The sequence below is a fragment of the Typopeltis vanoorti genome, chromosome 1 (assembly GCF_054136105.1).
Source record: "Typopeltis vanoorti isolate ZY-2024b chromosome 1, IOZ_Tvanoo_1.0, whole genome shotgun sequence".
In the NCBI taxonomy this organism is placed as follows: domain Eukaryota; kingdom Metazoa; phylum Arthropoda; class Arachnida; order Uropygi; family Thelyphonidae; genus Typopeltis; species Typopeltis vanoorti.
In genome coordinates this window covers 93,963,651-94,035,739 of record NC_143549.1, presented here as the reverse complement: position 1 = coordinate 94,035,739, position 72,089 = coordinate 93,963,651, and the positions used below count along the sequence as shown (strand labels likewise).

At 36.6% G+C, this 72,089-nt stretch overlaps 1 protein-coding gene across 1 annotated transcript; it reads left to right on the top strand.

The window, feature by feature from the left end:
- Positions 1–24,008: 24,008 nt before the first annotated feature.
- On the top strand, positions 24,009–64,184 carry LOC150110222 (adult-specific rigid cuticular protein 15.7-like). Its single transcript, XM_090393555.1, has 3 exons — positions 24,009–24,023; positions 62,590–62,673; positions 63,786–64,184. Exons 1-3 carry the CDS (start codon positions 24,009–24,011, stop codon positions 64,182–64,184), a joined length of 498 nt encoding a protein of 165 aa, XP_090249681.1.
- The last annotated feature ends 7,905 nt before the right edge of the window (positions 64,185–72,089 follow it).

Here is a 72,089-nt window from a genome sequence, read left to right as displayed (position 1 = left end):
CCGAGACGACTAAAGGAGGCTAGCAAAGAGTATCACCTACCAGCCATGAATGACCCAACGGTTCATTTAGGACTATGGGAGAAGAAGAAGAAGAAGAAGAAGAAGAAGAAGAAGAAGAAGAAGAAGAAGAAGACTACCTACAGCCATTCGCAAACATCCATAATACAAAAGGATTCCAATCCATAGCCTGTTAACCGGAGAATGGATCCACTGTCCATTTGGGATGCTAGATCTGTTGATTGACTATTTGCAGAACTGTTAGTGTTCACCGCTTCACTCAGTACAATTTTTTTTAAAAAAAAATCGCAGTGAGGGGCTGTGAGGCTAGTGGATTCTAACTAGATGTGTCCTCTAGTCAGTTTGCCTAATTTTGCCAGAGCATAGAGAATAAAGATTTGTTATCATTTTACCTCCAGCTAATATTTCGATGTTTGAAATCATTGTTGTCGTGTGGGGTTTCTCCAATTTTCCTCATCCATCCATTAGGACAGGTTGAGCCATCAAATATGTATTTTTGAGTGTAGATCCGTGTGTGTGTGTGTGTGTGTGTGTGTGTGTGTGTGTGTGTGTGTGTGTGTGTGTGTGTGTGTGTGTGTGTGTGTGTGTGTGTGTGTGTGTGTGTGTGTGTGTGTGTGTGTGTGTTCACGGGCCGGTTTGGTTATTCTAAGGGAAGAAAAACCCTTGTTTCCGTGTGAAAAAATCCTCTACCTCCGTATTCCGACCGGCAAACTCACCCTTAGTCAAAAGAGACCAGATAAAGGTTCCCTCACATCATTGACGGTAATCAAACTCAGGTCTTTCCGACAAAAGGGTTTCGCCTATCCCGATTGAGCTACAGAGGCTCTTTTGAAATCATTATTAGTATCATTATAAATAAGCGAGTGAGTGAGTCACTCATTACGAATGCGATCTTTTCAGGCGTGCTTTGGGAAAATATTTACGCACCTATTAGATTCGTTTTGTCTGTTCGTCAGTAAGAGTATAACAACTTTATTCTGGTCAAATAGAATTTGATAAAATCCCAGCTAGAAAAGAAATTTTGTCAGTGTCGCAACTTGAACATATTTATATTGGATCCTGCTTCACTTTTAAGGATGACATGTTTCTACTAGTGCAGCCAGCAAAGACTGAGGCTCAGTTGATAGCGATGATGCCCTGGATTCCCTTCTATGATGAGAAGAATCTTTATAAGGACTTTTCAACTTAACAGGGTTAAGATGTAAGCGGACTGATGCAGTTAGAAGGGCCTTAGAAATCCGAAATGTAAGATCTGACAATATTACAGTACTGGCAAATAAAAGGATAATCTTGAGAAAATTCATTGATAGAAAATTAGTAATAATGTAAACTTAATAATGATGCACTATCTTAATTCTCTACACTAATTGGGTGCATATCAGAATTAGACGATGTAACTCCAGATTCATTTCTTCTTCAGAATTACGCACTTTTTTGTCATTCAAAGTGAGCAACCTTATTCCCAAAATTAAACCTTTCTTTCATTAAAGCGAATATATCTACAATAATTGTTTTGGTCTGAAATTTTCTGAAAATATCAAATGCAACTAAAGTGAAAAAGTAAGCAATAAAGTGAAACTTTAAAATAGCTCAATGTATTGCCGTTCATAAACTCTAAAGCATAACTGAAGCACTCGATATATGTGAAAAACAGAAGAAACAAAGAAACAATAGAAAACATTTAAAACTTTTATTGTTGAATATAGCTTCTGAACTGGAAAGATTTCCTAAATGCGTTTAAATTATTCTGATTCGTAGAAACATCAAGGGAAGCAAAGCGGGGTTTTCCAGTTCTTTTAGAGAAGTTCCGCGCTCAGACGTTTTGTACTTGATTTCTAGAAATTATGAAAAAAAAAGTAAGTCCACCCTCTGAGTAGAACTACAGGACTGAAGAAGAGGTTTATCAGTAATTTTGCGAAGGAGAGGTTTATCAGTAATAAGTCTATAAGAGTTTAGCTGGTTAGATTAAATGAGCAAGTCATTATCTAGCTGTAAATTAAGAGAAAATACCTTTAAATCTGAAGGACAGTAAAGAGCTTCGTTCTTACATTTCTAACAAGTCATTTAATAACACGCAAGCGGAAAATGGAAATGGGATTAAGATTGAATTTCAGTTATCTCTATATAATATTGTCAATCTTTTTGACAGACGATTCCAAACATTTCGTGCACCTGCTAATACTCATTGGTTGCTCAAAAAATGATATAGAAATATATTTCGAAGACAGAAAGATAAGATTTTAATATGTGACTTTATCCCTACAACCGGAAAGGCGCGCGGTCTTTCTAACAGTTTGTCTTATTTTGAATCTTTCTGTTGTGTTCACCTTTTGGGCAATTTTGAACTTTGGCCTAACTTTAAACTGCTCTTACATTTTCACTTTTTAAATAATCCTACAGGCTAACCATTCAAAGTGTATTTTTGTAGATTATACCTTTGAAGAATATTGCATGTCAGGCCACGGAAATTATAAGATTTCTTTTTTCTTTTTTTTTTATACTTTTTTTTTTCTGAGTGTTCTTAAAGAAATGATCGTGTGTTTGTGCTTCACAAGTACATTCTTGAATACCTTTTTCATTCCTCGAAGGCAAAATAGGTAAAGTTCTTTTAACCTTAAACTAGCTTTTCTTGAACTTGGTAGGAAGATGGTGTTCACCCTTAGCCTTCATCAATTCTATCCTGAATTTTTCAGCGTTTTTTTGAATTTTTTAATTAAAAACGGGGATATTAGGAAAGAACTTGACGTTGTTAGCATCCAGGAATGCGTTAGCAGAGCTAATCTCAGGTGGTATGGTGACTTAAATAGAATGGGAGAGGAAAGATTAACAAAACAAGTGCTCTCTGCCAGGTTGGCAGGAGAAAACCAAGATATAGGTGGATTGATACAGTAAAAAAGTGCCTTAGAAGATTGAAATATAAGATCTGATGATGTTGGAGTCTTGACAGGTAACGGACTGATTTGGAGGAAAATTGTAGATAGGAAGTTAGTGGTAATGTAAATTTTTCATGTAGTACCATTATATCCTGTACACCCCCTTAAGGGTACATGGCAGGAATTTGATGATGATGATGATTTTTCAGCGCATAGGGGAGAGACAGAGTACAGCCAGTCAACAATCTTGTGATCCTAAACTCTAATGTTAATACCCGTTTTGCCGTCTAAAATAATTGAGTTCTTTGGTTTGGTTTTTGAGTTTAAAACCCGAGTTTCTGGAAGATAAAACCCTACTTGTGTGCACCAAAAAATTAATTTTGGTGTACACAAGTAGGATTTTATTTTTGGATTTTATTATTATAGGATTTTATTTTAACAAAAACTTCCTAGGATCAAAAACTTATGGTTTTTCTTATGGTATTTAGTATTACCAAACAAGAAACAGCTACAAGGCTTTATAGGCAATGCGAATTACTTCCACGATGCAACTACTTGCTATAATTAGAAATTATTTTGAATACATCTAATGGAAGAGAAATATATAATAGTAAATATAAAATAACAGTAGTATGCATAAAATAGTAGTAAAAATGAACTTTCCTTTTAATCGCCATTAGAGTTTACCTCTATGCTAGCCTGAATAGAGACTCCACTCTATAGCGATTTACAGACTATGAACTGACGGAGTGGGATTCCATTGTGGAATGAATGTACGTCAATGTCTTCGGGTGGTAGATTTTTATTGTGTTGTAGACGATTCCGTTCGCAGAAGAAAAAAAAAAAAAAAGAAGAAATGGAGAAAAATTAGAATATTGTTTTTTATTCTCTTTTCTTTTCGGTTCTGGTGATTTTTTTTAAAAAAAATCCCATTGAGTGCTTTGGTAATGCTTTATTTTGTTACTGTTCTATCCATATGCAGCTAACAACTAAGAAAATGAACGAAATCTAACACAAAATGTTTCTAACACAAATGTTTATGTTTCATAAGGGGACTAGAATTGAGAATTATAAGAGCTAAATTCCATAATCAAAGATTCATTTAAAATGCTATTCTATACTACAAATCATTTGTCATAGCTAAAGAAAAGAAAAGAAACGGATAGATAAGATGATAGTGGTGTGCTTTAAACCGAGCATAAATTAAAAAAAAAAAAAACTATTTTGCTATTCGAAAGGAACTGTTGTTAATTAAGAAGAAAATTATCTTTAACAGCACTGCACAAGTCATTATATCGATCATTACAGCGTGCATTAGTCTCGTACAATAGCATAAACGATTTTGCGTGCAAGATTTGCATTTCCCTGTAACCAAATTATCCTGTTTGAATGCGACCGTTGATGTGAATGATACGCGTATAGCAGTTTTATTCTGGCGACCAGAGTTGATTATACTACTGAAGTTTTATTTTGTTTAGTGAAATGGACGTATTATGGTCATGACTACGTCCCCAAAATGAAAAATATTTGTTATTTATTACACTAATCAACAAATATTTGAGATGCAGCAATTTTATATATTTTATGACGTAAAATTATATATATATATATATATATATATATATATTTCAAGTTTCCGTTTTTCCGATATCAATGGTATTTTCTAAGATTTTTTTTTGTTGTTGTTGTTGTTGTTGTTGTTTTCAAAAAAAGTCTTAAGTGGCCTCTCATTTGCACTACTTTATCGTACACAAAAAGTAGCAGTTTTTCTGTAAAAACCCCACTAATCGCCAAAGATAATCCAGTGCTAACCTCATTCCTTATTACTCCCACCAAAATTGACTTTTTTTTTTTTCTAAATGTTCTTCTTTCTTCTGTGCATCAAGGATAACGAAGGTTTTTCTCGTTGTTAATATGTAAAAAATAAATGAATAAATAAAAATTGTTTTGGAAGAGTTCGAAAACATCTGCTACTCTTTCGGATCATGAACTTGATTAATTTTTGAATTCTGTATCATGGCGGTAATGAATTCTATTCTTGTCTCAAAATATGAAGAGAGAATTTTATTTCTCTTTGTTAAAAATTGTTCCTGTAGGTAATAGGTTTCTTTGATAAATTTCAGATTTCTAAGAAAATTTTAATTCCATTCGTTCAGTTAAAGGTGGAAAGAATAACTTCATAAATGCTTTCAGCTGGTTATGATTATCACCTCTCCAACCCCTTAAACAGAAGGATCGATCTCCTTCAGATACCACTGCACAATCTTGCGGCGATAATGGAGTAGGTATGAAGATTTAAAGAGTGAAACATGTCTTGTTATGAGTTTGGACACAATATCATATGTCTGTTTTCCATAGAAAATCCAGATACTAGTTATATAGAACAACAATCTACTTATATGATATTTTGGTTCTTTCCTAATCATTAGCCCAAAAAAGTCATAGATCTGCTTTTTCAATGTATCCATTAAATAGAATTAACTTTACAAGACATGTAGCAAGATTCAAATACATTTCAGCGCAAGAGAGAGAACTCTAACCGACTGAGTTTGTGTTCAGTACCAATTCATTCAGTTCCTCTTCTTCTTCTTCTTCTTCTTATTATTATTATTATTATTATTATTATTATTATTATTATTATTATTATTATTATTACTGACCTAATAAAATATTCCTAAAACCTACAAAAATATGCATATGTGTAAAATATTCTTATGATAGATTACAAATTTAGATTCAGCACCTCCAAACATTAGAAGTAGGTAAATTAATATCAGCTAGAAAGCAAAGAAAGTTATTGTAGTAAGCTTATGTACTATTCGAGAGTTTACTCTTGAAGCTGATACTTGTCTTTTGCTGATATCAGCGAGGTACAATATTCGTTTCTGTAACTGTAAATGGGTGTTTATCATAACAATCTCACCCACAAAACATTGTTAAATGTACACTTCTTTAGTGCTGAGAATGGAATAAGGGTCAGATAATTTGGAAAATTCGGACAGAGAGAGAGAGAAAGAGAGGGAGAGAGAGAGAGAGAGAGAGACCTAACATGAAATATTTCAAACTTCTTCAAGACTTCAGTAAACAAGGCAGTGGTCTCACGTTGAGAACGAAAATTATTTACGACTTAAACATTGAAAAACATTCGTGTTCACAGTGAAATTTATTCACTGCCTTTCAGTTGCATAGTGATTACATGGTTAGTCCACTCGACTAACCATGCTGACGATGTCCTGGTTATCTGTAGGTTTGGGGAGGGATTTAGTTTGTTTATCAACTTTGCAACAATAACGAGATATAATAGACGCTATTGATTGATATTCTTATTATATGATTCTTTCTTTTTAAATTTAAAAAGGAGAAGGCACTCAAAAGAGACCTAGTTGCACTTAAAGATCCTTGAACAGTATTTCCATTATTATTATTATTCCTTCCCTCCTCTTTTACTTTAGGGTGTCGAGGATTTTCTATTCACTTAATCGCTACCGTATATCGAGGATAAGATGGGTTAGCCCTATGCCTCATATCTATGTAATCCCAGGACACAACAACTAGAATCACTAACCTAGGTTCCCATTAATTCAAAACCTTGTTCGATAGAAGAAAATAATCAGAATGGCCTTTCATCAGCTGCAGCCAGCGAAGGAGGAACAGAGTTTCCAGACGATGAGGAAACTGTACTTTACGACGACTTAGAGGAGGAAGAAGCTGATAGGGGGGGACTTCCCCACAATGACGGTTCCCCCCTAACCATGAAGCAGCTGTCATCCTTCATACAAAAAGTGCGAGGCTCCCCTCACAAATTAACTATAGCCCTTAAATACACCACAAAAATCCCGGAACTAAAAGCGAATCTACTACCTTATTAATAGGCTACAAGATACCAGGACCGATATTAAATTCAACTTACAATCAAACTTTTATAAACATAATGTCGTTGAGCCTTTTTTCTCTCAATGCAAGAGGATGCGCCTCTGCTTTACGCAATAGAATAGTCCATGACCAAGTATAGAAATACCATATAGACCTAATATTTCTGAAAGAAACAAATATCAACTCCTCATCCAATTTATCTAAAAATGGGCGGAGTAGCTTTATGGTTTACATCACTCTGCAAGCCAACAACACCATGGAGCAGGGGTTAGCTTAAGTGTACATCATCAATCCTCCCTACAAACTTAGAGTGATTGCAGATATACCAGGATATGCCATGTATGCTCACATAAAAGCACTCAATCATAATACCCTGCATGTGTTCAATATCTACATACTACAGCAGGATGTTCTGGCATCACAAATCTTGGACTTCGTTCAAACTCATCTTTCTAGTATTGATCAAGAACATGCAATAATGGCTGGAGACTTTAACTGCATTCTTGACCAAGAAAAAGACAGACTTCAGTGTGCTGAACATCGTAGCTCATTAATAAACCAACTTCGAACACTAAAACATAATGAACTCATTGATGTCTTTCGGCATCAGCATACAGACAAGAGGTCCTAATACATGGAGGTCAGCAATCACAACGACAAATAGGCCATTCTACTAAGCACGACTGGACAGATAATAAATTTCCAAACACACCTTGCCTCTAATTAGAAACATCTCACACATCCCTTCCTACATCTCAGATCACTGCTTCATAAAGCTGCAACTTTCATTTTCTCTGGAAGTATCCAAATCAGGAAGTGCCTATTGGATCTTCAACAATATTCTTCTGAAAGATTCAGATTATATAATAAAAACTCAGGCTTTAATAGCCAACCTCACTCACTCGAAAGTGGATACAGAACCAATGAAAACATGGAGACCCCGCCTAAAATCACGAATAAAATCCTTTAAACAGATCTGCAGTCACCAGAAGAATCAACAAAGAAACATTAGCATCCGACAACTCGAAGAACAGCTCCAGTATCCACCAGAAGAAAGTCCTGAATATAATTCAGCCCTCCAAGCCATGCAAAGATACTTACAAGTATCCGCAAAGGGTGCCTACTTAGATCGCGGCATACACAAATAAATTTCTCAGATGCACCCACAAAATATTTTTTCTCTTTGGAAAAAAAAAATACTATGCAACAAACTGCATCTCCGCTATTAGATTTCAAGATGGCAGCATTACAGAAGATTCAAGTAAAATCACTTCTTAAATCCTACAATACTATAAGAATGCATACAGCACTGCAGGAACATCCCTTCACGCGATTCACGAAATACTGAAAAAAAACAAAAGGAATCTCTGCAACAGATCGAAATCACTTAGAAAACCCAATCACACTAGAGAAACTGAAAACTGCATGCACATCCTTGCCAAAGAATAAATCTCCCGGCATTGATGGTTTCACAACAGAGTTTTTTCAAGTCTTCTGGAATCAACTCGGACCACTTCTCGTTAAAACACTGCAAGAAGCCTACCTCAATGGGCTCCCAGAATGTATCACGACCTCAGTAGCACGATTGATACCAAAAAAGGAGACCAGACAGATATCCGAAACTGGCGTCCAATCTCACTAATCAATACAGATTGCAAAATCATTTCCAAAGTTATTGCAATCCAACTAAAGCCAACACACCCTGAAGTTATTGGCCGACATCAAAATTATTCTGTTCCTGGAAAATCAATACATGATAACCTTTATTTAATAAGAGATCTCATCCACACCGCAAACAGCCAAAATGAAAACCTAGCACACTCGTCAGCGTTGATCAGAAGGCTTTCGACAGAGAAGAGCACGAGTACCTTTATGAAGTCTTAAAGGCATTGGCTATGGCCATCTCATCATTTAAACAGTGCAATTGCTATACAGAGATGCACTCTTCTGTTTAAAAATTAACAGGCTCACCCGTACTCACTTTGCCATACTCTCGAAGAATCAAGCAAGGATGTCCTCTCTCTCTGGACAATTATATACACTGGCCATAGAACCATTCTTAAAAAGAGTACACGATACCATCATCTCCAAAAGAACTAGCATAACAGATCCACATTAAAAAAATAACCCTATCAGCATATGCTGATGATCACTGTAATAATCCGAAATGAAAAAGAAATGACAGTAACCGAGGAAGCACACAAACTATATGCACAAGCCTCAGGTACTAAATTAAATTCTTCAAAAACTACTTGTGGTCAGGCAGATGGAAGGATAGAAATGATTCTCTGATCGAATGTACCAGGTCAAGTGAAGGTCAGAGATACTTAGGTGTGTACCTTGGCAACAGCAGAATATATAACACACTGAACTGGACACAGCTGTGCAATTGTTTTAAAGAGGTGCTAGGTAAATGGAACAGCATTCGTTCCATGTCTTCACTTAGAGGAAGAGTACTAATAGTTAACCAGATGGCTGAGAGTGTTATGGCATACCCTCAAACTACTCACACCCCCTGAAGAATTTATCACATTCAAAATGCAATCAAATGTTTCCTCTGGAACAATACTAACTGGACGACATACTCTGAAATCTGCAAGCTACTCAATAAGGGAGGTCAAGGCCTGATTTCCCTTGAAAACAAGATTACATTCTTCAGGATAATCCTTCTCCTAAAGACACTTCAGTCCAGGCATGCTTACATAACTACCTTCGATTACATCATGAAATCATCCACCAGAGGACTTACACTTTCCACAATCCTCCGAATGGCCAGTTCGTGCCACCACCACCACCACCTCCTAAACTATCTCATTTTTACAAAGATGCTCTACAGCGGTGGAAAAATACAGAACTTTATCACACACTGACATGATCAACAGAGTCAGCTGTATTAACAGAACCATTGTTTTCGAACAGAAACATAACAAGTCTCACAACTGGCCAGCTTTTCCTTTTCCCTATATGAAACTGGGCAGGAATAAGAATCATAAGGGACCTACTGACACAGACGCTAAACTGGAAAACACTAACATGCCTACCATTGAAAAACTCAAAAATTGAAAAGCAATATCAGCTGATGCAAGTTGCTATTATAAAAGCCTTCCCAGATATCGCTACACCTCAGGGAATCCGTATTTCTTCTAGAAACTGCAGAGAGCCTAGCTTTCATCTTGCATCATCTGAAGCCCCACTTCCAATTCTTCCCTCCAACTACAAGAAAATATACCACTTCCTCATATCAGTGCCTCTAACTTCGCCCTTCGTATATTCATCTTTAGCCCTCTCATTTACTAAGCTGCACATACCACCCAGTTTTCAGTGGGTTCTTCCATATAAAGCTAAGTGTGCCAAACCAGATTCCAACATACAGTGGAGGCTATGTCAGAACATCTTCCCAACTCCTACTAAGCTCCACAAATTTCAACTAAGAGAATCGGATTAGCGTCTATTCTGAGAAGTTTCAGGCACCTTAGAACACACATATCTAAGCTGTCCTGAAAACAAAGCGATGATCATCTACGCCCTGAATACAGCCTCTATCACCTGTAACTATACACACAGCCAAGAATACTATCGGAATTTAGTCCATACAGAAGAGAACAAACACAGAATATGCAATTTCCCCTTCATCTGCGTCAAGGCCGTCATTTACAGTTTGAACCTTAAGCCCACAAGAAATAACCAACACCCATCCATCAGTGAATCGGAACAAATCCTCATGTGTAACCTACGTCGGAAACTACAAAGCAGGCTTTCACTGGAATTTGATTATTACAAAGAAACAGGAACTGTCGCAAAATTCATAGAGGAGTGAAATCCAACTGGTACCCTGTTCTGGATTGCCGACGACAATACGCTTCAGCTGAAAAATAATTAAAAGTGATACTGAACTGTATTATCGACTTTTACTGAAAAGACAAATCCTGTCTACCACTAAAGTATCCTGGTTTTTCCTCATTTCTATTGTATATCTAAAAAGAAAATCTTTTTATCTCTGTAATATACATTCTTATAATATGTAAATAGTCCTTTTTTGTTGTCTATCTTCCAATGTATATTTTATCATGTTTAATAAAATATATATGCAGAAACTAGTTGATAGGCGGAGGAGGGGAGATATGATTGAGACATTCAAATTGATAAAGGGATTCTATAGGATTAATTCAGAGGATATTTTTGAATCAGGACTGGTGGTGGGAGAACTAGGGGACACCTGTGGAAGCTGGGAAAGAGTGTGGTTAGCAGGGGTGTTAGAGCTGGGTTCTTTACTTTTAGAGTGGTAAATGAGTGGAATAAGCTGCCAGAGTCTGTTGTGGGTGCTATGACGGTGAACGAGTTCAAGACAAGGTATGATAGATACTGTGAGAATGTAATCGTATAGTTGTGTGGACATGATGTTTAGGGCCTCCCTCGATGAGTCTAAGGACTCCTGGAGTCGCCCAAAATAATAATAATAATAATAATAATAATAATATATATATATATATATATATAGTCGCTAGGTGGCCAAGGTGTTGCACGTGCGTTCATACCGCTCCTGCCTTCCGCAACCTTTTATACGTTTATCCGCAAGGAAGGACTTAGTTTTTTATATAGGTATATTCTCCAATCTGAGAGCTATCTACTCATACTAGTCGTGTACGCATAAGTGTAGAGATAAGTGATTTATGACAATTTTCTTCATCTGGTGTACGAGTTCCTACATATCTTCAATTTCGACGCCATAATTCCTTCTCCGACACACCTGCACTCCTCACATGAGGCTATAGCTAGCGAAGGATTACCCGCCATGGCAACGGCACATTCATGTACTACCTAGGATTTAGCAATTCAAAGATCCCCCTACGACTTCGGACCCGGAAGGAAGAGCAAAGTTCACCGGAGCTATGTACATGGAAAACAGGTCAGTCAATTCAAAATCTTACCCTAATGTTGTATCTAATGGAAATATCCTATCATCTCCCAAAACACTGATCTCACACATGAATGCCACATCAGCCAGCAGTAAAAACCAAATAACGCAAAAATAAATACCACTGTTACAAACGTCATTTCCCGAGAAAATGGAATTGTTATTTTCGCCACCAAAGAAAACATCCCATTAGAAGATTATCTGACGGTGATCGCCAAACTCCTACCCACAAAAAATATTACTGACGATTCCCGCGTAGCTGGTACTGTGCAGGCGTCTTTTAGCCACATCTCATGGCTACAAAACGTACTGCAAAAAAGCGTAGATATCCAGCGATTATTACTTCGAAGCAGCACCAATAGCACTGGCCCCCGACAAGTAACAGTATCAAATGTTCCCCCTCAAATTTCTCATCAACTCATCAGATCCATGTTATCAAGGTACGGTTCTGTCACGGGAAAATACGCACATTGTCAGCAGCCACGAAGAAGCACGAATTTGCCCATGTCAAAAGCTTTCGAAGACAGGCATTAATGCACTTTCCAAACAACGACGCACTACACGACCTCCCAAAATTAATCAACACGGACATAAATGGAATAACCTCCACTTTCTACTTATCTTCCTCATCACAGTGCTTCTTCTGTCATGAAGATGGTCACATTAGGAAACAATGTCCCTATATTACCAACAGTCCATCAACAAATATCCCAACCCAGAATAGCAAACCAGTTGAACAGAATAACATCGTACATGAAGAAAATCAAAGCATAAGAAAAAGTAAACCAAAAATTCTCTCCCCATCACGAACTTCAGAGGAAAGAAAATCCCGAACTGGAAAAGACAACGCTCATGTCGCTCTTGAACGCCTGCCGAGTAATGAGATCCAAGGCTCTGATAACGAAGTTTCACAGGACGAACTAATTAAAAGCAATCCCCAGACCCAGCAACCAGAATCACCAACCTAGCCTCCCACTAATTCAAAACCTCACCCTATAGAAGAAACTACTCAAAATGGCCTTTCATCACCTGCAGCCAGCCAAGAGAAACAGAGGTCCCAGACGATGAGGAAACTGTACTTCCAAATGACGACCTAGAAGTGGAGGAAGCTGAGGATGAACTTCCCCACACTGAGGGTCCCCTAACCATGAAGCAGCTGTCATCCTTCATACAGAAAGTGCGAGGATCACAAACTAGCTACACCCCTTAAATACACCTCAAGAATCCCGGAACTAATATCTCAACTTCAGGACCTACACTCGAAACTGAAATCAAAAAAGAGCAGAGCAGAGGTTAACAGGAGTAAGCGAATCTATTACCTAATTAATGGGCTACAAACACAGTACGAGGACCAATATTAGATTAAACTTACAATCAAACTTTCATAAATCAATCTCTATAAGCCTTTTCTCTTTCAATGCAAGAGGATGTGCCTCTGCTTTACTCAACAGAATAGTCCTTGACCAGGTACAAAAATATCATATAGACCTAATACTTCTGCAAGAGACCTAATACTTCTGCAAGAAACAAACATCAACTCCTCATCCAATTTATCCACAAGATGGACAGAGTGCCCTTATGTCTTACAGCACTCTGCAACCCAACAACATCATGGAGTAGGAGTTAGCTTAGGTGTACATCATAGATCTCCATACAAACTAAACGTGATTGCTGATATACTAGGATATGCCCTGCATGCTCATATAATAGCACCCAACCATAATACCTTACATGTGTTCAACAGTAGGATGCTCTGGCATCACAAATCCCGGATTTCGTTCAAACCCATCTTTCTAGTATTGACCAAGGACATATCATAATAGCTGGAGATTTTAATTGCACTCTTGACCAAGAAAAAGACAGACTTCAGTGTGCTGAACATCGTAGTCAATTAATAAACAAACTTCAAACACTGGTAAACGATAATGAACTCATCAACGTCTTTCGGCATCAACATCCAAATAAGAAATCCTACACATGGCGGTCAGCAATCACAGCGACAAACAGGCCACTCTGCCAAGCACGACTGGACAGATACTACATTTCCAAACACATTTTGCCTCTGGTTAGAAACATCTCACACATCCCTTCCTACATTTCAGATCATTGCTTCGTCAAGCTGCAACTTTCATTATCTTTGGAAGCATCCAAATCAGGAAGTGCCTGTTGGATCTTCAAGAATACTCTCCTGAAAGATCCAGCTTATATAATAAATACTCAGGCTTTAATAACCAACCTCACTCACTCGAACGTGGATACAGAACCAATGAAAACATGGTGGCCCCACCTAAAATCACGAATGAAATCCTTTAAGCAGATTTACAGTCATCAGAAAAATCAACAGAGGAACATTAGAATCCGACAACTTGAAGAACAGCTCAAGTATCTCCCAGAAGAAAGCCCTGAACATCATTCTGCCTTCCAAGCCATGCAAAGACAGGCAGAATTATCGGCAAAAGGTGCCCTACTTAGATCGCGGCATACACAAATAAATATTTCAGATGCCCCCGCAAAATATTTTTTCTCTTTGGAAAAAACATGCCAGGCAGCAAACTCCATCTCTGCTATCCGACTTCAAGAAGAAAGCATCACAGAAGATCCAAGTAAAATCACCTCTGAAATCCTACAATACTACAAGAATGCATACAGCACTGCATGTACATCCCATCATGCCATTCACGAAATACTGAAAGAAACAATAAAAAGTCTCTGCAACAGATCGGAACCACTTAGAAAACAAAAATCACGCTAGATGAACTGAAAACCGCATGCACATCTTTGCCAAAGAACAAATCTCCTGGCCTTGATGGTCTCACGTCAAAGGTTTTCAAAGTTTTCTGGAATCAACTCCGACCACTTCTCAAAACACCGCAAGACCTCCCACAATCCGTCACGACCTCAGTAGCACGATTGATACCAAAGAAGGGAGACCACACGGATATCCGAAACTGGCGTCCAATCTCCCTAATTAATACCGATTGTAAAATCATTTCCAAATTTATAGCAAACCGAATAAAGCCAACACTGCCTGAAGGTATTGGCCAACATCAAACGTACTCTGTCCCAGGAAGATCAATACATGATAATTTCCATTTAATAAGAGATCTCATCCACATCGCAAACAGCCAACATGAAAACCTAGCACTCGTCAGCCTTGATCAGGAGAAGGCTTTCGACGGGGTAGAGTACCTTTATGAAGTGCTAAAGGCATTTAGCTATAGTCCTCTCATCATTGAAACAGTGCAATTGCTTTACAGAGATGCACACTTCTAAAAATCAACCACAGGCTCACCCGCACTTTGTCATACTCTCGAGGGATCAAGCAAGGATGTCCTCTCTCTCTGGACAATTATACACACTGGCCATAGAACCCATCTTGAAAAGAGTACACGACATCATCATCTCCAAACGAACCAGCATAATAGAGCCACATCAAAAAATTACCCTATCATCATATGCCGATGACGTCACTGTAATAATCCGAAATGAAGAAGAAATGACAGTAACCGAGGAAGCACACAGACTATATGCACAAGCCTCAGGGGCCAAATTAAATTCTGCCAAAACCACGGGCTTGTGGTCAGGCAGATGGAAGTCTAGAATTGATTATCCGATCGAATGTACCTGGTCAAGCGAAGGACAAAGATACTTAGGTGTGCACCTTGGCAACACCAAAAATATATAATACACTGAACTGGACACAGCTGGACAGGTGCTAGGTAAATGGAACAGCGTTCGTTCCATGTCTTCACTTAGAGGAAGAGTACTAATAGCTAACCAGATGGCTGCGAATGTCTTATGGCATACCCTCAAAGTACTCTCACCTCCTGAAGAATTTCTCTACCACATTCAATAGGAAATCAAACGTTTCCTCTGGAACAAAACTGACTGGACAACATACCCTCAACTCTGCAAGCCACTCAGCAAGGGAGGTCAAGGTCTGATTTCCCTTGAAAACAGGATTAGATCCTTCATGATAATCCTCCTTCTATTGAAGACACTTCAATGCAATCACACTTATGTAATCACCTTCGATTACATCACGAAATCATCCACCAGAGAACTTACACTTTCCACAATCCTCTGAATGGCCAGTCCTGCACCATCTCCTCCTAAAATACCTTATTTTTACAAAGATGCTCTACAGCGGTGGAAAAACACAGGACTTCATCACACACTTACAGATCAACAGAGTCAGCTGTACTTACAGAACCACTATTTTCGAACAGCAACATAACACGTCTCACAACTGACCAGCCCTTTCTTTTCCCTACATGGAACTGGGCAGGAATAACAGTCATAGGGGACCTCCTAACCCAGACCCTAAAGTGGAAAGCATTCACAAGCCTACCAATGAAGAACATAAAAACTGAAAAGCAATATCAACAGCTGCAAGCTCCATTATAAAAGCCTATCCAGATATCGCTACACCTCAAGAAATTCGCATCCCTTCTAGAAACTGCTCGGGGCCGAAATTTCATCTTTTACAATCTAAAGCCTCACTTTCAATTCTTCCCTCCAACTACAAGAAAATATGCCACTTCCTCATGTCAGTGTCTCCAACCTCGTCCTTCTTATATTCATCCTTAACCCTCTCATCTAAAGGCTGCATATGCAACTCAGTTTTCAGTGGTATCCCCCATATAAATCGAAATGTGCCAAACCAGATTCCGACATTCAGTATAGAGTATAGCATAACATCTTCAAATTTCAGCTAAAAGAAACGGATCTGTGTCTACTCTGTGAAGTTTCAGGTACCTTGGAACACACATATCTAATCTGTCCCGCAAACAAAGTGATAATCACCTATGCCCTGAATACTGCCTCTAGCACCTGTAACTACGCACACAGCCAGGAAGACTACTGGAATTTAGTCCACACAGAAGAAAACAGACACAGAACATGCAATTTCCTGCGCTAAGGCCGTCATCTACAGCTTCTACTTAAACAAGAAATAACCAGCACCCATCCATCACTGAAACTGCACAAACCCTCATGTATATCCTTCGTCGGAAACTACAAAGCAGGCTTTCACTGGAATTTGATTATTACAAAGAAACAGGAACTGTCGCGAAATTCATAGAGAAGTGGAATCCAACTGGTACCCTCTTCTGGATTGACGACGAAAAAACGGTTCATCTGAAAGATAACTCAGACTGAAACTGAATTGTAAATTTTGAATTTATTTATTTCATTCTCTATTGTATACCCGAAAGGAAAATGTTTCTTTCTTTGTAATATATATATACTTATTTACTTATAATATGTAAATAGTCCTTGTTACCTATCGTCTACTGTGTATTTTAACAAGTTAAAAAAAAATATATATATATATATATATAACTCAACTTCCTGAAAAGCACCTTCTTAAATAATGGATATTCATCTCGTAACATCACTAAACGTTTGACGCCAACAACCTCGACAAGAAGATGAATCCAACCCTATCACACATATACAGTTACCATTTATCAGCTCTCTTACTCCAAAACTATCTAAGATTATGATGAAATTCAACATAAAGACCGACTATACTACTCTGCCAAAACGTCGTTCTTTTCTCAGTCGACCAAAACTAAAACACAACCAACTGCATTTTCCTGGTGTTTATAAAGTTATGTGCGACTGTGGTCAACCTTATTTTGGTTAGACAGATAAATCTGTTTCACTTCGTCTGGAGGAACATAGACGTGACATCTCCTACAGTAGAACACTAGGAGCGCCCTTTCTAGTCATGTGCTTTTCTCCGCAAACTCTAAACCTGAAGAACGGCCACACGAAGTTGATTGGGACCGCACAACCAATTTATATATCTGCAAGGATGAATTTGAAAGACGTATTATAGAATCAAAAGAAATAATTCTGGACCCTTCACACTTGAACAACAATCTAAGATACAATTTGCGTGATTCACGTAGCGCAGTAATCCAATACTGGCGCTCTAAAATTAGCTGTCACACACATTCTACTCGTGCCAACAGTAGCAAGCGGTCACCTATCCAAATATGACTGTTACTATTCTGCTTCTTTTTATTAACCTGGAAAGTCCATGTTTTTTACCTTGTTATTTTTATATCTTATGTTTTTTATTTCTCACCTGAAGAAGTCGGAGCACCGATGAAACTAGTCGTGATGTATTAAAGGTTTTTGTTATAATTTCTCGGGTTATAGTCAGTTAAATTTTAATCTTATATACTGTATATATAATGCAATGCATAATGGGAAGTGCCAACTACCCAGACCGGTTTCGGCTTTTATTGAGGTCTCTTTAGTGGAAGCCAGACCCGGGAGAGATACCAAGGTTGAAGTAATGCAGAAGTCATATACGAGGGCTGTTCAATAAGTAATAAGACTAATTTTACTGTGGCGAAACCACTCATCACAATATTAATTTCTGTGGAATAAAGAAATGTTGCTGTCTGTATTAACAAAAGAGGCTGATAGATGGCGTATACGGGCTGATGTGCAGAGTGTCAGGTGACTAAACGCAAGCTTGTTTCGGCGCGCCTACGAACCGCGACCAGTCGTCGAAATGGAAGCGTCCTTGGAACAGCATTATGCGATTAAATTTTGTGTGCGTTTGCAAAAATCATTATCGGACACTTTTAACATGATACGCGAAGCTTTCCACGATGAAGCGATGTTGAGGACAAGTGTTTTTCGCTGGCATAAAACTTTTAAGGAAGGAAGGCAAAATGTGGAAGATCTTGAACGTGAGGGAAGACCTTCAACGTCCATCACAGAGACAATGATCAACACAGCAGCGATTATCATCAAGGAGAATCGCAGAATTACAGTACGCGAGCTGCATGTTATTTCTGTGGGAAGTGTTCACTCAATCATGGCTGAACATTTGGGACTGAAACGTGTTTGCGCCCAATGGATTCCCAAACTCTTGACACCGGAGCAAATGCAGCATCGAGTGGATGTGTGCACAGAATGGAAAGAAAGACTGGAACAAGAAGGCAACAACTTCTTAAAACGCATCATTACAGCAGATGAAGCTTGGTTGTATCACTATAACCCTACCAATGAAACAACAAAGCAGTGAATGGAAGCATCCGTCTTCGCCTACCCCCACGTGACTACGAAGGCATTGTTTTCCAACACGCTGTAGAACCCGGGAATACTGTAAACGGCTGATACTATGCGGATGTTTTACGGACAATGGTACAGCACGTCAAAAGGAAGCGTCCATTGCTGAAGAATGGCTTCTTATTGCACCACGATAATGCAAGGCCACATATTGCTGATTGTGCAGTGGACGTTTTGCAGAAGAACAACACAGATATCCTACCACACCCTCCATACACGATCTCGCACCGTGCGATTTCTGGCTGTTTTCTCAGCTGGAGAAGCCATTAAGAGGCCGCCATTTCGAAAGCAACAAAGCATGTGTAAAAGCTGCGGAGGCGGTTTTGAAAGAACATATGGTTCGGTGCAACATATGGTTTTGCTTAAGTCTATACAGCGTAGTTTCTGTGAGAGGGGGAGATGTGATTTATTAGTTAGCGCCGTTTTTATTCTGTCTCTAATTGCACTATTTGTTGAGAATGACACAGACTGCAAAAGCCCTCTGTAGTACCTTATTCAGTGATACAATGAAACTAAATTCGATACTCATAACTACTTGCTCGATACGGGCAGACACAAATTTAACAAAGATAAAATTTGATTTTTAAATCCCGCGGTGAAAAATATGAAGAAAAAAAAAATTTAAAAAAATAAAGGGTTACTAGAAATTGTAGACCGTGTTATATCGAAACCGCGTTGAACAAGGGATACCACAATTTGTAGACCGCGTTATATCGAAACCGCGTTGTATAAGTACCGAGTTATACGTGGGTTACTTGTATATATATATAGTAGAAAGAGTTTTAAAAATGTGTTTTAAAATTCAAATTTTAATCAGTGCTAAACATTTAATGTTTCCGAATTACGGTTGGTTATATGGAAACAGCTCCATTTCCTCTTAGCATTGCTCTTTTATATTAGTGTTAAAACTCTACGCTAAAAAATGAAGCTATTTGTTAAAAAATGGAAACTAAATTTTAGAAATTCAAAACTGTGTATGAAAACTTTAGTAATCTAAAATATAATTTTTTTTAAAGTTTCTTTCTATATTTGGCCAAAAAATATGACTGGATCCATAATATTCTCAATTTTATTTTTAAAAAAATTTAACACGAATAAGGAGGTTTGTTACAATAAATAAATCTAGAATTTCCTTATAACATTATAATAATTTGGGATTTATTTACACTAACATTTTTTTTCCCATTACTAAAGAAATTGTTACTATCTAGGCTTATCGTTCATCTTTGCAGAAAGTGTTCCAACGTTTTATTTCAGAAAAACTTATTCAAAAAAGATTGCTACTATAAATATGGTGCTTTCTGTATACACCTATATTTATCTTATATATGTTACTATTAAAATTAATTTAAGGAAGTGAAGTTGGGTGATTGATGATTGATACATTCAATCCAATATCCTTGGAGGGTAATGGATGGCAATGCTGTAGCCAATAAAGTTCTAACTGAGGCTCGGCTATTGCTGTTACCCTCCTGCCATGATCAGAGCTTTAATAGCTCAATAATACCTTATCCTTACGCTGTCCTTTACAGACAACGGGGAATGTGAAAAGCATTCTTGCTTCGCCCCTTCAAGCCAGTCCTTATAAGGATAAGGAAGTTAAGCGTTATAACCGAGGGCCTTGATGATTATGGAGAAAATGGCGGATCGCGTGTTAGTGTTAAAAAATCTGTAGTTTAGAACTCGCCATTTTAAGGTGAAATATTTGCTACCGATGCTGGTAGATCGATTTGATCTACGGGATGTGTAGCTCAGTGGATGTGGCGTTTACACACCACGGCGCTTGGCCACACGAAGGAAGACTTGGTTTCGAGTCTAGTCGGCGACTAGAGGAAATTTTTCTAAGCCTTTTTTCGACCGGTTCCCGAGTTAGTCGATCTCTGGCACGGGCAAGCGGATTTTTCCTCCCGGAAACTCGGGTTTTTCGTCCCGTAAACTCAAGAAAATCGACCGTAGAACCCACATTATTTCAGACATTAAATATATTGTGTTAGGGTTAGGGACCACGAGATGGCGGCACATTTGAGCCGTCTCTCTTCACTGTGTACCGCTTAATTAGTGATAGCCTTGGGCCATCTATCTCTGATTGGTACCAGTGGATATTGAACTGCCCACTCAGTCTCCAAAAAGTTAGATAGGGCTAAATGGCCTCACCTACTCCCCGTATACGGGAATAAAAAAGGCGTTAGATGATTTTTTTTTTATATATCTATATATAGAGGTAAGCGTTCTTCATTTTGTGAAATATTTGCTACCAATGCTGGTAGGTCGATTTGATCTACGGGATATTTACATTGGGCTCTAGGATCCATTTCTCAAACTTTATTCTAACAGGGTTGTTGCCTCCTATCAGACATGTCAAAACCTCTCAATGAAAGCATGTTCGAAGTTTACAGAGAATTCCTAAGATTAGGAAAACTATTGAGCGACAACTGGCCAGGGAAAGTAACGTTGTTAGATGCATTCTCCCCCTACAGCAGTCACAGAAGATAGGATGGATGATTTAAATGATGGAAGTATGTTGACTGAACCAGAATTAAGTCACTCCACGAATATAGAGAATGCTGCATCTCTGGATAATACTCCGCAGTTTTTGGAAACCAACACAGATTTCCAAACGGTCAAAAAGAAAAGGAAAATCCTCTCTACTACAGATACACCCAAAACAGCGGAGATAGAACCAGATAATGTAATTAAAGAAAGGATACCCCCAGTCGTCCTAAGGGCCAAGGAGCCCTGGAGGTCCGTTGCATCCACACTGAAATCTTCAGATATCACCTTCATTAAAGCCACAAACACCAAAGAAGGGATTCGCATACAACCTAATACGTCATCAGACTACAGAAAAATAATCCACTTCTAGACAAAAATTTGCCATACCACACTTTTGCAGTCAACAGTGAGAAAAATTTAAAAGTATTAAGAGGAGTAACTGAAACATTACAAATAGAACACCTCACTGCATACCTCCAATTTAAGGGATATTTAGCCCAATTAAAGTCAGCCGAATGCGGAGAGCTGATAAAACACCCTATCCCCTAATTCTGGTGGAAATAAGCAAAGACCAAAAAGATATATACAATCTCCAAACCATCTGTGATCTAGTCATAAAAGTTGAGGCATTGAAACATAAATCAACTACAACCCAGTGCCATAGATGCCAGAAGATTGGGAATGCACAACGATGCTCCAAGGCTGAATTGCGTTGCGTGAAATGTGGGTGGAAAACACGCATCAAATGAATGCCATAAACCTCGCACACTTCCAGCAAAGTGTGCAAACTGCGGAGGACCACACCCTGCAAAATATAGGGGCTGTATAGCATTTCCCCAAAACCAAAAGATACAACTGAAAACCAGCAAACCTCTTCAAGAACACCCGTCCTCCTATCAAACCATAGTCTCCACAACGGATGGAAGATCGTATGCTGATGTTACAAGATCAACCTTCCAAAAAGACCCAAAACCAAAGCAGTCACAGCAAACCAACAAACCTATCCTATTGAACATAACAAGCCACTTAGGTGAAATGCTTGCTGAACTCCAACAAACCAACCCAACTCAAGAAGCCAAGGATATCATCATAAGGCATACACAATCACTCTTTATGGAAATTCTTAATGGATAAGTATAAAAGAAAACCGAAATCGTTACAAATTGTTTCATGGAACGCAAATGGTTTATCTATCAAATTACAGGAGCTGCAGGAGTTTGCAGCAGAAACCCAAGCAGACATCATCCTCATAAATGAAACACATCTTCGTCCAATCGACAAAATCAGAATCAGGGCTTAAGGCTCTCTGCTATCTCCCCTACTCTTCTCCATATACATGGCATATCTCCCCAAACTATCTCCAGCTATCACCGCTCTGTATGCCGACGACACAATCATTATAGCCAGATCCCTCCGTCCACACCTGGCCACAATCAAGCTGCAGAGAGCAGTCAATGAATTGGAGGATTGGTACACCAAGTGGCGTATCGCAATTAATCCAAACAAACGCTCTGCAGTACTTTTCGCCAGACGTAAAGCAGAACCGAATACAAGCATACAAATGTTTGGTAAAATCATCCCTTGGTGCAATTCTACCAAATATCTGGGAGTTCATCTTGATAGACGTCTAAACTTCAAATCATATATGGATAGTGTTGCCACTAAGGCAAGTCAGACTATAGCACAGCTATATCCAGTTTTGAATAGGAACAGCTTCCTAAGCATAAGCAACAAAATCCTCCTTTTCAAATCGGTAATCAGACCGCAACTAACTTACGCCTCTCCAACCTGGGGTCACACGAGTAAAAGCAACATCAACAGACTTCAGATAATACAGAATAAATGCCTAAGAATGGCATTTAATGCCCCATGGTTCATCAGAAACATCCAGTTACATCAAGAAGCCAATCTTCCAGCTATTAAGACCTACATGACAAGCATTGCGGAGAAATTCTTCACAATCACGGATAATCACCCAAATCAGCTAGTTCGACAGGCAGCGGACTACAAGCCCTCAGATCGTTTCAAACATAAAAAACCGAAATCTTCAATCGCAAGAGAAAGCTGATACGGCCTCAATGCTCACAATGAGCGGGTAAATTATCCACAATAATCTCATCACCCACAATCTAAAATCCAGATGAAGGGATAAAGAGTCAAGGACTCAGTCCATCAACCAATTAAGTTCAAAGTTCAAAGTTAAGCGTTGATTGGAACGAGGTCGACCGTGAGATGCGGTGATTAATACCCTTGGAGGGTAGTGGATGGCAATGCTGTAGCCAATGAAGTTCTAACTGAGGTTCGGCTATTGCTGTTACCTTCCTGCCATGATCAGAGCTTTGTTAGCTCAATAACACCTTATCCCTACACTGTCCTCTACAGATAACGGGGAAGATGAAAAGCATTCTTGTTTCGCCCCTTTAAGCCAGTCCTTATAAGGAAGTTAAGCGTTGGATGTGGGGAATGGTGTGTTATTCGAGATTATGGTCAGCTTGCTTTCTCTTATGATATGAGATATGATATATCTTGCGTGATGGCGGTATCGTTAAAGGATAAGACAAATCTCTGTTCCATTATCTCGATAGGATACCGGCATGATGGTTGTTGTTGCGAAGTATGTTTTGATTTCAGTGGTGATTATTGAGTTTTAGATTTTGTGAATCTTCTTTGATAGCGAAATACAAGGTAAGACTTTGACTTTTGATGCAATTTTCCGGCCCTTTCCCGTTTTCTTCGCCATTATGAATATTTCTCAGGTAAGCATATTCGAATACTTTTAAACATGAACAGTTTTAATCCCGACAACTTTGTCCAATCTCTGGATAAGAAGTTGGCGCTCGACCTCCTCAAAAAACTGTTGAAGAAATTTGAGGTAGAGTGGCCAGGGTTTCTAACCTATATTCAGCGACAGAAGGGGACAACTCAACACCAGGGGAAGATAAACCTGATGATCTCTACTCCCAAAACAAAAGACCATACAGAAATCCACGCTCGTAAAAACGTAAAACATAGCGGAGACTCAGGTAAACGAGCGGATGGAAGAAGATGCCTCCAACACTGCCCTCCCTACACCCAACAATGAAAAAGTCCCACCAATTGTACTACGGGAAAAACAACGATGGACAGTCCTCAGGCCTATTAAGCAAAACCACCAAATTGCCTATTCATGGACAAAAAAAGTAGATGACGGAGTTAAAATCCAGCCTGCGACAGTAGGCGACTACAGACACCTAACCAAAACCATGGATCAGTTAGATATTAAATATCATAATTACTCACTGAAGTCGGAGAAAAACCTAAACGTTGTACTCAGGGGAGGAAGAGAAAACATCTGCACAGATGAAATAACTGAAGACCTCCGCCTCCACGATCTCCCACCTGTCAAGGTCAGCAGAATGTTACGGGCTGACAAGAGTCCAATGCCTCTACTACTCGTAGAGATACCCAACACACACAAGAACATATACAACATAACAACGATCTGTGGTCTGAAAATTACAACTGAACCACTAAGGAAAAGAGACTCGTCGAGCGAGTGCCACAGATGTCAGAAGTAAGGACCGCACAGAAACTCAGCAGAGCAGACTATAAATGTGGGCAAAACCACCCCACGGCAACCTGCTCAAAACCCAGGACCTTACCACTCAAATGCGCGAACTGCGGTTCCCCACTCGGCAAACTACAGAGGCTGCAGTCATAACCCTAAGAATAAAACAGACAACAAAAGGAAACAGATCTCTCAACCCTGCCCACAGGCACCAGCGTCGACGGCTCCCCACCAGTTGCTTGACACCCAACGAAAGACAACAAAATACCAGCTCTCACAAATGGAAAATACCAACAGTCTGGAAAGCCACCGTCGAAGCAGGACATACGCCGAAGTAGTCCGCTCATCCAAAGATATCCAGCAGGACCAAATTCTTCCAAACATGACAACAGTCATCACAGCCTCATTGGCAAACATGATTCAAGACTTCAGTAAGTCAAACCCTTCACCAAACTCCACAAAAAGATTTTTTAAAGAAACGCAAACCATCTTATCAATGCTTGTTAATGAACAAAACTAGATTACTCCCAGACTCACTACAGATCGCCGCTTGGAACGCGAATGGCCTAAAATAAAAGACACTGGAGCTTCAAGAATTCTCTCACAGATACAACCCTGAGATCATCCTAATTAATGAAACTCATCTAAGTCCTGCAGACAATCCAAAACTGAGAGGCTATACACTGTATAGAAATTACCGACTGGACTACAGAGGCGGTGGTACAGGCATATTTATCAGTAACTGCATCAGGCACAATGGAATACTCACCCCTCCCCAACCTCCAACCTAGAACTCACCGGTGTCGAAGTCCACACAAACTCAACTGGAAGACTTAAAATCTACGCCGCCTACAACTTCCCCGCGAAGACCCTGCTATTTTCTGACTTGGATGATGTACTGTGCATAAATGAATCCATCATCGTCGCTGGGGACTTAAACTCCAAGCATTCCTCCTGGAACAGCAGAACAACAAATAAAAATGGCCTTAACCTCTTCAGCTACACAGGATTAAACAACGCTGTCGTAACAGGACCCACCGAACAACCCACCACAGCCCAACTGGCACAGTCGACATCCTAGACATCGCCATCCTACACAACATCAAATACCAGTACAGCATTCAAGCACTGAACGAATTATCATCAGACCACAACCCAATCCTACTTCACTTAGGGAACAAAGACCAGTCACATCGCCCGCAAACCTCCATTGCCTGGGAGAAACTTAGGAAAGTGCTACCAGAACACATTGGTCTGGTTCCCCATATAAAAGTCAAGGAAGAAATAGACTTGGCAATAAAGAACCTTACTAATCAAATCAATAAAGCCATAACAGCAGCCACAGTATCCACGATTACCCACAAACAAAGCCGTCTCTCGGAAGAAATCACGCACTTAATAAGGGAAAACAAACAGACAAAAAAAAGATACCACGACACTGGTGCTCCCAAGGACAAAACAGCCCTCAATAGATTAAACAAATCTGTCCGAGAAGCTCTCCAGAACCACAGGAATCAACAATGGGACAACAAGCTCACCTCCATCTCCACAGTAGATCATTCCATATGGAAATTCCTAAACAATCCAAGGAACAAGTGCAAATCCCCCTCCCTCTCTCCAAGCAGAACAGCACCTTGCATACACAGATGCTGACAAAGCTGAAGCTATAGCAAAAATCCTAGAGAAACAATGCAGTCCTACATATGAGAACCTAAACATCAGCCATGTATACAAGATCCATCGTAAAATCAGGTTCACAGTAAATCGTCCCGATGACAATCCAAGTCCTATAATGCCTACCTCACCTACCAAAATAATCGGCATCCTCAACAATTTCAAGATCAAAAAATTCCCAAGTCCCGACGGCATCACTAACAAAGTCATCAAGGCACTACCACGCAAAGCCATAGCACATCTGGCAAACATCATAAACTCCATCCTCAAATGGCAGCACTTCCCCAAGTCATGGAAAGTAGCTGACATCATCCCAATTCACAAACCGTGCAAAGACCCACACCTACCTGAAAATTACCGTCCCATCAGCCTGCTATCCAACTTAGGGAAAATAGTAAAGAAAATCATCCTCATCAGATTCCAAGATCATGTGAACCAACTAAATATCATTCCACAAGAACAATTTGGCTTCCGTCAAAATCACAGCACCACCCAACAGATCCATAGACTGGTAGAATACAGTACCACAGGATTTAATTGGAATCAGCACTATTGAATTGGATTTAACTACAGGATTTAATTGGAGCCGTCTTCCTAGACATCTCAAAGGCCTTCGATAAGATCTGTCACCAAGTCCTCCTCTACACTTATCATCGCAAACCTTCAACTAAATATGATACACCTGATTAAACCATACCTCTCAAACAGGAGGATGCAAGCCAAAATCAATGAAACAGTCTCAACCCAACGGAAAATCCTCGCTGGAGTTCCTCAAGGATCACTGCTAGCCCCGATCCTGTTCAACATCTATATGGTAGACATCCTTCAAAATCCTCTCACATCACCATCGCCCTTTATGCAGATGACATGGCTATACTAGCCAGATCCCGCCAACTACATTTCGTAACCAAAAAACTACAAGACACCATCCTGAATCTAGAAAAAGAGTTTACAGACTGGAGACTTCAATTAAACGCCCAGAAAAGTACAACGATACTCTTCACAAGAAGACGAGCATCCCCCAAAGGAAACATCACCTATTCAACTCTAAAATTCCCTGGAAACCTGAAGCAAAATACCTCGGAATACTTCTCGATAAACGATTATGCTTCAACAGCCACATCAAGAGCACATGCACCAAAGCTTCAAAAGTTATCGCCCAGCTATACCCCCTTGATCAACAGACACAGCAAACTAAGCTCAAGAAACAAAATTCTACTCTACAAGACAGTGATCCGTCCCACAATTATATACGCCTCCCCAGCCTGGAGCCATACCTTCAATATTATCCTCAAGCTACAAAGACTACAGAACAAGTGCCTGCGAATGATACTGGACGCCCAGTGGTTCATCAGGAACGCCCAGATCCACCGGAACATAAATATCCCCTACATCTCTCCACTACTACGCTCCCTAGCAGAAAAATTCTTTATGAAGACATCTACGCATCCAAACCAACTAATACAACAAGCCGGAAAGTATGACGGAAATGACCACTGGAAACATAAAAGACCGAAAGCATCCTAACACTCAACGACGTATAACCACTTCCGCCCACTCAGGGCGAGCTAAAATAGCTCACAAATCTCTCCCATCACTGCTCTCGCAACAGACAACAGGGAATATATAAAGCGTCAAGCTTCACCCTCTGCGCCATATGTCCTGCGTCCTGCGATATTTTGCAAGTCCCGTGTAGTGGCCGGAATAAGAATAGCCCAATGTAGCTCATGCATGTCGTACGCGGCGACTAAAACGAGTAAACAGGGAGGGGTAATGGATGGCAATGCTGAAATTCTAACTGAGGCTGGGCTATGGCTGTTACCCTCCTGCCATGATCAGAGCTTTATATAGCTCAATAACACCCTACCCTTACATTGTCCTCTACAGATAACGGGGAATATGAAAAGCATTTTTGCTTCGCCTATCTAACCAGTTCTTTTTAGGATTTAGGAAATTAAGTGAAGTATTTTAATATTTTTGTAATTAGTGGAATGATATTGTCATTTTGTTATATTAATTTAAAATTGATTTGTGGGTATGTGATAATATTATTTTGTCATTATTATTATATTATGTTATACCTCCATGGAGTACATATCATGGCGGTGTCTCTAGACTACACAATCCACCATCGAAACTTCAAAATCTTATCTTATTTGTATACAACAGTGTCTGCCAGTAATATACGGTGTTTGTGTTTGTAATTGAATTTGTTCTCTAACCGCTTTGCCTATTTTGCTATACAAGCCATTTCAGTTTCTGGTGAGAAAGAAAAAAAAAAAGATAAAGATAAACACTTTTATCTCATAGCAAACTTCTGACGGAAAAGACCTGCGAATTCAAGTCTTTTTCAATAGAAGGAAAATGTCTCATTCTTCTGCAAACTGTCCTAAGGAAGTCCTTAGTATATTCCATCTCCACAAGTCATTCATTAGGTCATTTTAGTTAAGAATTATATGTTTGTAGTAACACTCAACACAAATTGATACCATAAATTGTTCGTAAGGTTGTTGGAAAAAAGTTGGAAGCAGATTAAATCAAAATCTAATGGTTTGGACATTGTTGTTAGGAATCATTTCTACATTATATATATATATGTATATATATATATATATATATTGATAAATGTTTCCTTGTTATTTTATTTTATTTATAAACCACTAATCCTTAATTATTAACATTTGATTATTAGAAGGAAGGATTAATATTTTTTATAAATATATAATTTAAAAGTTTTATTATTGCAATGAAATTTCAAAATATAAGCGTGAAAGCTCTTTTTTAGCGTAACTTATCAAAAGGTCTAGGTTAGAACCTCCTAGAAGTCGAGAAACAGCTATAATGGCTTTTAAACTGAATATCGGCCTCATACAGTTGAAGTAGTGTTAATTCTCCCTAACAAACTGATTTTTCATCACACAAACATAAGATAAAGATTAATTGCCTTATCATTATCCAAAATTTAAGATTATAAAGAGATTAATTTTAGTCTGTAGCAGGCTATAGGATTTGTGAAAACATCTTAAAGTAATCTTTGACTGCTCACATGACTTTTATTATTATTATTATTATTATTATTATTATTATTATTTAATCGGGTTGCTAATGTTTTTATGTAATCAGACTGCAGTCTGAGAAACTCTATCGTATAGTATTATCACTTTATTTGTCATTTAAACATAATTCGTTACTATGTGTGTGTGTGTGTGTGTGTGTGTGTGTGTGTGTGTGTGTGTGTGTGTGTGTGTGTGTGTGTGTGTGTGTGTGTGTGCGCGCGCGCGCCTATAAAGTAAATACTAAAAATATCAACAAGTGGGAGGAAGGGAAGGGGAATTCTTATAGAACGTTGCTTTCATTCGGTGGGTACATATAATGCAACGGCTTTGCAATGCGAATTCAACCTAAATTACATCTCAAAAGATTATCTTCTAGCTTTGTTTAAAAAAGAAAAAAAAAGAAAGGAAGAATGAAATAAAAGCAGAAAAAAACAGAGAGGGTGACTAAAGGTGAGAATTATTGGTGAGAACCAATAGGATGTAAGAAAAATTGTAAGAAAAATTGCTTTAACTTCCGTCTTTCACTTATGAAAGACGGAAGTTAAAGCAAACATATAACATCTGTGAATCATGTTCACAGACTGAAACACAAAACTAAAATTTCTACACTTTTCTTTCTTGTTTTCCAGAAATTAGGTTAACGATGTTCATTTTCATTCTCTCTCTCTCTCTCTCTCTCTCTCTCTTTCCCTGACTTCTCTACCACCTCCTCACGAGGGTGCATTCAGTATCAGGCGGTACCATGGCTACTGTTTCTCCCTACCCCTTATACAAAAGGTTCCAGCTAGATCTGTAAGCAAATAACACACGTCGGCTGAAGTTAAGGAAAACCACTTTTGTTTGTAATATCTTCAAGGATTAATTGAATATGACAGCATCGCCCGGATCTAGAGCACAGCAGGGGATAGCGATATGTTTCACACAAATGCTAATAGAGGTCACTGATTTCTAACACGGATTGGATCGGACAGTTCACTAAAAACATTTGCTCCCTCTGGTACCGTAATATACATTCCCATGAAGGAATGCCATAATTCTGTTACTCATTTTCTTACAGGGGTGTGGAATGTTGCCCTACACTCTATTGAAATGTGTAGAAAACTGTGTCGGTGGTAAGTGAAGTTTGAATGTAATAATCGAAATATTTTCTGCTATACAAAAGTCCATTGGATCAATTGTAGGCTAGTTTATTCAATAGTAGGAATTGTAGGATCCTATTGAATGAATATAGGGTCGTCAAACCTGTGATTTTTAGGCACCTATATATAGAATTTATTTATAGAATTGATTTACAATAGTGGGGTTTGCTTTAAAAAGGCCGTAACAGATCCAGTTCCGTTAAACTTGTGATTCCCACGTAATACCGCAGTAAAGGTCAACTCGTTGTCAGTATAATGATTCACTTCGTGAAATAAAGAATGATTCTGTGAGTGGCAGAATTTAGATTCAATTATAACACTTCAGGTTATTTTAAACATTTCATGAGAATGCAAGCTAACGCATCAAACAATTATCAATTTGACTTGAAATAACAAGGATTTTAACATACGTTAATCTAAATTATCCCAGTTTCTGCACAAAACATTATCTTATTAATTGCTAGATGTTGTTCGGAACTCAGACATACTGAAATACATCCTTTTCAAGAAAACTACACAAGTCGCAGTGGTGATTACTCAATGTATAGCTCATCTTCTCTTCAAATCTTTCAGTAATAAATTAATTAGTTTCAAGTTTTCGGGTTGTGTTTTCACAGAGTACTCAGGTTTCCTGTCACAAACATTTGAACTTTAAGAAAAAAGAAAAATGGTCTGCCATTCAAGTTACGTATAGAGTATGATTCCTTAAATGCATATGGTTTCCATCCTACATGCTCAAATCCCATGTTGAAAGGTCGCTGAAGCAAAATATTTCAAAAATACTATCAGAGGCCAAACTGCCAAATTGAAAATCCATATGAACACTTCGTTCATATGGATTTTCAATAATCAGATATGGATAATCAGAGTCTAATGCTAATATGCATCCGATAATCAGAGTCTAATGCTAATTATTATTTATGATAATCATACCATATTGATAACCTACAGCTCTTTTGTGAAACAAAATAGGTGCGCACTGGTACCTGTCCATTGCTGGCAGTAAAAGTTAGAAATTAAAACGATTCTTCATCAGTGTGCACGTGTTACTGTTAATAAAGGTGCCCATCTCACAAAAAAGCACTGCCTACAGTACAACTATCCTAAGTTCTAAGGATTACATATCATGGATAATCAACACTAGAGACCAAACATGTCATTTTTATAAGATACTTCAGTTCTCCAATAAGCGCATGGTAGTCTCTTGTCGGAAGGCGAAAATTATCCGCTGTCAAACCGTTTTACAAGTATTCATGCAACAATGGGATTTAAAATCAAAATCTGTGTATGGAGACACTGTTCACCATGCATCAAATTCCATAAGCTGATTGCTGTTTAATCACATAATAAGATTTTTTTCTTTTCCAATTCTGATTGTCACTGTATATGTGGATAAGCTTTAGAAGTTCATTTTCCCTTGATAACAGAGGAAACGACAGTCCATAACACATTTAACAAGAGAATGTCTCACCATGTATTTTATTTGTTGGCCTGCAGAGACTAAATTTGTAAATTGAAAGAAATAATCCATTAAATCAGAAATCGAATCAGATTTAAGCTAATAATAAAAAGATTTAGCTCAACAGATCTCCATAATGAAGACTGCTTCAGAGAAGTACTGTGTTCTGTGATCAGCAAGAATATCGGATGCATATTTGCAGTCACAGCATTGAAATGTACTAATCACTCTCTACGAAGCTAAAAGAAAAAGAGCCACTGTTGTTTTTTGATTGATTCTGTGAATAAATATAGACTTACAAAATGTAACCACAGTTCATGAAATACTGTACACCGTTACATTTTTTTCTAGAAATAAAAAAGTTAAAATCGTTAAAAAATTAAAAAATTAAATAAATTGCACTTGTAGTTTGCACAAGTATCAGGGATTACCAGTAACTTATTCATTGAATAAATATCCTTTACTATAAATCAGATTAGCATTTCAAAATAATCATATACATCTTAAATGGAAAAAAAATTGAAAAATATGATCTGAAACAATTCTAAAGTGCAACACTCTTTATCAATCTGTGTTGAACGTGTATCAAGTACTCATATTTACTAGGGGAATTTTTTTTTCAAAGATAAGATATAATATTATTTCAAGATATTGCTGAAGCAAAAGATCATCATTAGAAGTTAGCCTCAACCGGACAGAAATCCTCTAGAAACGGTTATAAATAAAACTTGTTTAAGTAAAGGAAACTCTATATTTAATTCCCATTTATACGCTAGAAGGTTTTTTTTTTACGTTAATGGCTAGAAGTTTTTTTATACTTTTAATATGTTTTTAAGAATTCCCTTAGTTTAAGTAGAGAGGAGATAATTTGTTCCAATTTGCTTCCTCTCAAAGAGATAAAAACTCCGAATGAAAAATTCAATTCCGATATGAATTCCAACAACAAACTTTATTAGCAAGATTCATAAATGAAATTGGTCGATCTTGAAATATTTTAGATTCTTAAACATACAATTTAAGATTTGGATCACTAGATCAGAAATGACAGACCATTTTTCGTTTTCCCCTCAAGCTCAAATTCTGTTTTCGATTTCTAATGAAACATTTTATATATAATACAAAGAAAAGTTATATTCTAAAGGTAATTCTTCAAAACTGCTATATTAAATGCGAAATTTTCAAGACATAACAAGTTTTAGAAAGTAATAGATCACACACACACACACACACACACACACACACACACACACACACACACACACACACACACACACACACACACACACACACACACACACACACACAGGTAGCAGAAACTCTATATTAGTATCTTGTGATGAGTTAAAATATAATATTCCTTTTCGAAAGGCTGCTGAACACTTAATGAAGAAGGCTCTTCAAGAGAATTACGGAATAAAACAGGAGTAGCAGATTTGTTGAATTCACAAAAGTGCATTTTTTCTTATAGTGCTGCTATGGCTTCAGTTTCAGACTAGCTTGTTGTAGCACCTAACAGGACACGACATAATAATTATCTGAAAGTCAACACAAAATAGTTTGGAAGGTCCTAGTGAGGTCTACAAAGTGGAGGAAGAAAACTATCTTAATCATAATCTATGCCGATCTAAACACAACAAAATCTAAATGATAAATCACTTTCTTATTAATGCATCAGATTTTATATAATTTTTTTTAAAAAGTCGCTTATTTAAATCCTAATAGGAACTAAATTTAAATTCTAATAGGAACTAAATATAATTTAATTAACAATATGAGCAATTGTTGTAAATGATAATTAATTATGACCTTATCCTTATAAGGACTGGCTTAAAGGGGCGAAGCAAGAATGCTTCGCCCCTTTAAGCCAGTTCATCTTCGCCCCTTTCATCTTCCCCGTTATCTGTAGAGGACAGTGTAGGGATTAGGTGTTAATGAGCAATTAAAGCTCTGATCATAGCAGGAGGGTAATGTAGAGGACAGTGTAGGGATAAAATGTTATTGAGCAATTAAAGCTCTGATCATGGCAGGAGGGTAACAGCAATAGCCGAGCCTCAGTTAGAGCTTCATTGGCTACAGCATTGCTATCCATTACCCTCCAAGGATATTGGATTGAATGAATCATTTACCGCATCTCACGGTCGATTGATCGTTCACCTTTCACCTAATTAATTATGACAACAACAACAACAACAACGTTACTGGCTTGCTGGGTGAAGCATAAAATGCTTTTCATATTCCCCGCTATCTGTGTGGAGAAGCTTGATGGAGGAGGTTGTGAGACTTATGCTCGCACTTTGTCAATATGGAGTTAGCTCTGTTCTGCTGAAAGCAGGATTGCCTTGGGTCTTTTGTGTTTTTGATAGTCATGTTCACTATAACTGGAAGCTTGTCTGATTAGTGGATTAGGATGAGAATGTGCCTTGCTGAAGAACTTTTCGGCATGGTCATGAAGGAGAGAACGGATGTCAGGGGTTCCGGTTTCTCTGTGGATCTGCGTGTTTCTAACGATACCATGGGGCGTCTAAAATCATTCTCAGGCACTTTGTTCTGCACTCGCTGTATTTCTGATGATGTTAGATTTGGATGTGTGACTCCATGCCGGGGATGCATATGTGATTATAGGACGAATCGTCAACTGGTATATTGAGTTCCCTACTCCAAATACTTATAAGAGTTACATGACTCTAAACTATGGGTGTAAGAAATTAAAACTAAGGCATTTTTGTGATTTTCAATAGTACTTTGTTTTTCTTTTCCAAAAATAAAATTAAATAAAAAAATAAATAAAATTAAATAAAAATGCTGCGGTGATTCGCAGAATTACATTTGTGTTTGTTTATATAAACAGTCGCATACCAGATTCGAACATGATTCTGATAACCAGTGCTGTTTGGAATTGCAAATCAGTAAAAAAAACGAAATGTAAAAATTAATAACTAATTTAGTAAGTTTAGTGATATAGTAAATTTAATGTCTCGCAGCGTAAATTATTTAACCAACAGTACTGCTGTGCTAAAGGTTTGCAGGTTTTCGTGAGTTTGTCATTTAAAAAAAAATATATATATATATATATATTTATTTATTTATTTATTTATTTATTTAATATCTCATTTTCTAGGGGGGGAGGAGTAAACACTGAATGTATTTTAACAAAAAATGTCAATAAATTATACTTTATGCTATATCATTAATATCTAAGCTTATTTTTATTTATCTTTTCTTATCTTATTTTACTAGTGTAACTTATCTCATTTGTTCATTTTTTTTTATCTGAATTATTCCACCAAAGAAAAAATTATTCTACCACATGTTCACATTATTAACATGTAATCAGGAAGATTCTAAAGAAAAGTGGCTCGAAAATAATAATTTTTTTCAAGTCACTTGAGACCTCCAATAAGCAAGGTGATGGCCTCACATGAAATGAGGGTGATGAAATTGATCTTCAAACTAAATAAAGACTTTCACAAAAACATTCCATTCTGATGGAGGGATTCGTATCTGTTCTCCACATCTGTATACTCGGCCAACCAAGCAGGCATCTATTTTATTTATCTTATCCATTTTGATTGTAATTTTTTTTCAATTGTGAATATAAAATAATGAAATTCATTTGTTCTGTTCTTTACATATTCATTATGGTAAAAATGTAATCTGTTTTGCACTGTACAATATAATATCCGTTGTTAACGATGACTGTGTTTTCACGAGCACTCTTCAGTTAAAATTTGCAATCTTCTGTAAATTTTATATTGTACATAAAAGCAATATTAATAATAATATCAATACATTAATATAATTATTTTTCTGATCCCTACCTGTACTGCAACACAGTGCATTCATTAAATCAATTGACAATTGACATTTATGTCTTTAGGGGTGAAGCAAAATGCTTTTCATATTCCTCGCTATCTGTTGTCACTGTAACAGTGAGGGTAAAATTTATGAGCAGTTTGCTCGCCCTGAATGGGCATTAAGATTATGCATCGCTATGGGATGCTGATATAGCTTTTGGTCTTCTAAATTTGAATATGTCTGTTAGATCGTATGCTGCAGCTTGCTGAACCAAATCGTTGGGATGTGTGGACGTCTTTAGGAAAAACGTGGATGCTAAGGATTGTAGAAAAGAGAGAATATAGGGAATATTTGTGTCTCTGTGGAGTTGGTTGTTTCTAACATACCACGGGGCATTCAGAATCATTCGCAAGCAGTTGTTCTGTACTCGCTGTATTTTGATAATGTTAGTATTAGAGGTGTGGCTCCAGATCAGAAAGGCATAGGTGATTATAGGACGAATCGTTATCTGGTATAGTTGTAATTTGATTCTGTTGCTGAACTTGCTATTTCTATTAATTAGGGGATAGATCTCAGCTATGGCATTAGATGCCTTTGTGGACGCAGACTTGGTGTGCTGATTGAAATATAGCTTTTTGTCGAGAATTACACCCAGGTAATTTGTTTTTGTCTGCCAGGGAATTTTAGCATTGAATAGTCACACATCGCCTGCAGGAGACATTGGCCTTTTTGAGAAAAGAACGGCTGAGCTTTTCTGGAGGTTGACTTCCAATCTCCACTTGGAGAACCAAACCTCCAGCTTTAGAAGGTTTTCTTGAAGCTTTCTGGTAATGAAATGGGGTCTGAGAGATCTGGTTAGTATTGCCGTATCGTCCGCATACAGGGCCAAAATGGAAGTCATCAGATTGTGCGGGATGTCTGACATGTATATAGAGAACAGCAATGGAGCCAATGGAGATCCCTGCGGCACTCCAGCAAAGATTTGGCGCTGGTACGATGTAGAACCGTTGATTTTTATTTGCATTGATCTATTCTGAAGATATGAATGGATTAAATGAACCATTTTTAGTGAGGTACCGGCTGAGATAATTTTGTGCAGGGGTCCAAAATTCCAGATTTTGTCAAATGCTTTGGATAAGTCTAGGAAAACAGCTCCTGTGCACTGGTGCCAGTTGTAGCTAGTGGTGATGTATTCGACAATTCTGTGGATTTGCTGGGTAGTAATACGGTGTTGCCTAAAACCAAACTGTTCTTTAGGGAGGATGTTTAGGTCATTTACTGACGTTTGGAGTCGTGAGAGGATGATTATGTGATGTTGGTGCAATATGGACAGTGCTGGTGATAGGAAGTTTGAGTGAATGTCTGACCTTGCTGTGAATCTTATATATGTGGTCAAAGTCAAGGTTTCCATACGAAGGCTTGCATTGCTCCTCTAAATTATATGCTATAGCTTCTGCTTTGTCTACATCTGTGTGAGCAAAGTCCTGATCAGAGAATATTGGGGGAAAGGGATCTGCTTTGATATTTTTGATATTTTTCAGTAGTCCCCAGATTGAGTAATCAGTAGGTGAAATGGAGGATAACTTTTCATCCCATGGGCTCTATGAGCTTTGAGTGCATCTTTTCCTGAACCACTTAATCTGTTTAGATTTGTTTTATCTTGTGGTGCACACGTGTTACGGAATCTTTTCCTAGCTCTGTTTTTTTTTGTCTCTGATCAAGTTCATGATGTCTTCAGGCAAACGATCTGGCTTGCGGGCAGATTTATAGGAGGAAGCTACCTTTATAGCAGAATTAATTTCTTGTGTGAGATTTTTAATTGCAGTTTCTACTTCTCCTTTTGTGCGTATGTGAGGAACAGGTCCAATATAATCCTTCAGTGCTGTTGACAGTCTTTACCATGCTATGTAGGAGTGAGAAGGAGGACACAGGTATTCTTGTTTTCCCAGCAGTAGTAAAATTGGGTTGTGATCGGATGATAGTTCATCCATGGATTTAAAGCTGTATTGAAGTTTGATATCCTGCAGGATAGCTATATCGAGGATGACAGTAGTGCCAAACGTACTGAAATGACTTGGTTCGGTGGGGCCTGCCACAACAGCATTGCTTGATCCTAAGTAACTGGAAAGGATGCAACCATTCTTGTTGGTGGTTGAGAAATTCCATGCAGGGTGCTTGGAGTTCAGATCCCCGGCTATAATGGTCGGCTCTCTGACGCGCATAAGTTGGAATTTAGGTCAGAGTGAAGTAGAGATTTTTGGGAAAGGTTGTAAGCCGAGTAGATTTTCAGTTTGCCAGTGGAGCTGGTGACTACTTCCACGCTAGTGATCTCAAGGTTAGTTGTTGAAGGGTTGCTCACAGAGTGGTACTTAATGTAGTTTATAATGAAGATGGCAGTGCCGCCGCCTCTGTAGAGTAATCTGTCATTTCTGTATAGGCGATAACCCCTTATTTTAGGATTGTCTGATGGTCTTATATGAGTTTCACTGGTTAATATAACATCTGGTTGATATCTATATGTGAAATCTCGGAGTTCCAGAATTTTCTTTTTGAGGCCGTTTGTATTCCAAGCAACTATATGAAGAGATGCTGGAGTGAGTTTGTTACTATTCATTTATGAGAGCTGTGATGATGATCTGCGATTCACGAAGAAATTTTTTAGTGGAGGTTTCAGCAGGGTTTGATAGGCTGAAATTTTGTAGCATGTTTGCTGGTGGGGCCATAATAACAGCTGTTTGGTTTTTAGGTGCTGTTAGTTGATTTTGTTCTGGAATTGGTCTAATTGTACGGGTCACATCGGCATAACTTCTTGTTTGCTTTTGGGTGTCTTTATTATTGGAAGTCTCCGACTGTGGCAGCTGAGTCTCCGGTTTTGATGCCTGAGCTTCTGGAGTTCATATACTGTAGGAGGAGGGCTGATTGACTGCCTCCATGCGTCTTTTCTCTGGGTGCTGAGTACATCGTTTGTAGTTCGCAGGATGAGGGCCATTGTAGTTGGCATATTTGGCCGAAGTGGTCCTCGGCTTTGTGCAGGTATTGGTTGGGTGGCTGTCTCCACATTTTAAACATCTATATTCCGCTCTGCATAGATTGTGGGCATGGCCAAACTTCTGGCACCTGTGGCACTGCCCAGAAGATGATCTTTTCCGGAGTGGTTCCTGTATGACGATGAGACAACAGACTGTTTTTAAGTTGTAGATATCCTTTTTAAGTTGTATATTTTATGAATCTCAACAAGGACTAATGGCATGGGAGTCTTGTCTGCTTTGTACATTCTGCTGACCTTGACTGGAGGTAATCCTGAGAATTTAGGTCAGCAGCTATTTCTGCTGTGTCAATGTCTTCACAGATACCACGAAGGACCACTTTTAAGTTTTTTTCGGAGCTGAGGGCAAAGATATGATACTGGATGCCTCTGTCGTCCAGTTGTTTGGTCAACCTTCTATAGTCTGTCACAGTTGCTGGATGGATCTTTATGCCTTCATCCATGTTTTTAGCCTTAATGAAGCCAATATACAGATTGGACATTGTGGATCTTAAAGCTGCCCACTTCTGCTTTTCTCTAAGGATGATCGGAGGCACCTTTTCTTTGGGAGAAATAGCGGCGTCCGAACCCTGAGAATACTGTTCCATTTCAGTATTGTCATTGTGCAGTTCTTCTCTTGTTCTTCGCTTTTCTTTTTGCTTGCGCGCACTTCTACAAAGTCTGAAGGAGTAGAAGGCACTGAATCTAAATGATCTTCAGCGACAACGTCTGAGACACATTCGGGGTGAAACGTGTCATACAATTTCACTTTTTCCGGCCAATTATCACTCAGCAGCTTTCCTAGTCTGAGGAATTCCATGTACTTCCTCGAATTTGGTCTCACTCAGAAGTTTTGCCATTACAATAATTTAGAATCTGTTAAGACACAGATGAAGAAAGAGTAGAGATTTGTCAGGTGTCCCGAGCAGGTAAAGATAATCCTGTGGACTTCTGAGGGTCCACTAGCAAATCCCGTGGACACTCTTAGGTGTCTACCAGCAGTAAAATGTCACTATAAGAAACAGTGGCGATACTAGCGGCAGTAGGCCTAGCGTATCGCCCATGTAATTACAAATGTCTTACCTAGATAAAGCACTATGGAAAATAAAGTGACTGTTTATGGTAGCAAGCAATTAACTACTATTACTAATGAATAAGCATAAATAAATAAATCGTAAAAACATATCAATCAAATTACAATTCATCAACAATACACAACACGAAACACTAACACACGAGCCGCCATCTTTTTCATTCATTAAATCATAAACAAATTATAGAAATTGAGCTACACCAATAAAAATTGCTCAGAAAATAGCTATAATAAAATTTCATTAAATCAATTGACAATTGACATTTATGTCTTTAAGGGTGAAGCAAAATGCTTTTCATATTCCCCGCTATCTGTTGTGGTTACAGTGAGGGTAAAATTTACGAGCAGATTGCTCGCCCTGAATGGGCATGGCGATTATGCATCGTTATAGGAGGCTAATATAGCTTTTGGTCTTCTATATTTGAATATGTCCGTTGGTTCGTATGCTGCAGCTTGTTGAACCAAATCGTTGGGATGTGTGGACGTCTTTAGAAAAAACTTGGACGCTAAGGATTGTAGAAAAGAGAGAATATAGGGAATATTTGTGTCTCTGTGCAGTTGGTTGTTTCTAACATACCACGGGGTGTTCAGAATCATTCTCAAGCACTTGTTCTGCGCTCTCTGTATTTTGATAATGTTAGCATTAGAGGTGTGGCTCCAGGCCGGAGAGGCATAGGTGATTATAGGACGAATCGTCATCTGGTATAGCTACAATTTGATTCTGTTGCTGAGCTTGCTATTTCTATTAATTAGTGGATAGATCTGAGCTATGACTTTAGATGCTTTTGCGCAAGCAGACTTGAGTGTTGGTTGAAAGATAGCGTTTTGTCGAGAATCACACCCAGGTAATTTGTTTCTGTCTGCCAGGGAATTTTAGTATTGAATAGTAACACATCTCCTGCAGGAGACATTGGCCTTTTTGAGAAAAGAACCGCTGAGCTTTTCAGGGGGTTGATTTCCAATCTTCACTTGGAGAACCAAACCTCCAGCTTTAGAAGGTTGTCTTGAAGCTTTGTGGTAACGAAGTGGGGTCTGAGAGTTCTGGTTAGTATTGCCGTATCGTCCGCATACAGGGCCAAAATGTAAGTCATCGGATTGTGTGGGATGTCTGACATGTACACAGAAAACAGCAATGGAGCCAGTAGAGATCCCTGCAAAGATATGGCGCTGGGACGATGTTATTATCCTATTTTTATTTTCAATTGTATGCTCCCAGAAACATTTAATTGAAATTGCAAGCTGGGAAATCATACTTGCTAAATGAGTCCCGATGTGCAGCTTTGGAAACCTAATGATGCCTTTGTTTATAATCCGTTGGAACAGTTTCGTAGAAGTGCTGCAAAAACTCATTAATTTTGCAGAGAAAAACTCATCAGTTTTTCTGGTTCTTCTTTCGTTCTGGTCGGATTTGGGAGAATATTGAAAAACGTCAAGGATGCTTTTAACCTTGGCATTTACTTCATTCATTTGTAATGCTTCTTCACCAAGTATCACACTTACTTCACTTTCTTGATAGAGACGGATGAAGCATTGTCAAGTCATAAGAATGCCTACTTTCTATTCATTTTTTTGTGATATTTAGTGAAATTCTGTGCTCACCTTTATGTAGTCATTCAACGCTCTCTTTTCTCTACTGTTGTTTAACTGACTTGTAAAAGTCCGTTCCCTCCCCTTTTCTTGGACAGGTATCCATCCACCTATTCATTGGACATCAACAGATGCCGCATGGTCACTAGTTGTTCAGTGATGTGCCACACACCAGTCCTCGCCAAGTGGTCATGTCTTATACTTTTTTCCGAACAGATATAATCAGTTTATATTACTGCAGGGATGAAGACATGGTTAACCGTGGCTCATTTTCTTGTTTTACGTTCACGTGTTTCCAAATCGTTCTAGTCAGTTATTCCTACTCTGTATTTGCATGCATGTGGGTCCATGTATTGACTGCTGCTTCTTTGGAATTTGTACTTTTCTAACTCTTTATAGATATCCAAGTTTGTTTTCGTTTTGAGAGCATTCAAAACTGAGTCTGTTTTATGGATTCCTATGGAGTTGTGAGATTCGTCTTGGAATAAAGTTTATCTGGACCATAGACAGTGTTGCACATTATCTTCTTCTTCTTCCTATCATGGATTTTAGGCTAAGTGGCCTGTTCCGATCTCATGCCACTGCTTTCTTGGTCATACAATTTTTCTTTTTCCATTTATTTTATATCCGTATAGTATTTTTGGCGGTCTGCTATTGTCCATTCGATTCAGATGTTCTAACCATTTTTGTTTATATTTACTTATTTACTTATATAGTGGTTAACTGTGGTTAACTGTTTTATATTCATGGATTGTAAAATTTCTTCATTTGTTTTGTGGTCCCACTTGATATATCCAGCTGTTTTTCTGAGAAATTTTATTTCTGCTGTTTGGATCGGTTTTGCATTCTTCTTTTTCATGATTTCCATGTTTCAATTCCATTTAATAAAGTAGGTTGAGACAGAACATTATATAGTCTTATTATGATTTGTTTTTGTACCAAGGATGGCTTATTTATATTTATTATGCCGTTTGCTTTGATTTTAGTTTTAATTTTAATTTAAAAACAATTAAAATTACTTTTTTTTAATTTTAATTGATATTTTAATTTATATATTATTATCATCTTCATATGGTAAGTCGCATCCCAGGTATTTGAAAGTACAGGATTTGCTTGTTCTAATGTTTAATTATCTACTACTACTTCGAGCCTCCGTAGCTTAGTCAGTATAGACGAAGCCCTTTGGTCGGAAAGACCTGGGTTCGATTCCCGTTAGTGATGTGAAGAACCTTTATCTGGTCTCTTTTGACTAAAGGTGAGTTAGCCGGTCTCATATGGAGGTAGGGGTTTTTTTCACCCGGAAACTCGGGTGTTTCGTCCCCCAGAACACACACACATGGATTACAGTCATGAATACGTTCCAGCCATATGCCGGTCCCAAGTCCAGATAAAATAGGTAGGTTGGGGAAAAGTAATGGTGAACTACCCTGTAGAAATCTCACCAGGAATACTTGGTGGGCAACGCCTACAAAGTCACTTACCGTTTGAAATGACTGAAAGGGAAAAATCAGATCAGACTACTCCTTTCAAAGCCATTATTTTTATCTTTACTTTTGATATTTCCTTATTATATATTGTTCTGAAATTTCATTTAATGATTTCACTGATCCCTGTAGATCATCTTCGGATGCAGCTAATACAATTTTATCATCTGTAAATAATTGTGTATCGCTCTTTATTTGTGAGTTTATTTATATGCCAAATGGGTTATACTGTTTCCAGATTGTTATAATATTATTTATCTATATATTACAAAAGTAGAGGTTATACGGTGGATCAATGAAGACCACCTGTGTTTCTTTTTCAAATTCTCTTCTGTTTTCAATTAATATTTTTAGAGTAAAAATTGAGTCAATGCAAAATGCCTTTTCGGAATCCCTTCTATTCTCCTGGTAGTTTGTCTTTTATTTTCAAAATAAGTTACGCATTTTTCTAAATCTATTGTTTTTATTTTTACCTTTTCTTTTATTTCTTTGTTCATGTATTTTATTATTTTATAAGTTTCTGGTTGTGGCTTAGTTATATCCTTTTCTACTTCAGCTACAAAATATTTCCATCCTTCTCACTCTGTGTGTGTGTGTGTGTGTGTGTGTTTTTTCCTTACTTCTCATTTTCCAATTGCACTGTTTCTTTTGTACTCTATTTTTGTTTCTATTACCTTGGAATTGAGCCATTTCTGGTAACTCTTTTTTTTTTTTTTGTGTGTGTGTGTGTTTTTATTATCTTTTCTATTTCATTGTCCCAGTTTCGTGGTGCTCTTTTTCTATTCCATTTACTCTTCATTCCAAAGCTTTCTTTAGCTGCTTTTGCCAGGATTTGTTTCAAATTTTCCCATTCCTCTTCTATGTCCATTTCATTCATGTATAGCTTCTGTTTTTGAATCAGTGCATTTCTAATATTGTTGCCTAGCATGGAAACTTGCATTTGATAACTCTTGCACATTTATGAAGTAAAAGTAGCCCATGATTGCATATAGTTCAAGGTCCCCGATGTACAAAAATTATGATAGTTTGCTTTTTGCTTTGATGTTTTCATATACGAGGCCAGTTCCTTTTACGGAAGATCGAACATTAAATGGCGTAATCAGTTTTAGTTGGAGCCTTTTACAGCAATGGCAAGAGATTTCGATTGTCTGGCTGACGGCCTTATAATAAGGGTCTGTAGATTTTTTAGATTGAGAATGTTATTGTGCTGTTCATCATATTTTCTCTATTTATCTCTTCTTTGTTTTGTTCCATTTAAAATATCTTAAATATTGTACCTTCTCTGATCGATGCATTTCTTTTTTCTGTCACCTATTATTGAAATAACAAAGTTTGGCGGCAGAAATCGAATACAAGTACTTCGCTGTCATTCATTAGGCATCTTCAAACATGCTTTCATTAAACCAACTCTCCCCCTTCATGTCACCCAATAAATAGGAAGCTAATTGTGTTATCCGAGCGGATCTCAATCCATCCTTCTACTATTTATCTCTTTCCACTTATCTTTTCCATTTGTCTTATAATCAACCGACGTGTCCTTACCTTGTCGAGTTACAAAAATCATTATTACGGTAACACAAACCCGAATTCGACCTACACGACCGAACGGAGTGCTAATGCTTCACACCTGAGTGACGAAGGTACCGTAACACTTTCTTTCTTTCCACAAAGCGGTTCTATTTTTAAGGAAAGAAATCAGATAAGTTGAGGCTACGTTTCCACAGTGTCGTGATGACGGAGGGCTTTCATGCATTGTTTTCGCTGCATTCGACAAACGCTAACTGCGTTACCTCACCGTTCTAAATGTTCTCACGGCAACTATCGCCGTCAGCCACGCCTGTGACCTGCCGTTTGCTGATCGTGCAAACCGTATCGTTCCACACAAGAGAAAACCTTGATGGGGAGGAGGCAAAACAGCGATTAAAGAGAAGAATGCGCCACAGATCTCTGAGTAGGGGGGGGGGGGAGGAACAAAGCGGTAGGAGTGGACACGTGCGGTATGGAAGGGCAGCCGTTATTTGGGGACCTAAAAGCGGCCGTCTATTTCATGGAAGTAAAGCCATTTTCGGAATTCTAATGAAAGAAATCTTAGAGGACTGCAGGGGAAAGTGATTACCCTAATGACGGCTGCTAACATATGATTTCACTGCATGCATTCATTGAAACCTGTCTCTCTTTCTCTCTCTCTCTCTCTCTCTCTCTCTCCTTTTTTTATCTTTCTTTCTCTACTTTCTCCCTTCTTTTTTGATCGTTAATTACGTTATTGTTCCTCACATTTATTTTATATGAAATAAATGTGCGATTTTTTATAATTTTTTTTTAAATTCAATTCATCCTCGTTTGATGTGCATTTTGCAGGAAGCGTAAGCTCAGTTCTAGACTTAGTTCTTTAATTAAAATTAGTAATAAACCAACAGAATTTCAAAGACTGATAAAAAAAAAAAAACTGAATCGCATTCTTATTAAGTAAGTAAATAAAAGTGATCAAGTATTTTATGCAAGTGTTTTGTTATTGAAAAGATGGAATCCATTTTACTCCCCCCTCTCCCTCCCCCGAGAACCAGCAACCATTTCTGAAAACTGCTTTAGCATGTGCAAGCACAACATCCGTTTCCACGCCCTTTTAGTATTCGTCAAGGATTTTTGACGCCTTCGGGATAATTGTGTATCCTATTTGCAAATTGCTACTGTTTCATTACTTTGAGCACGTAGCAGAGAAAAATAAACACCAAATGAAGTTAACATTTTACCATTTTTTTTTAAATAAAAGTCGATCATCTTGTTGACAAAAATTTATCACATTTTCAACGACCTCTTCTTAGATGAATTTTCGACTGTTGGATGCTCCTTTCGAGTATATTATTCCCCAATAAACGGTATATGCATGCTAGTAGTTCTGACCAGAATAGATATTCACCAGATTAATAAGAACAGAAAATATGAAGAATCTAATTAATGTTTTTAATTTTTACAACTAAAAGTTTGATTATAGAGTAATAAAAAATAAGTAAAATATAATCATTAGTTAAATTCTATTCGAATTTATTAATTTAACTGATTTTAAGTTAACAAAACTGCAATTCTTTCATACACCTGTTAAACCTTTTCATAATCTTCTTTGAATTTTCTCCCCTTTCATTTTTCTGCAACAGGCCAGTTGGAAGAAAAAAAAAGTCCTTTTAAGGACTTCCAGGGTAACGAATGGCAATGCTGAACCAAGGAAGTTAACTGAGGTTTGGCTGTTGCTGTTATCCTGGGTGATGACTTTTTGAGTTCGCTCTTTTAAGGTTTTTGTCATAAGGGAGTACTTTGAGTCTCCGGGGAAGGTGTTCTCCGGCAGGGACCGCTGAGGGGTTCTTGCCGGTGAATTATTTTCCTCGGAATTTGAGCGGTTCTGCTCAGTGGTCGGGGAGCCCGTCACTGAGTGGAACCAACGCTGAGATATGGACGGTCTTTCGCCCACTATGGAGTGGCCTAGAGATCGTCCGATTTTTTGAGATTTTACCCTTTACTTACTAATCAGGGTAACGAATGGCAATGCTGTAGCAATGAAGTTTAAACTGAGGCTCGGATAACACTCCATCCACACAGATTCTCTTCAGTCAGATGACGGGATAAAGAGTCAAGGACTCAGTCCATCGCCCAGTTCTTTTAAGAACTTTTCTGCACCATTGAATGCTTTCAAGAAATTTTCGTTCGAAAAAAAAAACCAAAAATCATTTGTAAATAAATTTGGAGAATCCGTAGACCAGGGATCTTCACGCATCACCCGCGGGCCGCATGTGACCCGCCAGCCATTTTGAAAAAATAACTACTTAACATTAAAACGCGATTGAATAAAAAATAATTTCAATGAAGCCCGCGGGGCCACTAAGCTATACTGCGGTATTTAGAATTGTAAGATGCTTTCCAGATTCACAAGGAACGCTGTGCATTTGGTAACACAAAACCAAAATATTAAATAGACATGCTTCTTCAGTCATCTACCAGCGCCAAGCGGTACTGAAGTACTAGTACTAACGTCGCTGGTAGATGGCTGAAGCAGTAGTTCGTTCGAGTGCGCTGTCTAGTGCCTTCCCGATACGTCTCGAAGGATCTCGATACTTCTCGAAGGATCTCGATACTTCGTTATTTTCTTATAAATACGAGAGGATCTCATCCACAGTCAGTCAGTCGTGAACAGTGTGATATTCGTGTATAAGCGCACGCAGGTTCGTCGGGTTAGCCATAGCCTATTGTGGTTTTATATATTGCCAGACTTTTTTCATTAGTGTGAGACATATTCAGTGGATAATAACTGTTACATGGCCATTTTGGATCATTTTGTTGTTTTTTTTTTTTTTGGGGGGGGGGTCACCTTCCGTCATTTGCGTCTAAGAGTAAAAAGCGTAAATCAAGTGATTCTTGTAGGGGTGGGGGTTAATAAAAAGTGGACCAATTTATACTTTTTTGTGCCAATCGATGATGAGTCAGTGTATTTAATTTGTCGTGAGTCAGTGTCAGTATGAAAAGAATACAATATAAATCGACACTATGAGATAAAGCATGCATCCAATTTCGATCAATTTCAAGGGAAGCTTCGTGTGGACAAAGTGGACCGTCTCCAAATTGATTTAAAATGTCAGCAGGGTACGTTTAAAAGTCAGAGGAAAGGGAGCGAAGCGTGCGTCAAAGTAAGTTATGTAATAGCTAAAAAAAATTGCTAAAAACTCAAAAGCCTTTTTGGACGGCGAGTTTGCGAAAGAGTGTCTCATCACTGCTGGGGAAATTCTGTGTCCAAAGAAGTGTTTAAAAAACCGAATTTGTCTGGGGTAACTGTAGCACGACGTGTCGAAGAACTTGCCAATGACATTGAAGGAACTTAAAAAACGGTCGTCGGAGTCATATTCACTTGCTTTAGATGAGAGCACAGATGCGAAGGATACAGCACAATTGGCTATCTTTGTCCGTGGCATTGATCAACAATTCACTGTGACAGAAGAACTGAAGGGAACGACGAAAGGCACTGATGTTCTTGAAGCCGCCAGGAAAACGCTCCAGCAGCGTTTCGACCTCAGCTTAACCAACTTCGAGGATATAGTAACTGATGGTGCCCCTGCTATGGTGGGAAAGAATGAAGGGTTTGTTGCGCTGCTACGGAAAGAACCGGAACTAGAAGGAAAATATTTTGTCCATTACCACTGTTTAATCCACCAGGAGAATTTGTGCACGAAAACTATTGGATTTGAGAATGTCAGGAAAGTTATTGTGGCTGTCGTCAACATTATTAAGGCAAGAGGATTGATTCTTGGCCAATTCCAAGAGTTTTTGACCTAAAGTGTGAAGCGGATCACGGCGATGTGGTTTATTATACTGATGCGCGTTGGTTGAGCAGAGCGAAGTTTCTTAAAAGAGTCTTTGATCTAAGGAGCGAAATACAGCAGTTCATGTAAACCAAGGGGAAGCCGATTGCGAAATTCAACGATCCGAAGTGGATGACAGACTTTGCCTTTGTGACTGACAACTCGTTGCATATCAATGACCTAAATACGCCGCTACAATCCAAAGATCAACTGATGCACACTCTGTTTGATCACATCAAAGCTTTTGTGGCCAAGCTCAAACTTTGGGGGGGGGAAGCACAACTCGCAAAAAAAAAAAAAAAAAAAAAAAAAAACTTAACTCATTTTCAGCTTCTCGCTGAATCCAACTGTTCGTCTCTTGATGAATACGCTACAGAATTAGTCGTGTTGCGAAGTGAGTTCGAAGAGAGATTTAGTAATTTTCGTAACCGACAGTCTTCTTTAGATTTATTTTCAATGCCATTCAGTGTCAATGCTGCCGAAATGCCAGGCTCAGTACAAATGGAGCTCCAAAACAGCTCTTCTTTGAGAGAAAAATTTTCAATGTGCCCTTGCTTACATTTTACAAAGACTACATTTCTGAGGACACATTTCCTAATCTTCTTCGGCATGTTTTGAAGATGTGCTCTTTGTTAGGAAGCACATACTTATGTGAGCAATTCTTCTCCAGAATGAAGTATGTGAAGTCCAAGCCAAGAACTCAGATTACGGACCAACAGTGATGCCAACATCGACAAGCTGGTCAAGGAAAAGCATTGCAAAATTTCCCTTTGACATTGTAAAAAATGAATGTTTTCTTCAATAAATTATATTTTTTCAAGTATTGATTGTATTTACTTATCATGAACCCAACTTCTATCTACGCTCTTAAAGCTGAGTTTGTTTATTTTTATAGGATTTATGTAAAGTATCAAATGCACAGCGTTCCTTGTGAATCTGGAAAGCATCTTACAATTCTAAATACCGCAGTATAGCTTAGTGGCCCAAGAGCTTCATTGAAATTTTTAATGCGGCCCGCACTATCTGAAAGGTTGACGACCCCTGACGTAGGCAATCAAATTGGCCTTAATCTTTCCGAGTGGCTTCTTTTGCAGAAACTTTCTTTATACTTTAATTTACTACCGATATGAATCGTACTGTTTTTTTTTAATTAAAATTTAGCTCGGTGGTTAGTTAATGGAGTTGTTAACCGTCCATACGGACAAACCAAATTTCTTGATCCTTCAACATCATCATCAATCCAAAAGTTGAAAACACCATTTCGAGAATAACACTTTTCAGATTTCTTTAGAACTTTTGCGTTTGTGGTTGCTGGTAATTACGCAGAAGCAACTAATACTATGAGATTAGTGTATTGTGTTTATTTGTTGCGTATGTCTTCTAGCCAGCCAGTCTGCTTTTCGTTATAAAAAAAAAACCTGAGTTTCCTGAGGAAAAACTGTTTCACCTACATATGAGACCGATCAAGCTTTAAACTGAACAGGGGAAAATTCTTAGAGCAGTTCTTATCATCCTAGACATGATTCGAACTCAAGGTCTTTCCAGCCAAAAGGTACCGTAGGACCCACTTACCTGACGCTGGTTAGTTTGCGAATTTACGGTCGAAGCAATTAAGGCTGTGGAGCGCGTGTTTTCTGAGGCTTAAGTGCATATGTTCTTTTGGCCTATGTGCCAGTTTTGAGAGATGAAAAAACTGGAATTTCCAGGAGAGAAAACTCTGCAGTCCACTAGGAGACGCTACAGAAAGTCTTTCAAACTTTTTGTATGAATCATGAACTTATTTCAGATATTTCCTGAAATAAGTTCATGATTTGTCCTTTGATAAGTTTCCTTTGTCCTTATCCTCCACATGAATTTAGTGTTCATTTTTTTCCTTCTAAATAACGATAACTTATCGTAACGTAAAAATTTTTGGCTATTATTTAAGGATTACGCTCAAGCATCTAAGGCAAGGTTGTAAATCTATCAATCGCGCGTGTCTTTGAATAGGTTTGTTTGTTTTGCAAGATGAACGAGGATGGTACTGAAGTTCCTGGGGTACTTGAGACAGGGTCTTACAAGCGTTCTCAAAATTCCGAAGAAAAAAGAAAAAGAAAAAACAAACAAACCAAAAAGCTGAAATCCCAAATAAGCCTAACACATGCAGCAATTTTGTACAAGAAGGGTTAATGAACCAATTTTATATGAAATAGATATATTTTATTTGGCATTGATTGTTTGAAATAGTGATTCTTGCTATTTTATTTTTCTGTTGTACTTTTTCTGATTTTAACTTGATAAAAAAAAGAGAAAAAAATCGGTTGATTTGTGAATTTATACTGCCAATATAATCGATGTCCAAGATCAAATACGTGTGTTTCACTCAATGAGTGTTTATTTATTTATGTATTATTATTATTATTATTATTTAGCGTGGACACAGCTCCCAGTTCCCGGCCCCTTGTTCTAGACGAGTTGCTCATTCCAAACTATATTTCATAAAAGTTCTAATAGATGACCCAATCAATACACAGCTATTTCTAATGTGGTTGAAATACATCAAATTTACCTCTGCATTCAATAAAATCGTAATCTGTATGGGATAAATAAACAGTTTCACCCTCCAGAAATGAACTTTAGTCGCAATTTTCATTCTAATTATATATTCACTTTCCAACAAGAATGGAATGAAAAGCGAGTTATATTAGGGTTCGAAACGTTACCACCTAAAATTTCATTTCCTTAAATTTGAGTGACAAAAAAATTGATTGAAACTCGCCCCTAGTGTTATGGTATCTGAAGAGAATTATCTTCTGCGCATTAACCTATATAGGTACTTCAAACAATATGAATTTCAGTAATAAGCAGAAAGAGGTCACTGCACCCGAACAGATTCTAACTATTTCGGACGACAACACAAAAACTTGGCATTCATCATTCTCCTTTGGTCCAAGAATATAAAAGTACGATTTCAACTTGATTTAATTCGGACATTACACACCTCTCAGTGATCTTTTGGCCTAATTACCACGAACAACCCGATGCAAGCCATGCTATGATCATTGAAGTCTAATATTTCTCATAAAAACAGCCTTTCAGTTAAATTAATACCAAGATAAGCCACCATATAAAACTTCCTTCATTGCAGAGTCACGATTTAGTTGACACTCTACCCACCCTCAACAACTGATTTCACATCCATTCTGAAGTGTGACCATGTAACAGTAAGAAGCATGGTAAAATAGCAACAATACATGTCCCACATACCACATCACCAGATGACGCCTTGACATTTGAACGTTGCCAAGGAAATTGTAGAAATAAGCATAGTATGAGTTAAAATAATAAAGTTAAATTTTTTCTGTACAGTGCTAGAAAATGCAGATTGAAATGACTAAACAATAAAAAATAATAATAATAATAAAGCACTTCTTCGCTTGTGAGGAATTTGAACGTTGCCATAGAAACAGTTGAAATGAACAACAGTACTCCAAACGTTGCCATAGAAACAGTAGAAATGAACAACAGTACTCCAAACGTTACCATAGAAACAGTAGAAATGAACAACAGTACACCAGAATAAAATTAAAATGATGTACTGTACATTGCTAGAGATGAGAGTTAAAATGACTAAAAAAAGGCAGTTATTTGGTTTGGTATTAAGAATAAAAAAGTGGAAATATGGGAACTATTTTAAATGGTGGTGATTTTTAATATTTCACATTTTATTATTCCTGTGCAGATGTGCTAGAAATGAAAGCGTTTGTTAGGTCATCGACACAATCTGATGATAATATCCAGATCACATTTGCAAGATGCAATCTCGTTTGTTTGACTTGGGTACGCGCCCAGATAATTTTGTACGTAAGTACCCAAAACATTTCCGCACCCCACCCTATCCAATTCCCAAAAATGCATTAATTAAACTGGGGCAGGCATCGTTTTTCAGCACAATTATGCGGTGCTATTTACTTGCTATAGGACAAAGGTGTCATGTTGGCACACACATATATCACGAGGTCACCTTCGGAGTGCTGCTCTAAAGAAACATATCGGCTCAGTCGTTATCTTAACGAGGGGTCTCGGTGTTCTACTTTAACCGGTTACTAATCCCTCTATATCATCAAACGCTCCATCACCCTCTGTATTTTAAAGTTTCCAAATTACATAAGATCTTAGATTTCCGGTGAAGCGAGTTTATCTGCCTGAAGTATTGGACTTGTGAAAAGAGCTACGGGCATTAACCCGCGTATAGAATCTCCTCCCGGAGATTTGGAGTGTACTTCCACCTGCATCTGTTGCATGATTCGAAGTGTTTCGAGAAAAAGAAATGGATAAATTGAGAAATAAAAAATCAAGCAACTAAATAAAGCAAAAAAATAAAACGCGATTAAGAAATTAATTAAAATACTGATAAAGGAATTAACTAAAATCATATGCGAATAAATTAAATAATTAAAAGTAATATGCTAATAAATTAATCAGTTAAAATAATTGCAAAAATTATTGTTTTCAATAATCTTTATTGAAATATTTATTTATTTCATGGGAGTTTCAGGGTTAACATCGATTAGCTTTCAATTTTTTACATTGTTTATTGTACAGTTTTTATTTAATATTTATTCCTTTTGTAACAATCTATAACATATTTATTTATATTAAACATTTTTGCTGTACTTACAATTTATTCCTAGTTATTGATATTTACTACTGAATTAACTTCGCTCTTGGTCACTTTATTTCAGATTCTAACAATGAACATTATTAATGTTCATTGTAAACATTATGAACATTAATGAACAATGAAAATTACAACACTAAATATGAATCATTCATTGGAACCATAAACGTGATTATTTATTTTACCTTTAAAAGTTCATTGCCTGAAATTTAGCAGCAGCGAGCAAGACGTTGATGGTTGGATTCTCGCGTCAAGCTAATTACTAACCTGATACACCTTTTGGAAAATTATATTATCATTATTTAAGAAACAATGTCTTGTGCTAAATGTAATGCTTTCAGACTTGCTTTGTATAAACAATAAACAAGCACGTTTTCTTTTATGTTTGCATTTATTTTTCTTTTTTCTTTTTGTTGTTTTCTATTTGTTTAATTTATTATTAGTTTATCTTCTGTTTTCTTTTTACTATTAATTATATGACTACCATTTTATTTTCGTGATTGTTTATCAAAATATTTCCATGAATGATTTGGTTTCTTTCAACGATTTATTTCGATTTATTTCTTTCAACTTCGGCTTTGCAATTCATTTTTTTTTCTCTTTATCTTCGCATTTTTAAGCATTTAAAAATTTCAGCCCATCACATTTTCTTATGATCCACCTTGTCTATAAATGTTCTGTATTTTAGTTCATTGTTTCTATCATGATTTCGCAATTTATATCGGTTTTTCTTGATTCTATGCATATTATAAATGGATAGAATCAAGAACAGGGCCATATAAGCGTCCATCCAATTGACTTTCTTGCATGCTTTTCAAAATACCTTACTCCCCTCTTTAAAAATGGCTTAAAACTAATTTCTAATTTCCACTCTACTTGTTATAATGGATCGTTGTCAAGGTATAGTGTTAATTAGAAATTTCTGGATATTTTAATCCAAAAGCTACTCTTTTAAATATCATCTCTGCGATTCATTGAGATTTTTTTTGGATCCTACGCAACTAGAAATGAATCAGTTATTCTTTTAGATTTCCTTAAATTTGTATTTTTGCAAAAAATTCAAAATTTTAAGGCTAATGTGTTTTCAGGATGCAGTCATAAATAATTTAAAATGTACATATTGAATCTTGACTATTTCACTTTTTATCAAGCCAAATACAAACAAAATTTGCAGGTTAAAATGGCGGCTCTTCCATCCTTGATAAAATACCATTGCTGACCGAATTACAGATTAAAAGTGAAGGAAAGTAGGGGATGGTTAGCTGGTTGGACTAAATTCGCCAGCCAGAAAAATTCAAGCTCCAGAGGGAAAAATCTCACCTCAGAACGAGACCGCCTAACTCGCTTCATTACGATAGAAAACTCCCACTTCCTCCGTATGAGATCTTTCCTTGAAAACCTTTATAAGGTTCCTCTCGTCTGGAAAAGATTCGAACCCAATATTTCCAATCGAAAAGTAAATATGATTCTAAAGGCAGATTTCGCAATAGGCGAAAGAAACAGGTTAGGGTGGCCTCGCCCCTCTCAGTGAACAGCCACATTAGTTGTTGTTGATGAGTAAGGCAGGATGAATTTCTGTACTGATTATTGTAAACCTTTTGGTATGACTGAAATTAAAATAACTTCTTAATTATTTGGATATTAATAGTACACTATTTATATCATCATGCGAGTATTTAAAATTTGAGGAAAATAGTTTAATGTCATTGCTTGAATGGCAATAGTTGTAAATGCAATATGAGTTTCACGCTTTTCTCGAATTCGACTAACGAGAAGGATACATATATTTGTTTATGGTTAGTGTCTTCAGATCTGTGGGGTTATCACGTGTGGAGTCTGTAGTCATCTTAATGCTATCAGACTAAGAAGGTATTTCTTAAGATGTTAAAGCGAATGGGATGGGTCTTCCCTGGTACGAACTAGTAGATTTTAAACAATCAGATTAGATGCGAGGATTGGAATTCTATGCCTATTTTATTTTCTCTGACTAATTAATTGGAAATTATTGGATACCATTTCTTGATAACGGAAGAGTATGAGTAGGAAGCATATTTAGGGAGATTGTCAGGACAATTCCTTGTATGAAGAAGAAGATCAGTTAATTGAAAACTCAGATAAGAACAAAACATTTCTGACGTGAACGGAACACCTTTTAGCTTTTGCAAAGAAACGAAACTCATCGGACCAAACTCTATCTATTAATTACTTGATCAAGTGACAGATTCTTGGGAACAATAAATGCAGACAATAGTATGACAATCCCAAATCACCTGTTGTGTCGCTTGACAACTGAATGACACGTAACCTCCACAAGGAATTAATTTCCCACAGTGAATACTTGATTTGTCATGTTTTTCCAACTGGTGACCTTTAAATATAAAAATGAAACGAAGGGGAAAAAAACCCACACCTCGTATTTCTCCGTCTCCATTAAGGAAGTATCTTAGGAGTTTTTTCAAGGTCTTTAGACCACGGCAAACCGAATTAGTACGACCGTAAAGCATTCAAGGCTGTTTTACGAGTATCGGAAAAACATCCCTGACGGGTAGATATTCGTTGAATTCGATAATCATTGCCTGCAGACTTACAACTAATAATCAGTTCGACAAAATTGCAAACCTGATTCTTAAATGACACGCAATCTGCCAAGTTTAATCACTGTAATTCAGAAACGCCGATAGTTTTTTCACCTTTTGAAGCGGTTATTGTCTGCGAGTATGGACGTGCATTTGTAACTTTCGTAGCGGAAAAGTCTGTGTCGTGTTTTTCATTCTTTTTAAGTTTTCGATGAAAAAATCGTTTTGTGCGCAGGTGCCAAATAAGTAAACAGAAAACCGAGCTTAAACGCATAGCAGGTTGGTTGAAACAGGCTTTGTGCCATAATGTTTTGGTTCATGGGTTTATACATAGAAATTCCTTTATATATTCCAATAAAATTGTTACTTTACAAAAAACTGAAGTATCTATTACATTCAGAATAGATGAAATCCTTGAAAAGCGAGTGAAAAGGGAAAAACCAGTGCTTTGAGCATAACGTAGTAGAAAGACAGCTAATACGTAATCAGTCTCTGGGACAATTTTTTTAACACATTATCTGTTTTGTTTCGTTTGTCAATGTTCAGTCTATGCCTTGCAATATTAAAAGCTTGTGTAAATAGTCCAGATACATTTCCTGTATTGGTAGTAGTGGTGTCATAGTGGAAAAAAAAAAGGAAATAAAATTCAGTTTTGAGGGCCTTAGGGTGATCTCAAAATTTGTTGTTTTTTTTTTTTTTTTTTTTTCGTTGAAAAAATACTGATATCATTTTAAACATTTATTTAGCCTCTGTATTTTTAGAACTTTCGTTTCATTCTTCTCCTTCTTTATTTTTTTCACCATGAAAACTGTGTTCAGGAAAACAGAATAATGCTTTGCCTGTGCATTCGCATAGATTGTTTTTCTGTTGTAATTATTTATTTATAACTGATCCTAGTACGAAAGGTCGGAAAACCTACAACGCATCAGTGCGCGTGGAATAAAAAGAAAGAACGAATCTGTTCACCTGTTATTTTATTTTTTTTTTTTTTACTTAGCTGAAGGTTGAATTCTTTGGTGGAAGGCAGAATAGGCGAGGTTGTTCTACAGAAGTACATGAAATGAAAAAGGAAGCAAAGCAGTGGATTCGGCAAGTGTCTAGCTGGACTTTCTAGTTAATTGTTAAACTGTCGTTTAAATTAATGAAGTCTTTTCAATAACAGTAGGAGTGGGGAAGGAGAGGATCTGGAAAAGTATTTCAGCATTAGTGTTCAGTGTGTGCGGTTTGGAAGCGTACTTAGATAATTTGTGTTTGTAAGATGAAAAGAAAACAAAAAAAAAAACTCACATTTCAAAGGAAGACGTTTCTATTTAGCTCGAAAGTGACCTGAATTCTCACTCCAGTAAGCCAATTTCACTCTTTTCAAAACTTGTGCAATTGCAGGAGTGTCAAAAAATGGAAATCGTAGGCCCCATCCCTCCTACCTTTCAGTGTCACATGATTATTATTTTTATTTTTTTTTAAAGTTGCTATTCGTTTACATTACACCATTTTAAATTTCAGTTTTATTTTGTAAATATTATCACGAATTTTATCTGTTGATAGATAAAATTCAAAAATCTTTATATAAAAAGCGACCACTTACTGTATCCTAATAATCTTTCCAACAAAAGAGATTTCCCCTCTTATCTGATTAATTAATCTAAATATTAGCATTGTACTTTTCATACAGGTCAAAGTTTTTTTTTTGTTTGTTTGTTTGTTTGTTTTATAGATGAGATGATTGCAGATGGCGTTGTACAGAGCGCATGCGTGTATACTTATTCGTCTCCATACAGGCGAATAACTAATTTTTTTATCTAATATCGCGAAATAGTAACGGCATGAATGAACTCCCTTTTGCTTTATTGTCAGTATTACAGCAGAAAAATAAATAATACCTAAATAAATTTATACAAAAAAAAAATTAATTGCATTGGATATTAAAACTCCTCACGGACCAATTAATGATGATTAAATGATGATGAATTAAAGATTATTTATGCAATGATCACATTTGCTGAAGAGTAATTATAATTAAGTAGAATATCTTGTGAAATATTAGATCTGCCTGATAAATAATGTGGATATGTGGGACCCGACTTCAAGCTCTCTGAATTAGTGGAGATGGTCTTGAACGAGCTAGTGAGACATATGTTACTTATTATGAAGGCGGACTGATCTAGCAGCCTGCCTATCCTGAACCGTTTTTTCCTAACTATATATACGCTCGGACCTCCGTACTCACCAATAATTCCTATTAGCCGGAACCTAAATACAAAAATAAATAAATAAAAGAAAATGTATAAAAGAAAATTACAGAAAAGAACTTTAATTTTAGGCTTCTTATATTTGCCCGCGCAATTAAAATCTATCCAAACAATTATAAATTTAAGGCTACTGAGAAGGATTAGCAAAAGGGAAATGCACTGATGAGTCAATATACTGTGACTACTCAGTCTGTTTCCAGCCAACTACACTGCACAGTTGATCTGAAATAGGCCTGAGTTTACGGAATCATCGTATGGAGACTGTTCTCATGGACATAATTTGGTCTTCCCTCCTGAGTGAACATGCCATGATCGCTAATTTTTACCTAGGGATTGTTTGGAGCGTGTATTCCCCTACGTCAGCCCCCCCCCCCCCCAAAAAAAAACTGCGAGATGTGCATCCCTTGCGGAGGTACAGACAGGGAGGCGTAAAGAATCTTTTAGTTGTGTATTGTTACAGTAAATCCACCTTTCCCAAATATTCGTTTCAAGTGATAACATGGTGGTGGAGGCACAAACATTGCTTTCACTTACGGCCAGCTTGTCAAAGGCGTACATCTACGAATCAAATTAATTTGGATGTGATGGATGATGCTGATAAGAAGAAGGATGATCTCATCGAGCTACACAACAAATGTTTGCTAAGGCAGAATTTCGTTCATCAAAATCTTAATGAATTCTGGTGTTCTGTTCCCAAATGGCCGCATAGCCACTTTTGGCAAGTAATGCTCTTATAGTTTTAATCCCATTTGCTGCAACCTATTTGTGTCCCTTTTACTAATGGCAAAAATATGTATTCATATTCCATATGAAAAAATTTCATTTCTATAATAATTAAATTTTGTTATTAGAAAAATGAGCGTTTACGCTAGGTTAAGAAACAAGCTTTTATAATATTTTTGCCATTTAGGACTTTTATTGATTACTTTGGATTTTTTGATTATTATTTAAATTAAATTTATTTAATTTAATTGATCATGCCAGTAGGAAAAAAGCTTTTAAGGCAGGTTATCCAAAAAATTCGGCCATCATCTATAATGAAACTATATCTATTATTATTTTATTATTTCAACTATTCATTCACCAGAAGATATTACTTCATATAAAGTGGCAGATTTTATGTCATTCATTAGATTCCACTACACTTCTCAAAAGACGTAAATGCTCCGTTTAGTTTGCTGTCTGTCTGCACGTCCGTTCACACCCATGTGCAACTCCATTTTGGTTGAATGCATTTTTTATATGCATTGGTCATTTAGGATCTCCACTAAAATATGTCCTTAATTTCAAGTTGCTTATTAATCGAACCATTTCAATAGCGAAAATTAATAAAACGATTAGAAGTGTCTAAATAACAACTGATTCTTTCTGGATAGAATATAATCAATTTTGGAACTAACGACATCTGCTAAGATTTTTCTAATGATCTCAATTTTGATTTCATTCAGATCATTATTAATGGCAAACCATACCAAGTTATAGGTTTGCGTAAAATAATAAACAAATCTTCCAACTCACTTTCTTCATTCTCCAAGGGTAGAAAGAGATCATTTAGAAACCTTTAGGAAATCAGTAGGCAGCTGGTTTTTATGCTTACTCATTGTCAGTAAATGAATTCACATCGACCAGCTATTTGTATATTTATGGGTGCCAAAAGTGTAGTGATCAGATATATAGTGGGAATGTTTAGAGAAACGTATAGTGGGAATGTTTGGAAAAGCCTGCTCTAGACAAGCATAATATCTCTTTGAGTTTATATGGTTAATCTTGATTGTAAAAAAGTATTTATAATATCTATTGTCAGCATCCTTACACTAATCCAGATGGCCTGTTTTGTTCTCATGCTAACATTTCTTTAATGTTGAATGATTTCGATTTTAATTTCCCTTTGGTGGACTCGAAATAAACAACATGCTTATCCTTTAGTAGGAAATAATCTTTAAGAACACCATTTCAGTAGACCTTAATTGAAGTTGCATCACTAGAACTCAGATGGACTTTAGAGAAATTTTCTTTTTCTTCTTGATACAGACAAAGTATCTGCATCCAACAAAAATAACAGACCCATTTAATGGATTTAACTCTCTTGCCGTTAATTCATCCATCCCAACAGCTCAACCCTTGGGTTTGTGTATTGATGTTCTTTTTTGAAAATCCTTCTGTTTATTATAAATGAAATCCGATAATCCCTTTTATTCACATAGGGACTACAACGAGGCCGTGATATAGATATATGTAACTTTTGGAGCCTAAGGGAGAAGTCAAATCCCACCAAAGTCAATCAGAGACAGCTGAATGAAGACTGTCACTAATTTTAAATGGCATTAAGTGAAGAGATAGCAGACAAGTGCAATATCGGGGTCACTAATCCTAATATGTTATTTTCGGAAATAGTGTGGGTAGATTTTCTTGAATTTATGGAAGAAAAACCTGAGTTTCCAGGAGAAAAGAACTCGCTTGCCAGTGCCAGAGATCGACTAACTCAGAATGTGGTTGAAGAAAGGGGTTAGAAAAAAAGTTCTTCTGATTCAACGACTACAATTGAACTTAGAACATCTTTCTTTGGGCAGCTGAAAGCTATGGATACAAACGTCAGATACGCTGGCTTTTGTGCGTTATAATAATAACAATAACGCATGGTATCTATATAGACACTTAAGGCCCATGACCTGCACAAGTATCCTTAGCATTTGTAACCATAATTATAGAATAAGGAGAGTTAATCTTATTCTCAAATGTATTTTTGTGTGTAAATTAAGTGTGTTCCTGGCTGATTTGCTTGCATGCAGGAGGAAAAATCCACCAATGGCTAACTTACCTTCAACTGAAGAGCCCTGATCAAGCTTCTTCGCGATCTAAACGGGTTTCTAGGTCAGGTTTATTCAACCGAAGGGTATCATCGAAACTGTCTGCGCTATGAAGGCTATTGTCTTTGTTATAAGATGAATGAAATCAACTCCGAGTGATGAGGTTCTGAACATTCTTAAAATTATATATTTGTAAATCTTTTATTTATTAATTTTTGAGCCTTGTAAAAAATGTGTCATTCATCTACGCTACAACGTACTTAAACCACATACTTCCAGGGATGCAGTAATAATCTTCACAAGCCTCAAGTGCGTAGGAGATTCAGCGAATTCTCAAAACCACTATATGTCTTATTTAATCGACTGGAGACGGAAGTGAATACATTTTCTGAACAATATTCCATATTTATAAGGAGCTCTCCGAGATTTTTATGTTACTGGATAAATTTTTCCATTAGCAAAATGAACTCAGAAAAGAAAGGTTGATTAGTATTCAAAGCAAACTTTCTCGATAAACTGTGTCGTGTCTAGTCTTGGTCTTTTTTACAATGGAAATTCAAGTTTTGTAGAACTTTTCTCCTTCTAAAAAAACTTAGGAGAAAGAAAAGAAGAAAAAAAAACTATTATTGACAGATGAAGTACTCTATTCACTAATTGAGGGTGTCGTCTTTGTCTACCACCGTTACTAATCCAACAGAAGCAAAAGCCAGTAAGGGAAGAATAAAAGTATTAAGGAAAATAAATTATTTATTTCGGAGTTCCTCGTCGGATGCCATTATTACTTAAGAATGAAGGCATCTCTGAAGAAATCAAACTGCGCTTACCGCAAGGATCCCACAAACAATTAAATAAGACATCGTATAAAAAAAGATTCCTTATCTATTGATATCGATTTCTACGTATTCTTTAACTCTCTTTCTCTCTCTCTCTCTCTCTCTCTCTCTCTTCGTCTCTCTCTCTCTCACACACACACACACACACACACACACACACATTTCCCACCCATTGTGGTAAGCAATACTGTGGTACAATACTTCCTACTAAGGCGGGGTTCGGCGAACCAGAGCAAGGTCGTCGTATGCCTGTAAAGCGTCTTTTCGCCAACGTAATTAAGGCGGAGACGGAAGGAGAAAGCCATGGTACGGAGCAAGATCCAAACTAGGTTAAGGTCATGGCACCATGACGTTCGCGCAAGCAGCTGGCAACTCTACTTTCACACGAAGGGGAGGGGGGAGTAACACAGGTGTGCTCAATAATGAATCGGGTGGGGTCCACCAACGCGGTAATAGGGGAAGGTCGGAACAAAAATGTAGCGGGGGCCATACAGTCATGGAAACAAGAGGTCACGTGACTTGTGACTTACTTTTCTGAATGCATGTGCCATTCTTGACCTCTTGGTGGATGGTTCGTGTTGAGCACCAGGACTTCCTGGGATGGCCCAGGGCAGATTTCTCCTTTTTTTTTTTTTTTATAGAACTTTTCTGACTATAAAAGACTTTCACTCCTTTTGCTTGCCATCCAGTACGAAGTACATCCATCCTCACCATGTTCGCTAAGGTAAGAAGACCATCTCAGCTTCTCTTGTTGTGTGTTGTATGCTATTCCTTTCCTCTTCCTTCTTTCTTTCCTTCTTACTTCTTATTTTCTCCTTTCCTAACTCAAATACTGGTAATCGCCTTTCTGGTTCTCCTTTGGTTAATCGTTTCATATTCAACCACACCCTCTTTCTCGCCTTGTAAAATCAAAAACAAAATTTAAAAGTCATTTTAATTGGTTTATATCCCGTATTTCTTCTTTATGCTTCTTTCATTCCTTTTTTTCTTTCATAGATCGTCGCATTTTGTGCCCTTCTGGCTGTTGCCAGCGCCTACGTCCATGGTGGTGGCGCTAGTGTTAGCTCTAGGCAACAAGATGTAAGTATCAAACGTATAATTAAATATTATCTTTTATAATTTCATACGGTAGTGTACCCGCTTTTTCTTTTTTTTTTTCTTTCTTTATTATTATTCGCAAACTTTGCTTAACTTGCTCTAGCTGAAAGGCAGTTTGACCTCAGCGCTCAATAAGAACTATCTTGTTTTTTCAGTTTATTTTAATAACCAAACATTCAAAATAAAACAAAAAAAAAGTCTATCTTTACTTAGTTCTGCAGAAGCACCCTCTCTCTTCTACGTAAGTTTCTATAAATTCATCCAATGTGAACTTCTGAGACCAAGTTAGTAAAAATTAGCGTCTATCCAGGTCTTAGATTAGTTGAGGAACTTTGTTCGAGGTGACTTGTCCACTGCAAAGTTAGTTTATCTTATGCAAAAGAAATCGAGTTAGTAGTAATAGTACCTAAATAAGATTTTCAAGCAACATGGGTGAAATTGTTTTTGCTTGGATTAACAACAACTCACCACATATTACGAAGTTATACGAAATCATTGACAGAGTCATGCTAACAGTTTCTGTATATATCTCACACTAAAATGTTATGGCAATAATTCGTCATCAATGTAACTGCTAACTTCAGTCATAACTTCGGATTCATTTCCATGGCAACTGTTGTACATTTCTCATTTTCTATATCATAGTGTTCAAAGTTGAAAGCACGACTGGCACGACTATACGCTGCATAGCGACTAGCATTACATAGCAACATTCAAGTTTGCAAACGTCATATAACACTATTCAGGAATTCATGTGGTAATCGACTTGTCAAACTGTAAAAATAAAACATAAGAGTAGGTTTTTATGCCCAGCAATTAAAATAAATATATTTCCACAAGGAAGGTTGAAAATGTTTTAAACTCTCTAAACGTGAAAGTTAGTTTTCTTTCTTTATTTTTTAAAGCTCATGTTATCTATAACTAATCATATTTAACACTCTCGTGCACTAGTTTTATAGTAATATTGTAATTTGATTTACAAGAATATGCATATTCTTGTAAATCAAATAATAATTATGTATCTTCTTGTAAATCAAATAATAATTATGTATCTTCTTGTAAACAAAATAACTATTATTTTTCTGTTCGTTTAGGATTTCGGAAACTATGCTTTCAACTACAAGATCGCTGACGGCATTGGAGCCACGAATGGTCGCTGGGAAGCAGGAGATGGCTACGGAAACAAGAAAGGAGGTTACACCTTAACTGATATTGATGGCCGCGCCCGACACGTCGAATACGTTGCCGATGCCCATGGTTTCCGTGCAGCAGTAAAGACCAACGAACCCGGTACAGCTGCTAGTGCTCCCGCAGCTGCATACATAGCTTCTCCCTATGCTGGACCTGTTGCTTATAGTCCGGTTGGTGGAAAGGTTGCTTTTGCTGCCGCCACACCAGTTGGCTATGCCGCAGCGCCGTATGCAGCTTATGGAGCAGCTCCCTACGGTGCTCATGGAGCTTATGGAGGTTACGGTGCATACGGTAAATGGTGAACCTCTCAGTAGTTCATCCCAATAAATAAAAGGTAGGTACAAATAAAGTTTTGTCAAGATACACATTTTTCACTTCGGCTTGCATTACATGCGTCTAGTTTGTCTATCGAACACTAGATGGCGCTTGATGCCAATTTAACAACAGTACTGAAAATTAATGTAGCAAATAATCGAACTTATTTTTTTTATTCTCTTTATTTTCTTGCAGCTTTATAGATCTCTTGTTCTAATGCATTCCTTGAAATGACAAGGAGTCAACCTCGCACACCGTCCTCTCCCTCCATGAGGTCTCGTCAAAGAACTTTATTTCGAATGCTGCTTTCTTGGTGCTGTGTATATAGCCTGTATTGCGGGTCAAGACTGCTGCATCAGTTTATGTATATAATAAAGTATATTGTTGTTTTTGATATGTGCATAACGGTGAAGCGGAAACCCAGGGAAAAATAGATGAAATATATTTTATGCTAAGATTTTATAATATATGGCAGAGCAGAATAAAAGTGCAGTACATAAAAAAAAAAGTTGTGGAGTTTTATTTTCATTAAATATTCAATGAAAGACGTACTTTACAAAATATTTCTTCTTTGATATTAAAAGAAAATTTAAATCAAGGAAAACATTTATAAATTAAAATGTATTCTGTAGAAAGTTTTTTTTTTACATTAGGTATATATTATGTTAAAGATACCAAGCAATTTTATAAGCTAGGTTTTAATCCTTTTTCCCAAGTAAGCAAACAGACAAGTAAGTTTGTGCCTGAACATAGTTCAGGTCTGAGGCAACTGCTTACTTGGGAAAAATGATTGAAAACCTAGCTTATAAAATTGCTTGGTGTCTTTAACATAAAATGTATTCTAACGAACAACCTAAAGTATCACTTCACTTATAGTATGGAGAATATTTTGCAAAAATAAAAATATGTTTTAAAACTAGTTTTTCTTTAAAATTTAAACACTTAACCTTTAGATGCAAATCAGATTCAAAGATTATCCCCCCCCCCCACAAAAAAAAAAAGAAAAAAAATCAGCCTAAGAAAGATACGAGATTGGCTATCACAATATACACTGACTATTTCGGTTGCCTCTTTGCTATTCTAAAGAACCAAACAAGCCTTCATTCAACAAAAAATTAGCAATCTTCGCTTCTTTTCTAGAAAATACTTTCAAAGTTAGAATATTGAAAATAAGAACACTAAAATGTGAACCACTGGATTATTGATCTGGCTGGTTCATTCACTTTACACCACAAGCCGCTATTCATTCAAAAACGAAATCTAAGATATTGACCTCTGCTTCTTCATTCTTGTTCTTCTTTTGAGCTTGTATTGCTTAGAATGATTTCGGTGCCTATACCCTTCCTACAAATTATAATGTTCAGAAATCCAATTTAATGTAATTGAGATGTGTCTAGTCTTCCATTTCATCTAGCACTAGTATTAAACTCCTTTCTTGTTTAGGTCTGACATAAAAACAATGTCAAGCACAAGTTGGAGAACTTTTAACACTGTTGATTTTTTCTTTCCCTCAGCATTTTAGGCAGTAAATAATAATAAAAGGTAGGTAATCTTGACAAATCAATTATTAACCCGAAAAATAAAAGTATTTAGAGGAAAAGGAACACAATATTTGGAAGAGATTTCAGCGATTACGTAGTCAAATAATAATAAAAAAATATTACTGTTCATCTCTGTGATGTATTTGGTCACTTCTTAAATATTGAATGGAATTTTTTATTGGCTTGGAAGCATAAGCATGGACCGTGATACACCATGTTCCATGCTTATGATGTTACGCGTCGGTTTAATTTATTTGACTATGTAACTCCATTCTTCTTTTTTTACTAACAAACGTTAGTTCCTTGTACCGTTACACATGTCCTAAAGAAATCAGAATAGCTCGTGAAAATTCTTGTATATATTTTACAAAAATCTCTGATCAATTAATAAAGCCAATAAAAAGTTCTAGTTTAAAAAATATTACCGTTTGAATAATGATTAAAAATCAGCATAGAACTGACAAGAAAGATGAATAGGATTATTAATTTGCGATATTTTATAATTCATCGACAAGGGAAATAACTTTTCTTGCGATCTTAAATGAAAAGGAAAATAATCAATCCGCAGTTTGTTAAATTCAATTGAAAAATCCAGAGTCGTTTCTCGCTCTTCCAAACTTATGTCCAAAAAAAAAAAAAATGCCTGTGTAACTTGGGGAACGTTCCTTGTATCATAATGTGGGAGTGTCAGAAGAAAGATTGTTAGAAATCAAAGATCTTCTAGTATGCGGCAGAGTTGTAGAATAGAGGAACTTTTTTTTTTTTTTTTTTTTTGGCCGGTTTCCGAGGTAGCTGATTTTTGGTGCTGTCAAATAGTTTTTTTTTGTGTGTGTGTGGGGGGGGATATTCTTGTTTTAAACTCCATATATCAATAAAATTGACTATGAAATTCACACAATTACAAACTTCGGCTCAATTTTCAGGGATTATCTTGAGATTTCCAAAAGTTGGTTTGGGCTAAAAGAGTTTGGCCTTGTCACTTTGAGAAATGAAAGGTGTTAATGGATTTATTCTATATAAAAAGGGACTTAATAAATTTCTAAACTTAAAATTACATTCATTAGCAAGTCATTGCATTAAAATGAATAATTACATTTAATGGCTAGGCCTATATAATATTTATATAATTTAAATTTATATTGACATTTGATAACAATACCTATCTATTCGTGTAAAATTTAATTTAATAATAAATTTAAATCTCTTTTCCTGATCGTTTTAAACTATTCATTAATTATTCAGTTTAATAGTTAACAATTTAAATAAGTGCATTTTAAATTGCATATCAAATATTTAGTAATTTTCATGAGATAATTTTTAACAATTTATTATTTTCACTTAAAATATAATTAATGAAGTAAATAATTAAGTTAATATTTAATTGTTTTATAGATAAATGTTACTTTGATAATCAATCAGTACAAATAAATACAAACAAATATGTATTTATAAATTATGTTAATATCATTAAAAATTTTTAAAAAAAGTGTAAGAACAACCAGTACGATATGTGATTTACTGTTGTTGAATAGCGATAGGTGGCACCACCGGCGTGCAGTTAACGAAATTATACAACCATCATACTCGTATTTTCAAATCTACCAATTACTGATAATATTCATTGGCATATTTCTATTTATTTTTATTCGATTTATTATTTTTTATGAGAAGGAAAACTAAACGTTTAATATATTGTAAAATATAGATTCGTAAGTAGTACACACAAATAAGACACGAATTTCCTTACGTCCGAAATAATTATTTAACAAAAGAGGAATTCTATGACTTGTTACATCAAAACCATTTTCAGTGCGTACAGTTAAAGAGAAAAAAAAATAGAACAACACCTTGAAAATTACATCGGGTGTTAATAACACAAAATGCTAAAACCGGTGAATTGTTTTAGTAGCTAACCTTGAAACTTTCAAAATATTTGCAAAAATATATTCCTCCTTTATTGGGAATTCCCCAGCATATATTAATACAAGGTATAAGATGGATGTGAACGGGGGGGGGAGTAAGGAGTAGATTTTTTGAATGGGGAGTGGTGGATGATTGGAATGCATTGCCTGAAAGTGTGGTGAGTGCAGAGCAGAGACAGTGAATGCAATTAATTCGAGGTATGATGAGCTGTGCATGTGAGAGGAGGACCTCCCACGATGGGTCACTTGATTCCCCATGGAGATCTGCTAATAATAATAATAATAATAATAATAATAATAAATTATTATTATTATTATTATTATTATTATTATTATTATTATTATTATTATTATTATTATTATTATTATTATTATTATTATTATTATTACTGTGCATGTGAGAGGAGGACCTCCCACGATGGGTCACTTGATTCCCCATGGAGATCTGCTAATAATAATAATAATAATAATAATAATAATAATTTATTATTATTATTATTATTATTATTATTATTAGCAGATCTCCATGGGGAATCAAGTGACCCATCGTGGGAGGTCCTCCTCTCACATGCACAGTAATAATAATAATAATAATAATAATAATAATAATAATAATAATAATAATAAATTATTATTATTATTATTAGCTATAGAACATATTATACTGTAGAACATCTAATCAGTGCCTGCAGCAAAATAACACAAAATGACTATAAATACCGCCATGATCAAGTGGCCAAAATTGGTATGTTTTGCATACATTGGCATGTATGCAAAAAATATGGCTTTCCTACTTCTTATAACTGGTGGCAGCATAAAATAGAGACAGTATTGGAAAACGAAACAGCAAAAATTCTCTGGGACTTTAGAATACAAACTGATCGGCATTTGGAACACAATAGACCTGACATCACAATTATCAAACATCGACAGGTTTGGATTATTGATATTGCAGTATCCAGTGATAACAACATCAACAACAAAGAACTGGAAAAAATTACTAAATATCGAGATCTGGCAATCGAAGTTGGCCGACTGTGGCTTAAACACACCAAAGTCATCCCAATAGTTATCGGTGCACTTGGTGCAACTTCAAAGAAGCTGTCCGACTATTTACAGCAATTAAAAACCAATGAAGTGACCCCATATGACCTACAAAAAAACAGCATTACTTGGAACAGTCCATATTTTACGACGCTACCTGACGGACTATTCTTAGATTCTTGGGTAGAATCTGAATGTTCTGAATCACCAGTTAAATTTTTATTTATATGATATCTTGTTTTGACTGTGTATCAATTATATATTATTATTATTATATAATATAATAATAATTGTGGACAGACAAATATTTTAAAAAAGACAACTGGCAAACAATTAACGAAAATGAAAAGGAAATAACTAAAGAAGAATTAGAAATCGGCCTGAAAGAAACAAGAAACGGAAAATCACCTGGAGAAGATAAGCTAGGTTCAGAACTATATAAATACGCAGAAAAAAAGATTCAAAGAAAGACTCTTATTATTTTTAAATAAAATTTATTCAACTGGTATCCTCCCCCCAATAGAATGGAAAAAAGCAATCGTGATTCCTATTTTTACAAAAGGTAATAGAGATGACCCTAAAAACTATAGAGGTATCAGTATACTAAATTCCTGTTACAAAATATATAGCAGAATTTTAAATAGCAAACAAATGAAATATTTCGAAAATTTTATTTTAGAAGTACAGAATGGATTTAGAAAAGGACGATGGTGTATAGACCCGGCCTTTTGCCTAAAATTAATAATAGAGAAAAGAAAAGAATACAATTTAGAAACACATATTGCATTTATTGACTTTGAAAAAGCATTTGACAAAGTGAAAAGAAGCATTTTATTTAACATATTAAAAGAAAGACAAATACCAAATAATATCCTAAAAGCTGTCACAAGTATATATGAAAATAATCAAATACAAATAAGATTAAATCACGAGTTATCATATACGAGAGAAATAAACCAAGGGGTCCGACAGGGATGTCCCCTCTCAGCAACTCTTTTTAATATCTACTTAAATGAAATAATAATAAAATGGAATAAAAATTTACATCAAGGAATTAATCTTTCTCCTACAGTAAACTTAAACACTCTCCTCTTTGCAGACGACCAAATAATAATTACAAATTCTGAAGATAACTTACAGAAAGCTGTTTTAGATCTAAATGAGATAGCCAAAGGTTATGGTATGATAATATCAACGGAAAAATCAAAAACTATGGCCTTTAAAGGACATGATCCAGCAAGAACTAAAACAGTAATAGATAACAAGATCTTAGAACAGGTGAATTAATTTAATTACCTAGGATGTATGATCACGTATGAAAATAAAAAAGATATAAACGTAAAAATTGCAAAATATTTAAAAATAACAGGTGTAATTAACTCTATATTTAAACCAAACCTACTTCAAAAACAAACCGGACTAAAAGTATACAATACATTAGCCCTACCAGTCTTAATATATGGAAGCAAAATCTGGACAATAAAGCAAAAGACAAACAAAGATTAATAACAGCAGAAATGAAGTTTATGAGAAAAACTACAAAGTATACTCTACTTGATCACAAAAGAAACGAAGAAATTATGAAAGAATTAAACCAGGAATCAATAATAGAAAAAAATAAAAAATATAAACATAAATGGATGGAACACGTTCAAAGAATGAAAATAGAAAGATTACCAAAACAAGCCTTAAAGTACAAGCCATTAGGAAAAAGGAAACCAGGACGTCCTCTCAAACGATTCAACGATGACTTCTAAGGCCGGAAAAGGCCATGCTAGGCCTAAATCCTTGATGTGCATGATGATGATAATAATAATAATTCATATTTCAAAAGCAAGATTTCTGGAATTATAATTAATTTTTAATTATATTTATTAAATTATATCATATCAAGACTAATTAATTTAATTAATTAGTCTTGATATGGTTTTATAAATACCGTTCTCACAGACACATGAGCTACGTAACGAGTTTGTTCCGGATATTAAACAATAATTTGATGTCGCTATACAAGCAGATATTTTTACTGCCAAAATGAACTATACAAATAAAACTGAGGTTCGTCCTCTCTCTCTCTCTCTCTCTCTCTCTCACACACACACACACACAATCTTAGTCAGCTACTACATGGAACATTTAGAACTGCGTATACTTAACCATCTTATCCCCTACACCTTTTATATGGTTTCGATATGTCCACGACATTTTCGCTATCTGAAATATTCTTCTTTATCTGAGCTGTATGTTTTTCTTCACACATTAATTCACTCCAAATTTTTTCTTGAAAAACAAGCGTCTTCCATTCTCGATGTTCTCATCTAAAGACAACCTAATGCAGTCTTCAATTTTCAGTATAAAGAAAGAAAACCAATAAAGAGATGGAAATTGATGATTGCTGATACTGCTCAACATCATCCATCTCAGGAGTCAGGCATTATCAAAGCTCCAGTATCACACGTCCGTTTGCTTCACAGATTCTCTTATAAAGATAGAACTGTCTTTAGAACTATTTTTATATCTAATGCTTACGACTGTAACATCATCGTCACTAAAATAATAGATAACTATATAGGCTTCATTCTAGTTCTTCTCCAGAAGGGATTTCCCTAATTAGATTCACCATTCATTTGTCTAAGAAACTCTGCAAACTTCTAATAGATTAAGCTTGAAGTCTGCTGTAAACTCCGCAAATTAAATTCATTCTTATGCTCCGCAAAGCACAAATATTCTGCTCTTTCCTATTCAATTGTTTACAGCATTCCTTGCTCATGCAGTCTCTCATATCATGGGAAGTTGTCTGCTCAAATAGGCTTAGAACTTCACGAATCTATCCAGTTCAGTGATTTTGAAAAATGTTGTCTCAGTGAAGTTTTAAAACTTTCCTATTTTGAGAAATTATCCTACATAATACTCTGCATGACTCTGTTGAATAATTTAATATTTTATAATTTTTGTGTCTTTGAATTCTAATGATTACAAGATCAAACTCTTTCCTCCTACATTTAACATCATATATCATAACACGCACTCTAATTTTTAATTCTTATTCTATTTTATTTTCTCCTTAATTGTAAGCATTGAAAATGGTTTCGCAAAAAAAAAAAAAAAAAAAAAAAAAAAAAAAAATTCTTCTCTTTAAATAATTTATTTTCAACGTAAGGGAATTTACATCTTAATTATTTATGGGAGGTTTAATGTTCGGTCGAAAACATAATAATGTGCCCAGTGGAAACAGATTGATTAATTTAACTAGCTGAATAGGCAGAGATATCCTTATATTCTTTTCATCCTTGACAGGATTCAAACGCTACTGGAAATACCCGGGAAATATGCCACGACTTAAAGAATTGTTGTGGGTCAGATTCGGTTCGATTCAACATCGGTT

Excerpts from the sequence above, each read along its gene's own strand:
- LOC150110222 (XM_090393555.1), top strand. Across the intron at positions 62,674-63,785 it reads TTAGCTCTAGGCAACAAGAT|GATTTCGGAAACTATGCTTT; the intron begins GTAAGTATCAAA and ends CTGTTCGTTTAG.